The following is a 72,089-nucleotide window of genomic DNA, read 5'->3' as shown; positions in this document are numbered from 1 at the left end:
CATTCAGCCTGTGAACAGCAGTAGACGTTGACCCCCCCCCCCCCCTTGTATGGGAGAACAGTGGTTAAAAACTGCAGGATTCGACAACAAACGCACGGACAGTACATACATGGGAACCCATCAGAATTAGCATTTACAAAAACACGAGGAAAGTACATTTTCTAGCTGTTTTTGCTAGTTTACAGCACGTTTCAATACGTCTAGCGGGTTACGGCTATATGTTGAATAATGGGTGTTATAGAGCATTCTGAGCACTGTGTATCTTTTGGAGCTCATTTTTTGATTTGAAGGCAGCGGGAAGAGGAGAGAAGGCAGGGAACACGCGTCTAAACCAGAGAGCTGGGAAGCGAGTACTTGCAACGCGAAAAGGACAGAAAGGAAGAAGGCCTCTGAGAAGGAAAGGCGTCTAAACCAGAGAGCAGGGAAGCGAGTGTTTGCAACGCGAAACGGTGCAGGGGGCAGGGACAGAAAGGGAGAACTCTGAGGAGGAACAGCTGGCAGTTAGCCTTCTTTGGAGATGAGAACTTGATCACCACGGGAGAGGATTGTTGAGAGGGTTACAGAGGGGGAGGTCTGAGATCAGAAAATCCTGAGTATTCCCTGCAGTGTGTAGGGCCAGAGACAGGAAGAGTTGCAGATCTCGTAAAAGTCCAGGTCAGGAAGCATACAGGTTCATGTTGAATTCTCCAAGTAAGCGGAGTTGAGTGGTAGGAGGCTAGGATGGAGAAGTCCATCCACTGAGAGAGGAAGGGGGTAGGCAAATAGCCACGGTGAGAGAATGGCCAGGAGAGAATGCATGCAGACAAGGCATTCGTGACAGGAGTCGGCCTGCAAAGGAAATCAATTTACTACAGGAATCAAGGATAAGCATTGAGATATCACATCTCATGCTATAGGAAGGGTCTCAGGATTGAATGGGAAGGACTTAGATATCACATATCATGCTATAGGGAGGGTCTCAGTTTTGATATTAGAAGCATTGAGATATCACATCTCATGCTATCGGAAGTGTCTCAGGATTGGAATGGGAAGGAGCTGGATATCACATCTCATGCTAAAGGAAGGGTCTCAGGTTTGGAACGGGAAGGAGTTGGATATCACATCTCGTTATAGGAAGGGTCTCAGGTTTGGTATAAACATTGAGATATCACATCTCTGCTATCGGAAGTGTCTCAGGATTGGAATGGGAAGGAGTTGGATATCCCATCTCATGTTATAGGACGGGTCTCAGGTTTTTTATTAAATCATTGAGATATCATATTGCATGCTGTAGGAAGGGTCTAAGGATTGGAATGGGAAGGACTTGGATATCACATCTCATGCTATAGATAGGCTCTCAGGTTTGGAAAGTGAAGGAGTTGTATATGACATCTCATGCCGTAGGGAGGGTCTCAGGTTTGGTATAAACATTGAGATATCACATCTCTGCTATCGGAAGGGTCTCAGGATTGGAATGGGAAGGAGTTGGATATTCCCATCTCATGTTATAGGAAGGGTCTCAGGTTTGGTATTAGAAGCATTGAGATATCACATCTCATGCTATAGGAAGGGTCTCAGGATTGGAATGGGAAGGACTTGGATATCACATCTCTTGCTATATGGAGGGTCTCAAGTTTGATATTAGAAGCATTGAGGTATCACATTTCATGATATCGGAAGGGTCTCAAGATTGGAATGGGAAGGAGTTGGATATCACATCTCATGCTATAGGAAGGGTCTCAGGATTGGAATGGGAAGGAGTTGTATATGACATCTCATGCCGTAGGGAGGGTCTCAGGTTTGGTATAAACATTGAGATATCACATCTCTGCTATCGAAAGGGAATCAGGATTGGAATGGGAAGGAGTTGGATATCCCATCTCATGTTATAGGAAGAGTCTCAGGTTGGGTATTAGAAGCATTGAGATATCACATCTCATGCTATAGGAAGTGTCTCAGGATTGGAATGGGAAGGAGTTGGATATCACATCTCATGTTATAGGAAGGATCTCAGGTTTGGTATAAGCATTGAGATATCACATCTCTGCTATCGGAAGGGTCTCAGGATTGGAATGGGAAGGAGTTGGATATTCCCATCTCATGTTATAGGAAGGGTCTCAGGTTTGGTATTAGAAGCATTGAGATATCACATCTCATGCTATAGGAAGGGTCTCAGGATTGGAATGGGAAGGACTTGGATATCACATCTCTTGCTATAGGGAGGGTCTCAAGTTTGATATTAGAAACATTGAGGTATCACATTTCATGATATCGGAAGGGTCTCAAGATTGGAATGGGAAGGAGTTGGATATCACATCTCATGATAAAGGAAGGGTCTAAGGTTTGGAAGGGGAAGGATTTGGATATCACATCTCATGTTATAGGACGGGTCTCAGGTTTGGTATTAGAAGCATTGAGATATCAAATATCATGGTATAGGAAGGGTCTCAGAATTGGAATGGGAAGGAGTTGGATATCACATCTCAAGCTATAGGAAGGGTCTCAGGATTAGAATGGGAAGGAGTTTGATATCACATCTCATGCCATAGTATGGGTCTCAGGTTTGGTAGAAGCATTGGAATATCACATCTCATGTTATCGGAAGGGTATCGGGATTGGATTTGGAAGGAGTTGTATATCCCATCTCATGCTATAGGAAGGGTCTCAGGTTGGAATGGGAAGGAGTTGAATATCACATCTCATGTTATAGGAAGGGTCTCAGGATTGGAATGGGAAGGACTTGGATATCACATCTCATGCTATAGGAAGGCTCTCAGGTTTGCAAGGGGAAAGAGTTGGATATCACATTTCATGCTATCAGAAGGATCTCAGGTTTGGTATAGAAGCATTGAGATATATCTTATGCTATCAGAAGAGTCTCAGGATTGGAATGGGAAGGAGTTGGATATCACATCTCATGCTAAAGGGAGGGTCTCAGGTTTGGAAGATAAGGATTTGGATATCACATCTCATGTTATAGGAAGGATCTCAGGTTTGGTATTAGAAGTATTGAGACATCACATCTCATGCTATAGGAAGGGTCTCAGGATTGGAATAGGAAGGAGTTGGATATCACATCTCATGCTATAGGAAGGGTCTCAGGATTGGAATGGGAAGGAGTTGTATATGACATCTCATGCCGTAGGGAGGGTCTCAGGTTTGGTATAAACATTGAGATATCACATCTCTGCTATCGAAAGGGAATCAGGATTGGAATGGGAAGGAGTTGGATATCCCATCTCATGTTATAGGAAGAGTCTCAGGTTTGGTATTAGAAGCATTGAGATATCACATCTCATGCTATAGGAAGTGTCTCAGGATTGGAATGGGAAGGACTTGGGTATCACATCTCATGCTATAGGGAGGGTCTCAAGTTTGATATTAGAAGCATTGAGATATCACATCTCATGCTATAGGAAGGGTCTCTGGTTTGGTATAAGCAGTGAGATATCACATCTCATGCTATAGGAAGTGTCTCAGGATTGGAATGGGAAGGAGTTGGATATCACATCTCATGTTATAGAAAGGATCTCAGGTTTGGTATAAGCATTGAGATGTCACATCTCTGCTATCGGAAGGGTCTCAGGATTGGAATGGGAAGGAGTTGGATATTCCCATCTCATGTTATAGGAAGGGTCTCAGGTTTGGTATTAGAAGCATTGAGATATCACATCTCATGCTATAGGAAGGGTCTCAGGATTGGAATGGGAATGACTTGGATATCACATCTCTTGCTATAGGGAGGGTCTCAAGTTTGATATTAGAAGCATTGAGGTATCACATTTCATGATATCGGAAGGGTCTCAAGATTGGAATGGGAAGGAGTTGGATATCACATCTCATGATAAAGGAAGGGTCTAAGGTTTGGAAGGGGAAGGATTTGGATATCACATCTCATGTTATAGGACGGGTCTCAGGTTTGGTATTAGAAGCATTGAGATATCAAGTCTCATGGTATAGGAAGGGTCTCAGAATTGGAATGGGAAGGAGTTGGATATCACATCTCAAGCTATAGGAAGGGTCTCAGGATTAGAATGGGAAGGAGTTTGATATCACATCTCATGCCATAGTATGGGTCTCAGGTTTGGTAGAAGCATTGGGATATCACATCTCATGTTATCGGAATGGTATCGGGATTGGATTTGGAAGGAGTTGGATATCCCATCTCATGCTATAGGAAGGGTCTCAGGTTGGAATGGGAAGGAGTTGGATATCACATCGCATGTTATAGGAAGGGTCTCAGGATTGGAATGGGAAGGACTTGGATATCACATCTCATGCTATAGGAAGGCTCTCAGGTTTGCAAGGGGAAAGAGTTGGATATCACATTTCATGCTATCAGAAGGATCTCAGGTTTGGTATAGAAGCATTGAGATATCATATCTTATGCTATCAGAAGAGTCTCAGGATTGGAATGGGAAGGAGTTGGATATCACATCTCATGCTAAAGGGAGGGTCTCAGGTTTGGAAGATAAGGATTTGGATATCACATCTCATGTTATAGGAAGGATCTCAGGTTTGGTATTAGAAGTTTTGAGATATCACATCTCATGCTATCGGAAGGATCTCAGGTTTGGTATAGAAGCATTGAGATATCATATCTTATGCTATCAGAAGGGTCTCAGGATTGGAATGGGAAGGAGTTGGATATCACATCTCATGCTAAAGGGAGGGTCTCAGGTTTGGAAGGGGAAGGATTTGGATATCACATCTCATGTTATAGGATGGATCTCAGGTTTGGTATTAGAAGTATTGAGATATCACATCTCATGTTATCGGAAGGATCTCAGGTTTGGTATTAGAAGTATTGAGATATCACATCTCATGCTGTGGGAAGGGTCTCAGGATTGGAATGGGAAGGAGTTGGATATCACATCTCATGCTAAAGGAAGGGTCTCAGGTTTGGTAGAAGCATTGAGATATCACATCTCATGCTATCGAAAGGGAATCAGGATTGGAATGGGAAGGAGTTGGATATCCCATCTCATGTTATAGGAAGAGTCTCAGGTTTGGTATTAGAAGCATTGAGATATCACATCTCATGCTATAGGAAGTGTCTCAGTTTTGGAATGGGAAGGACTTGGGTATCCCATCTCATGTTATAGGGAGGGTCTCAAGTTTGATATTAGAAGCATTGAGATATCACATCTCATGCTATAGGAAGGGTCTCAGGTTTGGTATAAGCAGTGAGATATCACATCTCATGCTATAGGAAGTGTCTCAGGATTGGAATGGGAAGGAGTTGGATATCACATCTCATGTTATAGGAAGGATCTCAGGTTTGGTATAAGCATTGAGATATCACATCTCTGCTATCGGAAGGGTCTCAGGATTGGAATGGGAAGGAGTTGGATATTCCCATCTCATGTTATAGGAAGGGTCTCAGGTTTGGTATTAGAAGCATTGAGATATCACATCTCATGATATCGGAAGGGTCTCAGGATTGGAATGGGAAGGAGTTGGATATCACATCTCATGATAAAGGAAGGGTCTAAGGTTTGGAAGGGGAAGGATTTGGATATCACATCTCATGCTATAGGGAGGGTCTCAAGTTTGATATTAGAAGCTTTGAGATATCACATCTCATGATATCGGAAGGGTCTCAGGATTGGAATGGGAAGGAGTTGGATATCACATCTCATGATAAAGGACGGGTCTAAGGTTTGGAAGGGGAAGGATTTGGATATCACATCTCATGTTATATTACGGGTCTCAGGTTTGGTATTAGAAGCATTGAGATATCAAGTCTCATAGTATAGGAAGGGTCTCAGAATTGGAATGGGAAGGAGTTGGATATCACCTCTCAAGCTATAGGAAGGGTCTCAGGATTGGAATGGGAAGGACTTGGCTATCACATCTCATGCTATCGGAAGGCTCTCAGGTTTGGAAGGGGAAAGAGTTGGATATCACATTTCATGTTAGAGGTAGGATCTCAGGTTTGGTATTAGAGGCATTGAGATATCACCTCATGCTATCAGAAGGGTCTCAGGAATGGAATGGGAAGGAGTTGGATATCACATCTCATGCTAAAGGGAGGGTCTCAGGTTTGGAAGGGGAAGGATTTGGATATCACATCTCATGTTATAGGAAGGATCTCAGGTTTGGTATTAGAAGCATTGAGATATCACATCTCATGCTATCGGAAGGATCTCAGGTTTGGTATTAGAAGCATTGAGATATCACATCTCATGCTATCAGAAGGGTCTCAGGTTGGAATGGGAAGGAGTTGGATATCACATCTCATGTTATAGGAAGGGTCTCAGGATTGGAATGGGAAGGACTTGGATATCACATCTCATGCTATAGGAAGGCTCTCAGGTTTGCAAGGGGAAAGAGTTGGATATCACATTTCATGCTATCAGAAGGATCTCAGGTTTGGTATAGAGCATTGAGATATCATATCTTATGCTATCAGAAGAGTCTCAGGATTGGAATGGGAAGGAGTTGGATATCACATCTCATGCTAAAGGCAGGGTCTCAGGTTTGGAAGATAAGGATTTGGATATCACATCTCATGTTATAGGAAGGATCTCAGGTTTGGTATTAGAAGTATTGAGACATCACATCTCATGCTATAGGAAGGGTCTCAGGATTGGAATAGGAAGGAGTTGGATATCACATCTCATGCTATAGGAAGGGTCTCAGGATTGGAATGGGAAGGAGTTGTATATGACATCTCATGCCGTAGGGAGGGTCTCAGGTTTGGTATAAACATTGAGATATCACATCTCTGCTATCGAAAGGGAATCAGGATTGGAATGGGAAGGAGTTGGATATCCCATCTTATGTTATAGGAAGAGTCTCAGGTTTGGTATTAGAAGCATTGAGATATCACATCTCATGCTATAGGAAGTGTCTCAGGATTGGAATGGGAAGGACTTGGGTATCACATCTCATGCTATAGGGAGGGTCTCAAGTTTGATATTAGAAGCATTGAGATATCACATCTCATGCTATAGGAAGGGTCTCAGGTTTGGTATAAGCAGTGAGATATCACATCTCATGCTATAGGAAGTGTCTCAGGATTGGAATGGGAAGGAGTTGGATATCACATCTCATGTTATAGGAAGGATCTCAGGTTTGGTATAAGCATTGAGATATCACATCTCTGCTATCGGAAGGGTCTCAGGATTGGAATGGGAAGGAGTTGGATATTCCCATCTCATGTTATAGGAAGGGTCTCAGGTTTGGTATTAGAAGCATTGAGATATCACATCTCATGCTATAGGAAGGGTCTCAGGATTGGAATGGGAAGGACTTGGATATCACATCTCTTGCTATAGGGAGGGTCTCAAGTTTGATATTAGAAGCATTGAGGTATCACATTTCATGATATCGGAAGGGTCTCAAGATTGGAATGGGAAGGAGTTGGATATCACATCTCATGATAAAGGAAGGGTCTAAGGTTTGGAAGGGGAAGGATTTGGATATCACATCTCATGTTATAGGACGGGTCTCAGGTTTGGTATTAGAAGCATTGAGATATCAAGTCTCATGGTATAGGAAGGGTCTCAGAATTGGAATGGGAAGGAGTTGGATATCACATCTCAAGCTATAGGAAGGGTCTCAGGATTAGAATGGGAAGGAGTTTGATATCACATCTCATGCCATAGTATGGGTCTCAGGTTTGGTAGGAGCATTGGGATATCACATCTCATGTTATCGGAAGGGTATCGGGATTGGATTTGGAAGGAGTTGGTTATCCCATCTCATGCTATAGGAAGGGTCTCAGGTTGGAATGGGAAGGAGTTGGATATCACATCGCATGTTATAGGAAGGGTCTCAGGATTGGAATGGGAAGGACTTGGATATCACATCTCATGCTATAGGAAGGCTCTCAGGTTTGCAAGGGGAAAGAGTTGGATATCACATTTCATGCTATCAGAAGGATCTCAGGTTTGGTATAGAAGCATTGAGATATCATATCTTATGCTATCAGAAGAGTCTCAGGATTGGAATGGGAAGGAGTTGGATATCACATCTCATGCTAAAGGGAGGGTCTCAGGTTTGGAAGATAAGGATTTGGATATCACATCTCATGTTATAGGAAGGATCTCAGGTTTGGTATTAGAAGTATTGAGATATCACATCTCATGCTATCGGAAGGATCTCAGGTTTGGTATAGAAGCATTGAGATATCATATCTTATGCTATCAGAAGGGTCTCAGGATTGGAATGGGAAGGAGTTGGATATCACATCTCATGCTAAAGGGAGGGTCTCAGGTTTGGAAGGGGAAGGATTTGGATATCACATCTCATGTTATAGGATGGATCTCAGGTTTGGTATTAGAAGTATTGAGATATCACATCTCATGTTATCGGAAGGATCTCAGGTTTGGTATTAGAAGTATTGAGATATCACATCTCATGCTGTGGGAAGGGTCTCAGGATTGGAATGGGAAGGAGTTGGATATCACATCTCATGCTAAAGGAAGGGTCTCAGGTTTGGTAGAAGCATTGAGATATCACATCTCATGCTATCGAAAGGGAATCAGGATTGGAATGGGAAGGAGTTGGATATCCCATCTCATGTTATAGGAAGAGTCTCAGGTTTGGTATTAGAAGCATTGAGATATCACATCTCATGCTATAGGAAGTGTCTCAGGATTGGAATGGGAAGGACTTGGGTATCCCATCTCATGTTATAGGGAGGGTCTCAAGTTTGATATTAGAAGCATTGAGATATCACATCTCATGCTATAGGAAGGGTCTCAGGTTTGGTATAAGCAGTGAGATATCACATCTCATGCTATAGGAAGTGTCTCAGGATTGGAATGGGAAGGAGTTGGATATCACATCTCATGTTATAGGAAGGATCTCAGGTTTGGTATAAGCATTGAGATATCACATCTCTGCTATAGGAAGTGTCTCAGGATTGGAATGGGAAGGACTTGGATATCACATCTCATGCTATAGGTAGGGTCTCAAGTTTGTTATTAGAAGCATTGAGATATCACATCTCATGCTATAGGAAGGGTCTGAGGATTGGAATGGGAAGGAGTTGGATATCACATCACATGCTATGGGAAGGGTCTCAGGTTTGGTATAAGCAGTGAGATATCACATCTCATGGTATAGGAAGTGTCTCAGGATTGGAATGGGAAGGAGTTGGATATCACATCTCATGTTATAGGAAGGATCTCAGGTTTGGTATAAGCATTGAGATATCACATCTCTGCTATCGGAAGGGTCTCAGGATTGGAAGGGGAAGGAGTTGGATATCACATCTCATGCTATAGGGAGGGTCTCAAGTTTGATATTAGAAGCTTTGAGATATCACATCTCATGATATCGGAAGGGTCTCAGGATTGGAATGGGAAGGAGTTGGATATCACATCTCATGATAAAGGAAGGGTCTCAGGATTGGAATGGGAAGGAGTTGGATATCACATCTCATGATAAAGGAAGGGTCTAAGGTTTGGAAGGGGAAGGATTTGGATATCACATCTCATGTTATATTACGGGTCTCAGGTTTGGTATTAGAAGCATTGAGATATCAAGTCTCATAGTATAGGAAGGGTCTCAGAATTGGAATGGGAAGGAGTTGGATATCACCTCTCAAGCTATAGGAAGGGTCTCAGGATTGGAATGGGAAGGACTTGGCTATCACATCTCATGCTATCGGAAGGCTCTCAGGTTTGGAAGGGGAAAGAGTTGGATATCACATTTCATGTTAGAGGTAGGATCTCAGGTTTGGTATTAGAGGCATTGAGATATCACCTCATGCTATCAGAAGGGTCTCAGGAATGGAATGGGAAGGAGTTGGATATCACATCTCATGCTAAAGGGAGGGTCTCAGGTTTGGAAGGGGAAGGATTTGGATATCACATCTCATGTTATAGGAAGGATCTCAGGTTTGGTATTAGAAGCATTGAGATATCACATCTCATGCTATCGGAAGGATCTCAGGTTTGGTATTAGAAGCATTGAGATATCACATCTCATGCTATCAGAAGGGTCTCAGGTTGGAATGGGAAGGAGTTGGATATCACATCTCATGTTATAGGAAGGGTCTCAGGATTGGAATGGGAAGGACTTGGATATCACATCTCATGCTATAGGAAGGCTCTCAGGTTTGCAAGGGGAAAGAGTTGGATATCACATTTCATGCTATCAGAAGGATCTCAGGTTTGGTATAGAAGCATTGAGATATCATATCTTATGCTATCAGAAGAGTCTCAGGATTGGAATGGGAAGGAGTTGGATATCACATCTCATGCTAAAGGGAGGGTCTCAGGTTTGGAAGATAAGGATTTGGATATCACATCTCATGTTATAGGAAGGATCTCAGGTTTGGTATTAGAAGTATTGAGACATCACATCTCATGCTATAGGAAGGGTCTCAGGATTGGAATAGGAAGGAGTTGGATATCACATCTCATGCTATAGGAAGGGTCTCAGGATTGGAATGGGAAGGAGTTGTATATGACATCTCATGCCGTAGGGAGGGTCTCAGGTTTGGTATAAACATTGAGATATCACATCTCTGCTATCGAAAGGGAATCAGGATTGGAATGGGAAGGAGTTGGATATCCCATCTCATGTTATAGGAAGAGTCTCAGGTTTGGTATTAGAAGCATTGAGATATCACATCTCATGCTATAGGAAGTGTCTCAGGATTGGAATGGGAAGGACTTGGGTATCACATCTCATGCTATAGGGAGGGTCTCAAGTTTGATATTAGAAGCATTGAGATATCACATCTCATGCTATAGGAAGGGTCTCAGGTTTGGTATAAGCAGTGAGATATCACATCTCATGCTATAGGAAGTGTCTCAGGATTGGAATGGGAAGGAGTTGGATATCACATCTCATGTTATAGGAAGGATCTCAGGTTTGGTATAAGCATTGAGATATCACATCTCTGCTATCGGAAGGGTCTCAGGATTGGAATGGGAAGGAGTTGGATATTCCCATCTCATGTTATAGGAAGGGTCTCAGGTTTGGTATTAGAAGCATTGAGATATCACATCTCATGCTATAGGAAGGGTCTCAGGATTGGAATGGGAAGGACTTGGATATCACATCTCTTGCTATAGGGAGGGTCTCAAGTTTGATATTAGAAGCATTGAGGTATCACATTTCATGATATCGGAAGGGTCTCAAGATTGGAATGGGAAGGAGTTGGATATCACATCTCATGATAAAGGAAGGGTCTAAGGTTTGGAAGGGGAAGGATTTGGATATCACATCTCATGTTATAGGACGGGTCTCAGGTTTGGTATTAGAAGCATTGAGATATCAAGTCTCATGGTATAGGAAGGGTCTCAGAATTGGAATGGGAAGGAGTTGGATATCACATCTCAAGCTATAGGAAGGGTCTCAGGATTAGAATGGGAAGGAGTTTGATATCACATCTCATGCCATAGTATGGGTCTCAGGTTTGGTAGGAGCATTGGGATAGCACATCTCATGTTATCGGAAGGGTATCGGGATTGGATTTGGAAGGAGTTGGTTATCCCATCTCATGCTATAGGAAGGGTCTCAGGTTGGAATGGGAAGGAGTTGGATATCACATCGCATGTTATAGGAAGGGTCTCAGGATTGGAATGGGAAGGACTTTGATATCACATCTCATGCTATAGGAAGGCTCTCAGGTTTGCAAGGGGAAAGAGTTGGATATCACATTTCATGCTATCAGAAGGATCTCAGGTTTGGTATAGAAGCATTGAGATATCATATCTTATGCTATCAGAAGAGTCTCAGGATTGGAATGGGAAGGAGTTGGATATCACATCTCATGCTAAAGGGAGGGTCTCAGGTTTGGAAGATAAGGATTTGGATATCACATCTCATGTTATAGGAAGGATCTCAGGTTTGGTATTAGAAGTATTGAGATATCACATCTCATGCTATCGGAAGGATCTCAGGTTTGGTATAGAAGCATTGAGATATCATATCTTATGCTATCAGAAGGGTCTCAGGATTGGAATGGGAAGGAGTTGGATATAACATCTCATGCTAAAGGGAGGGTCTCAGGTTTGGAAGGGGAAGGATTTGGATATCACATCTCATGTTATAGGATGGATCTCAGGTTTGGTATTAGAAGTATTGAGATATCACATCTCATGTTATCGGAAGGATCTCAGGTTTGGTATTAGAAGTATTGAGATATCACATCTCATGCTATAGGAAGGGTCTCAGGATTGGAATGGGAAGGAGTTGGATATCACATCTCATGCTAAAGGAAGGGTCTCAGGTTTGGTAGAAACATTGAGATATCACATCTCATGCTATAGGAAGGGTCTCAGGATTGGAATGGGAAGGACGTAGATATCACATATCATGCTATAGGGAGGGTCTCAGTTTTGATATTAGAAGCATTGAGATATCACATTTCATGCTATCGGAAGTGTCTCAGGATTGGAATGGGAAGGAGCTGGATATCACATCTCATGCTAAAGGAAGGGTCTCAGGTTTGGAACGGGAAGGAGTTGGATATCACATCTCATGTTATAGGAAGGGTCTCAGGTTTGGTATAAACATTGAGATATCACATCTCTGCTATAGGAAGTGTCTCAGGATTGGAATGGGAAAGACTTGGATATCACATCTCATGCTATAGGTAGGGTCTCAAGTTTGTTATTAGAAGCATTGAGATATCACATCTCATGCTATAGGAAGGGTCTGAGGATTGGAATGGGAAGGAGTTGGATATCACATCTCATGCTATGGGAAGGGTCTCAGGTTTGGTATAAGCAGTGAGATATCACATCTCATGCTATAGGAAGTGTCTCAGGATTGGAATGGGAAGGAGTTGGATATCACATCTCATGTTATAGGAAGGATCTCAGGTTTGGTATAAGCATTGAGATATCACATCTCTGCTATCGGAAGGGTCTCAGGATTGGAATGGGAAGGAGTTGGATATTCCCATCTCATGTTATAGGAAGGGTCTCAGGTTTGGTATTAGAAGCATTGAGATATCACATCTCATGCTATAGGAAGGGTCTCAGGATTGGAGTGGGAAGGACTTGGATATCACATCTCATGCTATAGGGAGGGTATCAAGTTTGATATTAGAAGCTTTGAGATATCACATCTCATGATATCGGAAGGGTCTCAGGATTGGAATGGGAAGGAGTTGGATATCCCATCTCATGATAAAGGAAGGGTCTAAGGTTTGGAAGGGGAAGGATTTGGATATCACATCTCATGCTATAGGGAGGGTCTCAAGTTTGATATTAGAAGCTTTGAGATATCACATCTCATGATATCGGAAGGGTCTCAGGATTGGAATGGGAAGGAATTGGATATCACATCTCATGATAAAGGAAGGGTCTAAGGTTTGGAAGGGGAAGGATTTGGATATCACATCTCATGTTATATTACGGGTCTCAGGTTTGGTATTAGAAGCATTGAGATATCAAGTCTCATAGTATAGGAAGGGTCTCAGAATTGGAATGGGAAGGAGTTGGATATCACATCTCAAGCTATAGGAAGGGTCTCAGGATTGGAATGGGAAGGACTTGGCTATCACATCTCATGCTATAGGAAGGCTCTCAGGTTTGGAAGGGGAAAGAGTTGGATATCACATTTCATGTTAGAGGTGGGATCTCAGGTTTGGTATTAGAGGCATTGAGATATCACATCTCATGCTATCAGAAGGGTCTCAGGAATGGAATGGGAAGGAGTTGGATATCACATCTCATGCTAAAGGGAGGGTCTCAGGTTTGAAAGGGGAAGGATTTGGATATCACATCTCATGTTATAGGAAGGATCTCAGGTTTGGTATTAGAAGCATTGAGATATCACATCTCATGCTATCGGAAGGATCTCAGGTTTGGTATTAGAAGCATTGAGATATCACATCTCATGCTATCAGAAGAGTCTCAGGATTGGAATAGGAAGGAGTTGGATATCACATCTCATGCTAAAGGGAGGGTCTCAGGTTTGGAAGGGGAAGGATTTGGATATCACATCTCATGTTATCGGAAGGATCTCACGTTTGGTATTAGAAGTATTGAGATATCATATCTCATGCTATAGGAAGGGTCTCAGGATTGGAATGGGAAGGAGTTGGATATCACATCTCATGCTATAGGGAGGGTCTCAGGATTGGAATGGGAAGGACTTAGATATCACATATCATGCTATAGGGAGGGTCTCAGTTTTGATATTAGAAGCATTGAGATATCACATCTCATGCTATCGGAAGTGTCTCAGGATTGGAATGGGAAGGAGCTGGATATCACATCTCATGCTAAAGGAAGGGTCTCAGGTTTGGAACGGGAAGGATTTGGATATCACATCTCATGTTATAGTAAGGGTCTCAGGTTTGGTATAAGCATTGAGATATCACATCTCTGCTATCGGAAGTGTCTCGGGATTGGAATGGGAAGGAGTTGGATATCCCATCTCATGTTATAGGACTGGTCTCAGGTTTGTTATTAGAATCATTGAGATATCATATTGCATGCTGTAGGAAGGGTCTAAGGGTTGGAATGTGAAGGACTTGGATATCACATCTCATGCTATAGATAGGCTCTTAGGTTTGGAAAGGGAAGGAGTTGGATATCACATTTCATGTTAGAGGAAGGATCTCAGGTTTGGTATTAGAAGCATTGAGATATCACATATCATGCTATAGGAAGGGTCTCAGGATTGGAATGGGAAGCAGTTGGATATCACATCTCATGCTATAGGAAGGGTCTCAGGTTTGGTATAAGCATTGAGATATCACATCTCATGCTATAGGACGGGTCTCAGGATTGGAATGGAAGGAGTTGGATATCACATCTCATGTTATAGGAAGGATCTCAGGTTTGGTGTTAGAAGCATTGAGACATCACATCTCATGCTATAGGAAGGGTCTCAGGGTTGGAATGGGAAGGAGTTGGATATCACATCTCATCCAATAGGAAGGGTCTCAGGTTTGGAATGGGAAGGAATTGGATATCGCATCTCATGTTATAGTAAGGATCTCAGGTTTGGTATTAGAAGCATTGTGATATCACATCTCATGCTATAGGAAGGGTCTCAGGATTGGAATGGGAAGGAGTTGGATATCACCTCTCAAGCTATAGGAAGGGTCTCAGGATTGGAATGGGAAGGACTTGGCTATCACATCTCATGCTATCGGAAGGCTCTCAGGTTTGGAAGGGGAAAGAGTTGGATATCACATTTCATGTTAGAGGTAGGATCTCAGGTTTGGTATTAGAGGCATTGAGATATCACCTCATGCTATCAGAAGGGTCTCAGGAATGGAATGGGAAGGAGTTGGATATCACATCTCATGCTAAAGGGAGGGTCTCAGGTTTGGAAGGGGAAGGATTTGGATATCACATCTCATGTTATAGGAAGGATCTCAGGTTTGGTATTAGAAGTATTGAGATATCACATCTCATGCTATCGGAAGGATCTCAGGTTTGGTATTAGAAGCATTGAGATATCACATCTCATGCTATCAGAAGGGTCTCAGGTTGGAATGGGAAGGAGTTGGATATCACATCTCATGTTATAGGAAGGGTCTCAGGATTGGAATGGGAAGGACTTGGATATCACATCTCATGCTATAGGAAGGCTCTCAGGTTTGCAAGGGGAAAGAGTTGGATATCACATTTCATGCTATCAGAAGGATCTCAGGTTTGGTATAGAAGCATTGAGATATCATATCTTATGCTATCAGAAGAGTCTCAGGATTGGAATGGGAAGGAGTTGGATATCACATCTCATGCTAAAGGCAGGGTCTCAGGTTTGGAAGATAAGGATTTGGATATCACATCTCATGTTATAGGAAGGATCTCAGGTTTGGTATTAGAAGTATTGAGACATCACATCTCATGCTATAGGAAGGGTCTCAGGATTGGAATAGGAAGGAGTTGGATATCACATCTCATGCTATAGGAAGGGTCTCAGGATTGGAATGGGAAGGAGTTGTATATGACATCTCATGCCGTAGGGAGGGTCTCAGGTTTGGTATAAACATTGAGATATCACATCTCTGCTATCGAAAGGGAATCAGGATTGGAATGGGAAGGAGTTGGATATCCCATCTCATGTTATAGGAAGAGTCTCAGGTTTGGTATTAGAAGCATTGAGATATCACATCTCATGCTATAGGAAGTGTCTCAGGATTGGAATGGGAAGGACTTGGGTATCACATCTCATGCTATAGGGAGGGTCTCAAGTTTGATATTAGAAGCATTGAGATATCACATCTCATGCTATAGGAAGGGTCTCAGGTTTGGTATAAGCAGTGAGATATCACATCTCATGCTATAGGAAGTGTCTCAGGATTGGAATGGGAAGGAGTTGGATATCACATCTCATGTTATAGGAAGGATCTCAGGTTTGGTATAAGCATTGAGATATCACATCTCTGCTATCGGAAGGGTCTCAGGATTGGAATGGGAAGGAGTTGGATATTCCCATCTCATGTTATAGGAAGGGTCTCAGGTTTGGTATTAGAAGCATTGAGATATCACATCTCATGCTATAGGAAGGGTCTCAGGATTGGAATGGGAAGGACTTGGATATCACATCTCTTGCTATAGGGAGGGTCTCAAGTTTGATATTAGAAGCATTGAGGTATCACATTTCATGATATCGGAAGGGTCTCAAGATTGGAATGGGAAGGAGTTGGATATCACATCTCATGATAAAGGAAGGGTCTAAGGTTTGGAAGGGGAAGGATTTGGATATCACATCTCATGTTATAGGACGGGTCTCAGGTTTGGTATTAGAAGCATTGAGATATCAAGTCTCATGGTATAGGAAGGGTCTCAGAATTGGAATGGGAAGGAGTTGGATATCACATCTCAAGCTATAGGAAGGGTCTCAGGATTAGAATGGGAAGGAGTTTGATATCACATCTCATGCCATAGTATGGGTCTCAGGTTTGGTAGGAGCATTGGGATATCACATCTCATGTTATCGGAAGGGTATCGGGATTGGATTTGGAAGGAGTTGGTTATCCCATCTCATGCTATAGGAAGGGTCTCAGGTTGGAATGGGAAGGAGTTGGATATCACATCGCATGTTATAGGAAGGGTCTCAGGATTGGAATGGGAAGGACTTGGATATCACATCTCATGCTATAGGAAGGCTCTCAGGTTTGCAAGGGGAAAGAGTTGGATATCACATTTCATGCTATCAGAAGGATCTCAGGTTTGGTATAGAAGCATTGAGATATCATATCTTATGCTATCAGAAGAGTCTCAGGATTGGAATGGGAAGGAGTTGGATATCACATCTCATGCTAAAGGGAGGGTCTCAGGTTTGGAAGATAAGGATTTGGATATCACATCTCATGTTATAGGAAGGATCTCAGGTTTGGTATTAGAAGTATTGAGATATCACATCTCATGCTATCGGAAGGATCTCAGGTTTGGTATAGAAGCATTGAGATATCATATCTTATGCTATCAGAAGGGTCTCAGGATTGGAATGGGAAGGAGTTGGATATCACATCTCATGCTAAAGGGAGGGTCTCAGGTTTGGAAGGGGAAGGATTTGGATATCACATCTCATGTTATAGGATGGATCTCAGGTTTGGTATTAGAAGTATTGAGATATCACATCTCATGTTATCGGAAGGATCTCAGGTTTGGTATTAGAAGTATTGAGATATCACATCTCATGCTGTGGGAAGGGTCTCAGGATTGGAATGGGAAGGAGTTGGATATCACATCTCATGCTAAAGGAAGGGTCTCAGGTTTGGTAGAAGCATTGAGATATCACATCTCATGCTATCGAAAGGGAATCAGGATTGGAATGGGAAGGAGTTGGATATCCCATCTCATGTTATAGGAAGAGTCTCAGGTTTGGTATTAGAAGCATTGAGATATCACATCTCATGCTATAGGAAGTGTCTCAGGATTGGAATGGGAAGGACTTGGGTATCCCATCTCATGTTATAGGGAGGGTCTCAAGTTTGATATTAGAAGCATTGAGATATCACATCTCATGCTATAGGAAGGGTCTCAGGTTTGGTATAAGCAGTGAGATATCACATCTCATGCTATAGGAAGTGTCTCAGGATTGGAATGGGAAGGAGTTGGATATCACATCTCATGTTATAGGAAGGATCTCAGGTTTGGTATAAGCATTGAGATATCACATCTCTGCTATAGGAAGTGTCTCAGGATTGGAATGGGAAGGACTTGGATATCACATCTCATGCTATAGGTAGGGTCTCAAGTTTGTTATTAGAAGCATTGAGATATCACATCTCATGCTATAGGAAGGGTCTGAGGATTGGAATGGGAAGGAGTTGGATATCACATCACATGCTATGGGAAGGGTCTCAGGTTTGGTATAAGCAGTGAGATATCACATCTCATGGTATAGGAAGTGTCTCAGGATTGGAATGGGAAGGAGTTGGATATCACATCTCATGTTATAGGAAGGATCTCAGGTTTGGTATAAGCATTGAGATATCACATCTCTGCTATCGGAAGGGTCTCAGGATTGGAAGGGGAAGGAGTTGGATATCACATCTCATGCTATAGGGAGGGTCTCAAGTTTGATATTAGAAGCTTTGAGATATCACATCTCATGATATCGGAAGGGTCTCAGGATTGGAATGGGAAGGAGTTGGATATCACATCTCATGATAAAGGAAGGGTCTAAGGTTTGGAAGGGGAAGGATTTGGATATCACATCTCATGTTATATTACGGGTCTCAGGTTTGGTATTAGAAGCATTGAGATATCAAGTCTCATAGTATAGGAAGGGTCTCAGAATTGGAATGGGAAGGAGTTGGATATCACCTCTCAAGCTATAGGAAGGGTCTCAGGATTGGAATGGGAAGGACTTGGCTATCACATCTCATGCTATCGGAAGGCTCTCAGGTTTGGAAGGGGAAAGAGTTGGATATCACATTTCATGTTAGAGGTAGGTTCTCAGGTTTGGTATTAGAGGCATTGAGATATCACCTCATGCTATCAGAAGGGTCTCAGGAATGGAATGGGAAGGAGTTGGATATCACATCTCATGCTAAAGGGAGGGTCTCAGGTTTGGAAGGGGAAGGATTTGGATATCACATCTCATGTTATAGGAAGGATCTCAGGTTTGGTATTAGAAGCATTGAGATATCACATCTCATGCTATCGGAAGGATCTCAGGTTTGGTATTAGAAGCATTGAGATATCACATCTCATGCTATCAGAAGGGTCTCAGGTTGGAATGGGAAGGAGTTGGATATCACATCTCATGTTATAGGAAGGGTCTCAGGATTGGAATGGGAAGGACTTGGATATCACATCTCATGCTATAGGAAGGCTCTCAGGTTTGCAAGGGGAAAGAGTTGGATATCACATTTCATGCTATCAGAAGGATCTCAGGTTTGGTATAGAAGCATTGAGATATCATATCTTATGCTATCAGAAGAGTCTCAGGATTGGAATGGGAAGGAGTTGGATATCACATCTCATGCTAAAGGGAGGGTCTCGGGTTTGGAAGATAAGGATTTGGATATCACATCTCATGTTATAGGAAGGATCTCAGGTTTGGTATTAGAAGTATTGAGACATCACATCTCATGCTATAGGAAGGGTCTCAGGATTGGAATAGGAAGGAGTTGGATATCACATCTCATGCTATAGGAAGGGTCTCAGGATTGGAATGGGAAGGAGTTGTATATGACATCTCATGCCGTAGGGAGGGTCTCAGGTTTGGTATAAACATTGAGATATCACATCTCTGCTATCGAAAGGGAATCAGGATTGGAATGGGAAGGAGTTGGATATCCCATCTCATGTTATAGGAAGAGTCTCAGGTTTGGTATTAGAAGCATTGAGATATCACATCTCATGCTATAGGAAGTGTCTCAGGATTGGAATGGGAAGGACTTGGGTATCACATCTCATGCTATAGGGAGGGTCTCAAGTTTGATATTAGAAGCATTGAGATATCACATCTCATGCTATAGGAAGGGTCTCAGGTTTGGTATAAGCAGTGAGATATCACATCTCATGCTATAGGAAGTGTCTCAGGATTGGAATGGGAAGGAGTTGGATATCACATCTCATGTTATAGGAAGGATCTCAGGTTTGGTATAAGCATTGAGATATCACATCTCTGCTATCGGAAGGGTCTCAGGATTGGAATGGGAAGGAGTTGGATATTCCCATCTCATGTTATAGGAAGGGTCTCAGGTTTGGTATTAGAAGCATTGAGATATCACATCTCATGCTATAGGAAGGGTCTCAGGATTGGAATGGGAAGGACTTGGATATCACATCTCTTGCTATAGGGAGGGTCTCAAGTTTGATATTAGAAGCATTGAGGTATCACATTTCATGATATCGGAAGGGTCTCAAGATTGGAATGGGAAGGAGTTGGATATCACATCTCATGATAAAGGAAGGGTCTAAGGTTTGGAAGGGGAAGGATTTGGATATCACATCTCATGTTATAGGACGGGTCTCAGGTTTGGTATTAGAAGCATTGAGATATCAAGTCTCATGGTATAGGAAGGGTCTCAGAATTGGAATGGGAAGGAGTTGGATATCACATCTCAAGCTATAGGAAGGGTCTCAGGATTAGAATGGGAAGGAGTTTGATATCACATCTCATGCCATAGTATGGGTCTCAGGTTTGGTAGGAGCATTGGGATATCACATCTCATGTTATCGGAAGGGTATCGGGATTGGATTTGGAAGGAGTTGGTTATCCCATCTCATGCTATAGGAAGGGTCTCAGGTTGGAATGGGAAGGAGTTGGATATCACATCGCATGTTATAGGAAGGGTCTCAGGATTGGAATGGGAAGGACTTTGATATCACATCTCATGCTATAGGAAGGCTCTCAGGTTTGCAAGGGGAAAGAGTTGGATATCACATTTCATGCTATCAGAAGGATCTCAGGTTTGGTATAGAAGCATTGAGATATCATATCTTATGCTATCAGAAGAGTCTCAGGATTGGAATGGGAAGGAGTTGGATATCACATCTCATGCTAAAGGGAGGGTCTCAGGTTTGGAAGATAAGGATTTGGATATCACATCTCATGTTATAGGAAGGATCTCAGGTTTGGTATTAGAAGTATTGAGATATCACATCTCATGCTATCGGAAGGATCTCAGGTTTGGTATAGAAGCATTGAGATATCATATCTTATGCTATCAGAAGGGTCTCAGGATTGGAATGGGAAGGAGTTGGATATCACATCTCATGCTAAAGGGAGGGTCTCAGGTTTGGAAGGGGAAGGATTTGGATATCACATCTCATGTTATAGGATGGATCTCAGGTTTGGTATTAGAAGTATTGAGATATCACATCTCATGTTATCGGAAGGATCTCAGGTTTGGTATTAGAAGTATTGAGATATCACATCTCATGCTATAGGAAGGGTCTCAGGATTGGAATGGGAAGGAGTTGGATATCACATCTCATGCTAAAGGAAGGGTCTCAGGTTTGGTAGAAACATTGAGATATCACATCTCATGCTATAGGAAGGGTCTCAGGATTGGAATGGGAAGGACGTAGATATCACATATCATGCTATAGGGAGGGTCTCAGTTTTGATATTAGAAGCATTGAGATATCACATCTCATGCTATCGGAAGTGTCTCAGGATTGGAATGGGAAGGAGCTGGATATCACATCTCATGCTAAAGGAAGGGTCTCAGGTTTGGAACGGGAAGGAGTTGGATATCACATCTCATGTTATAGGAAGGGTCTCAGGTTTGGTATAAACATTGAGATATCACATCTCTGCTATAGGAAGTGTCTCAGGATTGGAATGGGAAAGACTTGGATATCACATCTCATGCTATAGGTAGGGTCTCAAGTTTGTTATTAGAAGCATTGAGATATCACATCTCATGCTATAGGAAGGGTCTGAGGATTGGAATGGGAAGGAGTTGGATATCACATCTCATGCTATGGGAAGGGTCTCAGGTTTGGTATAAGCAGTGAGATATCACATCTCATGCTATAGGAAGTGTCTCAGGATTGGAATGGGAAGGAGTTGGATATCACATCTCATGTTATAGGAAGGATCTCAGGTTTGGTATAAGCATTGAGATATCACATCTCTGCTATCGGAAGGGTCTCAGGATTGGAATGGGAAGGAGTTGGATATTCCCATCTCATGTTATAGGAAGGGTCTCAGGTTTGGTATTAGAAGCATTGAGATATCACATCTCATGCTATAGGAAGGGTCTCAGGATTGGAGTGGGAAGGACTTGGATATCACATCTCATGCTATAGGGAGGGTATCAAGTTTGATATTAGAAGCTTTGAGATATCACATCTCATGATATCGGAAGGGTCTCAGGATTGGAATGGGAAGGAGTTGGATATCCCATCTCATGATAAAGGAAGGGTCTAAGGTTTGGAAGGGGAAGGATTTGGATATCACATCTCATGCTATAGGGAGGGTCTCAAGTTTGATATTAGAAGCTTTGAGATATCACATCTCATGATATCGGAAGGGTCTCAGGATTGGAATGGGAAGGAATTGGATATCACATCTCATGATAAAGGAAGGGTCTAAGGTTTGGAAGGGGAAGGATTTGGATATCACATCTCATGTTATATTACGGGTCTCAGGTTTGGTATTAGAAGCATTGAGATATCAAGTCTCATAGTATAGGAAGGGTCTCAGAATTGGAATGGGAAGGAGTTGGATATCACATCTCAAGCTATAGGAAGGGTCTCAGGATTGGAATGGGAAGGACTTGGCTATCACATCTCATGCTATAGGAAGGCTCTCAGGTTTGGAAGGGGAAAGAGTTGGATATCACATTTCATGTTAGAGGTGGGATCTCAGGTTTGGTATTAGAGGCATTGAGATATCACATCTCATGCTATCAGAAGGGTCTCAGGAATGGAATGGGAAGGAGTTGGATATCACATCTCATGCTAAAGGGAGGGTCTCAGGTTTGAAAGGGGAAGGATTTGGATATCACATCTCATGTTATAGGAAGGATCTCAGGTTTGGTATTAGAAGCATTGAGATATCACATCTCATGCTATCGGAAGGATCTCAGGTTTGGTTTTAGAAGCATTGAGATATCACATCTCATGCTATCAGAAGAGTCTCAGGATTGGAATAGGAAGGAGTTGGATATCACATCTCATGCTAAAGGGAGGGTCTCAGGTTTGGAAGGGGAAGGATTTGGATATCACATCTCATGTTATCGGAAGGATCTCACGTTTGGTATTAGAAGTATTGAGATATCATATCTCATGCTATAGGAAGGGTCTCAGGATTGGAATGGGAAGGAGTTGGATATCACATCTCATGCTATAGGGAGGGTCTCAGGATTGGAATGGGAAGGACTTAGATATCACATATCATGCTATAGGGAGGGTCTCAGTTTTGATATTAGAAGCATTGAGATATCACATCTCATGCTATCGGAAGTGTCTCAGGATTGGAATGGGAAGGAGCTGGATATCACATCTCATGCTAAAGGAAGGGTCTCAGGTTTGGAACGGGAAGGATTTGGATATCACATCTCATGTTATAGTAAGGGTCTCAGGTTTGGTATAAGCATTGAGATATCACATCTCTGCTATCGGAAGTGTCTCGGGATTGGAATGGGAAGGAGTTGGATATCCCATCTCATGTTATAGGACTGGTCTCAGGTTTGTTATTAGAATCATTGAGATATCATATTGCATGCTGTAGGAAGGGTCTAAGGGTTGGAATGTGAAGGACTTGGATATCACATCTCATGCTATAGATAGGCTCTTAGGTTTGGAAAGGGAAGGAGTTGGATATCACATTTCATGTTAGAGGAAGGATCTCAGGTTTGGTATTAGAAGCATTGAGATATCACATATCATGCTATAGGAAGGGTCTCAGGATTGGAATGGGAAGCAGTTGGATATCACATCTCATGCTATAGGAAGGGTCTCAGGTTTGGTATAAGCATTGAGATATCACATCTCATGCTATAGGACGGGTCTCAGGATTGGAATGGAAGGAGTTGGATATCACATCTCATGTTATAGGAAGGATCTCAGGTTTGGTGTTAGAAGCATTGAGACATCACATCTCATGCTATAGGAAGGGTCTCAGGGTTGGAATGGGAAGGAGTTGGATATCACATCTCATCCAATAGGAAGGGTCTCAGGTTTGGAATGGGAAGGAATTGGATATCGCATCTCATGTTATAGTAAGGATCTCAGGTTTGGTATTAGAAGCATTGTGATATCACATCTCATGCTATAGGAAGGGTCTCAGGATTGGAATGGGAAGGAGTTGGATATCACATCTCATGCTAAAGGGAGGGTCTCAGGTTTGGAAGGGGAAGGATTTGGATATCACATCTCATGTTATAGGATGGATCTCAGGTTTGGTATTAGAAGTATTGAGATATCACATCTCATGTTATCGGAAGGATCTCAGGTTTGGTATTAGAAGTATTGAGATATCACATCTCATGCTATAGGAAGGGTCTCAGGATTGGAATGGGAAGGAGTTGGATATCACATCTCATGCTAAAGGAAGGGTCTCAGGTTTGATAGAAGCATTGAGATATCACATCTCATGCTATAGGAAGGGTCTCAGGATTGGAATGGGAAGGACGTAGATATCACATATCATGCTATAGGGAGGGTCTCAGTTTTGATATTAGAAGCATTGAGATATCACATCTCATGCTATCGGAAGTGTCTCAGGATTGGAATGGGAAGGAGCTGGATATCACATCTCATGCTAAAGGAAGGGTCTCAGGTTTGGAACGGGAAGGAGTTGGATATCACATCTCATGTTATAGGAAGGGTCTCAGGTTTGGTATAAACATTGAGATATCACATCTCTGCTATAGGAAGTGTCTCAGGATTGGAATGGGAAAGACTTGGATATCACATCTCATGCTATAGGTAGGGTCTCAAGTTTGTTATTAGAAGCATTGAGATATCACATCTCATGCTATAGGAAGGGTCTGAGGATTGGAATGGGAAGGAGTTGGATATCACATCTCATGCTATGGGAAGGGTCTCAGGTTTGGTATAAGCAGTGAGATATCACATCTCATGCTATAGGAAGTGTCTCAGGATTGGAATGGGAAGGAGTTGGATATCACATCTCATGTTATAGGAAGGATCTCAGGTTTGGTATAAGCATTGAGATATCACATCTCTGCTATCGGAAGGGTCTCAGGATTGGAATGGGAAGGAGTTGGATATTCCCATCTCATGTTATAGGAAGGGTCTCAGGTTTGGTATTAGAAGCATTGAGATATCACATCTCATGCTATAGGAAGGGTCTCAGGAGTGGAATGGGAAGGACTTGGATATCACATATGCTATAGGGAGGGTCTCAAGTTTGATATTAGAAGCTTTGAGATATCACATCTCATGATATCGGAAGGGTCTCAGGATTGTAATGGGAAGGAGTTGGATATCACATCTCATGATAAAGGAAGGGTCTAAGGTTTGGAAGGGGAAGGATTTGGATATCACATCTCATGTTATATTACGGGTCTCAGGTTTGGTATTAGAAGCATTGAGATATCAAGTCTCATAGTATAGGAAGGGTCTCAGAATTGGAATGGGAAGGAGTTGGATATCACATCTCAAGCTATAGGAAGGGTCTCAGGATTGGAATGGGAAGGACTTGGCTATCACATCTCATGCTATAGGAAGGCTCTCAGGTTTGGAAGTGGAAAGAGTTGGATATCACATTTCATGTTAGAGGTAGGATCTCAGGTTTGGTATTAGAGGCATTGAGATATCACATCTCATGCTATCAGAAGGGTCTCAGGAATGGAATGGGAAGGAGTTGGATATCACATCTCATGCTAAAGGGAGGGTCTCAGGTTTGGAAGGGGAAGGATTTGGATATCACATCTCATGTTATAGGAAGGATCTCAGGTTTGGTATTAGAAGCATTGAGATATCACATCTCATGCTATCGGAAGGATCTCAGGTTTGGTATTAGAAGCATTGAGATATCACATCTCATGCTATCAGAAGAGCCTCAGGATTGGAATAGGAAGGAGTTGGATATCACATCTCATGCTAAAGGGAGGGTCTCAGGTTTGGAAGGGGAAGGATTTGGATATCACATCTCATGTTATCGGAAGGATCTCACGTTTGGTATTAGAAGTATTGAGATATCATATCTCATGCTATAGGAAGGGTCTCAGGATTGGAATGGGAAGGAGTTGGATATCACATCTCATGCTATAGGGAGGGTCTCAGGATTGGAATGGGAAGGACTTAGATATCACATATCATGCTATAGGGAGGGTCTCAGTTTTGATATTAGAAGCATTGAGATATCACATCTCATGCTATCGGAAGTGTCTCAGGATTGGAATGGGAAGGAGCTGGATATCACATCTCATGCTAAAGGAAGGGTCTCAGGTTTGGAACGGGAAGGATTTGGATATCACATCTCATGTTATAGGAAGTGTCTCAGGTTTGGTATAAGCATTGAGATATCACATCTCTGCTATCGGAAGTGTCTCAGGATTGGAATGGGAAGGAGTTGGATATCCCATCTCATGTTATAGGACGGGTCTCAGGTTTGTTATTAGAATCATTGAGATATCATATTGCATGCTGTAGGAAGGGTCTAAGGGTTGGAATGTGAAGGACTTGGATATCACATCTCATGCTATAGATAGGCTCTTAGGTTTGGAAAGGGAAGGAGTTGGATATCACATTTCATGTTAGAGGAAGGATCTCAGGTTTGGTATTAGAAGCATTGAGATATCACATCTCATGCTATAGGAAGGGTCTCAGGATTGGAATGGGAAGCAGTTGGATATCACATCTCATGCTATAGGAAGGGTCTCAGGTTTGTTATAAGCATTGAGATATCACATCTCATGCTATAGGACGGGTCTCAGGATTGGAATGGAAGGAGTTGGATATCACATCTCATGTTATAGGAAGGATCTCAGATTTGGTATTAGAAGCATTGAGACATCACATCTCATGCTATAGGAAGGGTCTCAGGGTTGGAATGGGAAGGAGTTGGATATCACATCTCATCCAATAGGAAGGGTCTCAGGTTTGGAATGGGAAGGAATTGGATATCACATCTCATGTTATAGGAAGGATCTCAGGTTTGGTATTAGAAGCATTGAGATATCACATCTCATGCTATAGGAAGTGTCTCAGGATTGGAATGGGAAGGAGTTGGATATCACATCTCATGTTATAGGAAGGATCTCAGGTTTGGTATAAGCATTGAGATATCACATCTCTGCTATCGGAAGGGTCTCAGGATTGGAATGGGAAGGAGTTGGATATTCCCATCTCATGTTATAGGAAGGGTCTCAGGTTTGGTATTAGAAGCATTGAGATATCACATCTCATGATATCAGAAGGGTCTCAGGATTGGAATGGGAAGGAGTTGGATATCACATCTCATGATAAAGGAAGGGTCTAAGGTTTGGAAGGGGAAGGATTTGGATATCACATCTCATGCTATAGGGAGGGTCTCAAGTTTGATATTAGAAGCTTTGAGATATCACATCTCATGATATCGGAAGGGTCTCAGGATTGTAATGGGAAGGAGTTGGATATCACATCTCATGATAAAGGAAGGGTCTAAGGTTTGGAAGGGGAAGGATTTGGATATCACATCTCATGTTATATTACGGGTCTCAGGTTTGGTATTAGAAGCATTGAGATATCAAGTCTCATAGTATAGGAAGGGTCTCAGAATTGGAATGGGAAGGAGTTGGATATCACCTCTCAAGCTATAGGAAGGGTCTCAGGATTGGAATGGGAAGGACTTGGCTATCACATCTCATGCTATCGGAAGGCTCTCAGGTTTGGAAGGGGAAAGAGTTGGATATCACATTTCATGTTAGAGGTAGGATCTCAGGTTTGGTATTAGAGGCATTGAGATATCACCTCATGCTATCAGAAGGGTCTCAGGAATGGAATGGGAAGGAGTTGGATATCACATCTCATGCTAAAGGGAGGGTCTCAGGTTTGGAAGGGGAAGGATTTGGATATCACATCTCATGTTATAGGAAGGATCTCAGGTTTGGTATTAGAAGCATTGAGATATCACATCTCATGCTATCGGAAGGATCTCAGGTTTGGTATTAGAAGCATTGAGATATCACATCTCATGCTATCAGAAGGGTCTCAGGTTGGAATGGGAAGGAGTTGGATATCACATCTCATGTTATAGGAAGGGTCTCAGGATTGGAATGGGAAGGACTTGGATATCACATCTCATGCTATAGGAAGGCTCTCAGGTTTGCAAGGGGAAAGAGTTGGATATCACATTTCATGCTATCAGAAGGATCTCAGGTTTGGTATAGAAGCATTGAGATATCATATCTTATGCTATCAGAAGAGTCTCAGGATTGGAATGGGAAGGAGTTGGATAGCACATCTCATGCTAAAGGGAGGGTCTCAGGTTTGGAAGATAAGGATTTGGATATCACATCTCATGTTATAGGAAGGATCTCAGGTTTGGTATTAGAAGTATTGAGACATCACATCTCATGCTATAGGAAGGGTCTCAGGATTGGAATAGGAAGGAGTTGGATATCACATCTCATGCTATAGGAAGGGTCTCAGGATTGGAATGGGAAGGAGTTGTATATGACATCTCATGCCGTAGGGAGGGTCTCAGGTTTGGTATAAACATTGAGATATCACATCTCTGCTATCGAAAGGGAATCAGGATTGGAATGGGAAGGAGTTGGATATCCCATCTCATGTTATAGGAAGAGTCTCAGGTTTGGTATTAGAAGCATTGAGATATCACATCTCATGCTATAGGAAGTGTCTCAGGATTGGAATGGGAAGGACTTGGGTATCACATCTCATGCTATAGGGAGGGTCTCAAGTTTGATATTAGAAGCATTGAGATATCACATCTCATGCTATAGGAAGGGTCTCAGGTTTGGTATAAGCAGTGAGATATCACATCTCATGCTATAGGAAGTGTCTCAGGATTGGAATGGGAAGGAGTTGGATATCACATCTCATGTTATAGGAAGGATCTCAGGTTTGGTATAAGCATTGAGATATCACATCTCTGCTATCGGAAGGGTCTCAGGATTGGAATGGGAAGGAGTTGGATATTCCCATCTCATGTTATAGGAAGGGTCTCAGGTTTGGTATTAGAAGCATTGAGATATCACATCTCATGCTATAGGAAGGGTCTCAGGATTGGAATGGGAAGGACTTGGATATCACATCTCTTGCTATAGGGAGGGTCTCAAGTTTGATATTAGAAGCATTGAGGTATCACATTTCATGATATCGGAAAGGTCTCAAGATTGGAATGGGAAGGAGTTGGATATCACATCTCATGATAAAGGAAGGGTCTAAGGTTTGGAAGGGGAAGGATTTGGATATCACATCTCATGTTATAGGACGGGTCTCAGGTTTGGTATTAGAAGCATTGAGATATCAAGTCTCATGGTATAGGAAGGGTCTCAGAATTGGAATGGGAAGGAGTTGGATATCACATCTCAAGCTATAGGAAGGGTCTCAGGATTAGAATGGGAAGGAGTTTGATATCACATCTCATGCCATAGTATGGGTCTCAGGTTTGGTAGGAGCATTGGGATATCACATCTCATGTTATCGGAAGGGTATCGGGATTGGATTTGGAAGGAGTTGGTTATCCCATCTCATGCTATAGGAAGGGTCTCAGGTTGGAATGGGAAGGAGTTGGATATCACATCGCATGTTATAGGAAGGGTCTCAGGATTGGAATGGGAAGGACTTGGATATCACATCTCATGCTATAGGAAGGCTCTCAGGTTTGCAAGGGGAAAGAGTTGGATATCACATTTCATGCTATCAGAAGGATCTCAGGTTTGGTATAGAAGCATTGAGATATCATATCTTATGCTATCAGAAGAGTCTCAGGATTGGAATGGGAAGGAGTTGGATATCACATCTCATGCTAAAGGGAGGGTCTCAGGTTTGGAAGATAAGGATTTGGATATCACATCTCATGTTATAGGAAGGATCTCAGGTTTGGTATTAGAAGTATTGAGATATCACATCTCATGCTATCGGAAGGATCTCAGGTTTGGTATAGAAGCATTGAGATATCATATCTTATGCTATCAGAAGGGTCTCAGGATTGGAATGGGAAGGAGTTGGATATCACATCTCATGCTAAAGGGAGGGTCTCAGGTTTGGAAGGGGAAGGATTTGGATATCACATCTCATGTTATAGGATGGATCTCAGGTTTGGTATTAGAAGTATTGAGATATCACATCTCATGTTATCGGAAGGATCTCAGGTTTGGTATTAGAAGTATTGAGATATCACATCTCATGCTATAGGAAGGGTCTCAGGATTGGAATGGGAAGGAGTTGGATATCACATCTCATGCTAAAGGAAGGGTCTCAGGTTTGGTAGAAACATTGAGATATCACATCTCATGCTATAGGAAGGGTCTCAGGATTGGAATGGGAAGGACGTAGATATCACATATCATGCAATAGGGAGGGTCTCAGTTTTGATATTAGAAGCATTGAGATATCACATCTCATGCTATCGGAAGTGTCTCAGGATTGGAATGGGAAGGAGCTGGATATCACATCTCATGCTAAAGGAAGGGTCTCAGGTTTGGAACGGGAAGGAGTTGGATATCACATCTCATGTTATAGGAAGGGTCTCAGGTTTGGTATAAACATTGAGATATCACATCTCTGCTATAGGAAGTGTCTCAGGATTGGAATGGGAAAGACTTGGATATCACATCTCATGCTATAGGTAGGGTCTCAAGTTTGTTATTAGAAGCATTGAGATATCACATCTCATGCTATAGGAAGGGTCTCAGGATTGGAATGGGAAGGACTTGGATATCACATCTCATGCTATAGGGAGGGTCTCAAGTTTGATATTAGAAGCTTTGAGATATCACATCTCATGATATCGGAAGGGTCTCAGGATTGGAATGGGAAGGAGTTGGATATCACATCTCATGATAAAGGAAGGGTCTAAGGTTTGGAAGGGGAAGGATTTGGATATCACATCTCATGCTATAGGGAGGGTCTCAAGTTTGATATTAGAAGCTTTGAGATATCACATCTCATGATATCGGAAGGGTCTCAGGATTGGAATGGGAAGGAATTGGATATCACATCTCAAGCTATAGGAAGGGTCTCAGGATTGGAATGGGAAGGACTTGGCTATCACATCTCATGCTATAGGAAGGCTCTCAGGTTTGGAAGGGGAAAGAGTTGGATATCACATTTCATGTTAGAGGTGGGATCTCAGGTTTGGTATTAGAGGCATTGAGATATCACATCTCATGCTATCAGAAGGGTCTCAGGAATGGAATGGGAAGGAGTTGGATATCACATCTCATGCTAAAGGGAGGGTCTCAGGTTTGAAAGGGGAAGGATTTGGATATCACATCTCATGTTATAGGAAGGATCTCAGGTTTGGTATTAGAAGCATTGAGATATCACATCTCATGCTATCGGAAGGATCTCAGGTTTGGTATTAGAAGCATTGAGATATCACATCTCATGCTATCAGAAGAGTCTCAGGATTGGAATAGGAAGGAGTTGGATATCACATCTCATGCTAAACGGAGGGTCTCAGGTTTGGAAGGGGAAGGATTTGGATATCACATCTCATGTTATCGGAAGGATCTCACGTTTGGTATTAGAAGTATTGAGATATCATATCTCATGCTATAGGAAGGGTCTCAGGATTGGAATGGGAAGGAGTTGGATATCACATCTCATGCTATAGGGAGGGTCTCAGGATTGGAATGGGAAGGACTTAGATATCACATATCATGCTATAGGGAGGGTCTCAGTTTTGATATTAGAAGCATTGAGATATCACATCTCATGCTATCGGAAGTGTCTCAGGATTGGAATGGGAAGGAGCTGGATATCACATCTCATGCTAAAGGAAGGGTCTCAGGTTTGGAACGGGAAGGATTTGGATATCACATCTCATGTTATAGTAAGGGTCTCAGGTTTGGTATAAGCATTGAGATATCACATCTCTGCTATCGGAAGTGTCTCAGGATTGGAATGGGAAGGAGTTGGATATCCCATCTCATGTTATAGGACTGGTCTCAGGTTTGTTATTAGAATCATTGAGATATCATATTGCATGCTGTAGGAAGGGTCTAAGGGTTGGAATGTGAAGGACTTGGATATCACATCTCATGCTATAGATAGGCTCTTAGGTTTGGAAAGGGAAGGAGTTGGATATCACATTTCATGTTAGAGGAAGGATCTCAGGTTTGGTATTAGAAGCATTGAGATATCACATATCATGCTATAGGAAGGGTCTCAGGATTGGAATGGGAAGCAGTTGGATATCACATCTCATGCTATAGGAAGGGTCTCAGGTTTGGTATAAGCATTGAGATATCACATCTCATGCTATAGGACGGGTCTCAGGATTGGAATGGAAGGAGTTGGATATCACATCTCATGTTATAGGAAGGATCTCAGGTTTGGTGTTAGAAGCATTGAGACATCACATCTCATGCTATAGGAAGGGTCTCAGGGTTGGAATGGGAAGGAGTTGGATATCACATCTCATCCAATAGGAAGGGTCTCAGGTTTGGAATGGGAAGGAATTGGATATCGCATCTCATGTTATAGTAAGGATCTCAGGTTTGGTATTAGAAGCATTGTGATATCACATCTCATGCTATAGGAAGGGTCTCAGGATTGGAATGGGAAGGAGTTGGATATCACATCTCATGCTAAAGGGAGGGTCTCAGGTTTGGAAGGGGAAGGATTTGGATATCACATCTCATGTTATAGGATGGATCTCAGGTTTGGTATTAGAAGTATTGAGATATCACATCTCATGTTATCGGAAGGATCTCAGGTTTGGTATTAGAAGTATTGAGATATCACATCTCATGCTATAGGAAGGGTCTCAGGATTGGAATGGGAAGGAGTTGGATATCACATCTCATGCTAAAGGAAGGGTCTCAGGTTTGATAGAAGCATTGAGATATCACATCTCATGCTATAGGAAGGGTCTCAGGATTGGAATGGGAAGGACGTAGATATCACATATCATGCTATAGGGAGGGTCTCAGTTTTGATATTAGAAGCATTGAGATATCACATCTCATGCTATCGGAAGTGTCTCAGGATTGGAATGGGAAGGAGCTGGATATCACATCTCATGCTAAAGGAAGGGTCTCAGGTTTGGAACGGGAAGGAGTTGGATATCACATCTCATGTTATAGGAAGGGTCTCAGGTTTGGTATAAACATTGAGATATCACATCTCTGCTATAGGAAGTGTCTCAGGATTGGAATGGGAAAGACTTGGATATCACATCTCATGCTATAGGTAGGGTCTCAAGTTTGTTATTAGAAGCATTGAGATATCACATCTCATGCTATAGGAAGGGTCTGAGGATTGGAATGGGAAGGAGTTGGATATCACATCTCATGCTATGGGAAGGGTCTCAGGTTTGGTATAAGCAGTGAGATATCACATCTCATGCTATAGGAAGTGTCTCAGGATTGGAATGGGAAGGAGTTGGATATCACATCTCATGTTATAGGAAGGATCTCAGGTTTGGTATAAGCATTGAGATATCACATCTCTGCTATCGGAAGGGTCTCAGGATTGGAATGGGAAGGAGTTGGATATTCCCATCTCATGTTATAGGAAGGGTCTCAGGTTTGGTATTAGAAGCATTGAGATATCACATCTCATGCTATAGGAAGGGTCTCAGGAGTGGAATGGGAAGGACTTGGATATCACATCTCATGCTATAGGGAGGGTCTCAAGTTTGATATTAGAAGCTTTGAGATATCACATCTCATGATATCGGAAGGGTCTCAGGATTGTAATGGGAAGGAGTTGGATATCACATCTCATGATAAAGGAAGGGTCTAAGGTTTGGAAGGGGAAGGATTTGGATATCACATCTCATGTTATATTACGGGTCTCAGGTTTGGTATTAGAAGCATTGAGATATCAAGTCTCATAGTATAGGAAGGGTCTCAGAATTGGAATGGGAAGGAGTTGGATATCACATCTCAAGCTATAGGAAGGGTCTCAGGATTGGAATGGGAAGGACTTGGCTATCACATCTCATGCTATAGGAAGGCTCTCAGGTTTGGAAGGGGAAAGAGTTGGATATCACATTTCATGTTAGAGGTAGGATCTCAGGTTTGGTATTAGAGGCATTGAGATATCACATCTCATGCTATCAGAAGGGTCTCAGGAATGGAATGGGAAGGAGTTGGATATCACATCTCATGCTAAAGGGAGGGTCTCAGGTTTGGAAGGGGAAGGATTTGGATATCACATCTCATGTTATAGGAAGGATCTCAGGTTTGGTATTAGAAGCATTGAGATATCACATCTCATGCTATCGGAAGGATCTCAGGTTTGGTATTAGAAGCATTGAGATATCACATCTCATGCTATCAGAAGAGCCTCAGGATTGGAATAGGAAGGAGTTGGATATCACATCTCATGCTAAAGGGAGGGTCTCAGGTTTGGAAGGGGAAGGATTTGGATATCACATCTCATGTTATCGGAAGGATCTCACGTTTGGTATTAGAAGTATTGAGATATCATATCTCATGCTATAGGAAGGGTCTCAGGATTGGAATGGGAAGGAGTTGGATATCACATCTCATGCTATAGGGAGGGTCTCAGGATTGGAATGGGAAGGACTTAGATATCACATATCATGCTATAGGGAGGGTCTCAGTTTTGATATTAGAAGCATTGAGATATCACATCTCATGCTATCGGAAGTGTCTCAGGATTGGAATGGGAAGGAGCTGGATATCACATCTCATGCTAAAGGAAGGGTCTCAGGTTTGGAACGGGAAGGATTTGGATATCACATCTCATGTTATAGGAAGTGTCTCAGGTTTGGTATAAGCATTGAGATATCACATCTCTGCTATCGGAAGTGTCTCAGGATTGGAATGGGAAGGAGTTGGATATCCCATCTCATGTTATAGGACGGGTCTCAGGTTTGTTATTAGAATCATTGAGATATCATATTGCATGCTGTAGGAAGGGTCTAAGGGTTGGAATGTGAAGGACTTGGATATCACATCTCATGCTATAGATAGGCTCTTAGGTTTGGAAAGGGAAGGAGTTGGATATCACATTTCATGTTAGAGGAAGGATCTCAGGTTTGGTATTAGAAGCATTGAGATATCACATCTCATGCTATAGGAAGGGTCTCAGGATTGGAATGGGAAGCAGTTGGATATCACATCTCATGCTATAGGAAGGGTCTCAGGTTTGGTATAAGCATTGAGACATCACATCTCATGCTATAGGACGGGTCTCAGGATTGGAATGGAAGGAGTTGGATATCACATCTCATGTTATAGGAAGGATCTCAGATTTGGTATTAGAAGCATTGAGACATCACATCTCATGCTATAGGAAGGGTCTCAGGGTTGGAATGGGAAGGAGTTGGATATCACATCTCATCCAATAGGAAGGGTCTCAGGTTTGGAATGGGAAGGAATTGGATATCACATCTCATGTTATAGGAAGGATCTCAGGTTTGGTATTAGAAGCATTGAGATATCACATCTCATGCTATAGGAAGGGTCTCAGGATTGGAATGTGAAGGATTTGGATATCACATCTCATGCTAAAGGAAGGGTCTCAGGTTTGGTAGAAGCATTGAGATATCACGTCTCTGCTATCGGAAGGGTCTCAGGATTGGATTGGGAAGGAGTTGGATATCCCTTCTCATGCTATAGGAAGGGTCTCAGGATTTGAATGGCAAGGAGTTGGATATCACATCTCATGCCATAGGAAGGGTCTCAGGTTTGGTATAAGCATTGAGATATCACAATATCTGCTATCGGAAGGGTCTCAGGATTGGATTGGGAAGGAGTTGGATATCCCTTCTCATGCTATAGGAAGTGTCTCAGGTTGGAATGGGAAGGAGTTTGATATCACATCTCATGTTATAGGAAGGGTCTCAGGTTTGGAATGGGAAGGATTTGGATATCACATCTCTTGCTATAGGAAGGGTCTCAGGATTGGAATGGGTAGGAGTTGGATATTACTTTCTTGCTATAGGAAGGGTCTCATGTTTGGAATGGGAAGGAGTTGGATATCACATATGCTATAGTTAGTGTCTCAGGTTTGGAACGGGAAGGAGTTGGATATCACATCTCATGTTATAGGAAGGGTCTCAGGTTTGGTATAAGCATTGAGATATCACATCTCTGCTATCGGAAGCGGCTCAGGATTGGAATGGGAAGGAGTTGGATATCCCATCTCATGTTATAGGAAGAGTCTCTGGTTTGGTATTAGAATCATTGAGATATCACATCGCATGCTGTAGGAAGGGTCTAAGGATTGGAATGGGATGGACTTGGATATCACATCTCATGCTATAGGTAGGCTCTCAGGTTTGGTATAAGCATTGAGATATCACATCTCATGCTATAGGAAGGGTCTCAGGATTGGAATGCGAAGGAATTGGATATCACATCTCATGCTATAGGAAGGGTCTCAGATTTGGTATAAGCATTGAGATATCACATCTCATGCTAAAGGAAGGGTCTCAGGATTGGAATGGGAAGGAGTTGTATATGACATCTCAGGCCATAGGAAGGGTCTCAAGTTTGGTATAAGCATTGAGATATCACATCTCTGCTATCGGAAGGGTCTCAGGATTGGAATGGGAAGGAGTTGGATATCCCATCTCATGTTATAGGAATGCTCTCAGGTTTGGTATTAGAAGCATAGAGATATCACATCTCATGCTATAGGAAGGGTCTCAGGATTGGAATGGGAAGGACTTGGATGTCACATCTCATGCTATAGGGAGGGTCTCAAGTTTGATATTAGAAGCATTGAGATAACAAATCTCATGATATCGGAAGGGTCTCAGGATTGGAATGGGAAGGAGTTGGATATCACATCTCATGATAAAGGAAGGGTCTAAGGTTTGGAAGGGGAAGGATTTGGATATCACATCTCATGTTATAGGACGGGTCTCAGGTTTGGTATTAGAAGCATTGAGATATCAAGTCTCATGGTATAAGAAGGGTCTCAGAATTGGAATGGGAAGGAGTTGGATATCACACCTCAAGCTATAGGAAGGGTCTCAGGATTGGAATGGGAAGGAGTTTGATATCACATCTCATGCCATAGTATGGGTCTCAGGTTTGGTAGAAGCATTGGGATATCACATCTCATGCTATCGGAAGGGTATCAGTATTGGATTTGGAAGAAGTTGGATATCCCATCTCATGCTATAGGAAGGGTCTCAGGTTGGAATGGGAAGGAGTTGGATATCACATTTCATGTTATAGGAAGGGTCTCAGGATTGGAATGGGAAGGACTTGGATATCATATCTCATGCTATAGGACGGGTCTCAGGTTTGTTATTAGAATCATTGAGATATCATATTGCATGCTGTAGGAAGGGTCTAAGGATTGGAATGGGAAGGACCTGGATATCACATCTCATGCTATAGATAGGCTCTTAGGTTTGGAAAGGGAAGGAGTTGGATATCACATTTCATGTTAGAGGAAGGATCTCAGGTTTGGTATTAGAAGCATTGAGATATCACATCTCATGCTATAGGAAGGGTCTCAGGATTGGAATGGGAAGTAGTTGGATATCACATCTCATGCTATAGGAAGGGTCTCAGGTTTGGTATAAGCATTGAGATATCACATCTCATGCTATAGGACGGGTCTCAGGATTGGAATGGAAGGAGTTGGATATCACATCTCATGTTATAGGAAGGATCTCAGGTTTGGTATTAGAAGCATTGAGATATCACATCTCATGCTATAGGAAGGGTCTCAGGATTGGAATGGGAAGTAGTTGGATATCACATCTCATGCTATAGGAAGGGTCTCAGGTTTGGTATAAGCATTGAGATATCACATCTCATGCTATAGGACGGGTCTCAGGGTTGGAATGGGAAGGAGTTGGATATCACAACTCATCCAATAGGAAGGGTCTCAGGTTTGGAATGGGAAGGAATTGGATATCACATCTCATGTTATAGGAAGGATCTCAGGTTTGGTATTAGAAGCATTGAGATATCACATCTCATGCTATAGGAAGGGTCTCAGGATTGGAATGTGAAGGATTTGGATTTCACATCTCATGCTAAAGGAAGGGTCTCAGGTTTGGTAGAAGCATTGAGATATCACGTCTCTGCTATCGGAAGGTTCTCAGGATTGGATTGGGAAGGAGTTGGATATCCCTTCTCATGCTATAGGAAGGGTCTCAGGATTTGAATGGCAAGGAGTTGGATATCACATCTCATGCCATAGGAAGGGTCTCAGGTTTGGTATAAGCATTGAGATATCACATCTCTGCTATCGGAAGGGTCTCAGGATTGGAATGGGAAGGAGTTGGTGTTAAGACGGATTTCTGAACTCTGTCCTGGTGGCGCAGAAGTTCAGAAGGCCAACCTAATTACTTGGAACAGGGTAACCTCTGGACGAGCCAGACCAATCAAGGTAGCGATCGCGGCGGTCAAGACTAGGTCTCAAGAGGGGTGAGGGTGACTGAAAGCCCGCAATGAGCACACAAAGCAAGAGCGCTTACAAACTACTCCAAACAGTTGTTATATCAAAAATATATACACATTTATTTTAAGGCCTTTAAAATAATGACCGTAGCGAAAAAATCACAATATCACAGTATTAAACCAACACATACCATATCAACACAATATATATACAAATACGACAGTCTTAAGCATTAGAGGCACGAAATGTGTAGTCCACCTGCCAGGGAAGGAAAACAGGCAGTGCGATAACGCTTTAGACTCAGTTCGCCTTCAGAGGCACCTAACTAGATGGAAGTCCGAGCCCTGCGAAGAGTGGAGCCTTGTGCTCAAAGTACCTGCCACGCCGGTGCCAACGGGCAAAAGGAGAAGCTCTTCGGAGGAAGTCAGGCAGTTCGGGTTAGTGCACAGCAGAAGGAGAACAGGTTCCGCAACTCAAGCGCAGCCTCCACAGCGAGCAGAAGCAGAGCGTGAGTACGGCAAAAGGGTGCTGTTTTTACACAGCAGGGAAAAGCAATGGGATACTGCAGGAGGGCGACCAGATCCTAGCTATACTACTCACCGGTCCCCGAAGCAAGCAGACCCAGGCTTCTCCACGTTAGTTTCAGCAGCTGGCAGGTTCAGAAGAGCAGGGAACGCCTCGTAGTCGTGTAGAGCAAAAAGACGTCCCAATCGACGAAACCGGCACAGTTTGTTGCCGCAGCAGGACAACGGAGCGGCCGTGTGTATTCGAGCCAAATGTACACTCCTCCCTTCAGACTTGGGAACGCCAAGTGTACGAAGCGTGGGAGAGTGACAAGGACTCGAAATACAACACAACCTGGCGGCGGTTACAGAGCAGGACTCCCTTGTAAGCTGGTCAGTCAACTGGATGGCCCAGAGACACTTCCGAAGGCTTACTTGGCAGGAGATGATGAAGTCGCCGGGAATAGCTGTTCCTGCTATTCCAAAGGTCGAAGCACCAGTACAGGCCTTCTGGTTCGATCAAAGGAGGAAAGGGTTTCACAGGACGACAGCAGTGCAAAGGAGGATTCCTTCAGCGGGTCACCAGCGATTCCTCGGTCCAGCCTCGTGGTTGCAGGATACTTGGCTCCTGTATTCCTTCGTTCGTGAGAACTCAGGAGATCGACATGGTAGTGGTGTTTCCAGCCCCCTCTTATCCACGGTTCCCTTTGCGCCAAAACGGAGGGGAGCCAATGGGAGATCCGCTCATCAACACACATACCATACGTGGACCAATCACGGACCACGGTGGTCCCAGGCATTCACACCACCCTAGACTCTCTGGCACCCAGGATGTGTATTGGGACCAGACATCCCAGCCCACACCCTGGAGGCACACAAACGACATGTAGAAGCCCGCGAAAGCAACCACGTTTCGCGGGAAAGTACATGCCCAAATAAGGAAGGCCCCGGGTCGCTCGACCTGGGGAAGGTGAAGGGAGCAAGACGGTCAGTGGACAAGACAAAGGAGCCTCGTGGTCTGGCCATTTTGGGAGCCAGGCCACCATTTTGGGTTCAGTGCGAAAAACGTGCTCAGAACGCCAAAAGGAGCTCAAAATAAACAAAACGATCGCTGCCACCATTCCAGTCCCTGAATGACTTGCACCGATCAAATACCATCCTAAAAGAGTATCTAGGGCCTGTAGAAGGCTAGAGACCCAAGAGAGCTGTAACTTAGCTTACAGTGCCCTCTTGTGTCATGTTGCACTAAAGCCGCAACATGATAAAAGAAACTACGGGAAACAGCGTTCCCCGGTACTGACTGTCTTAAGGGCATGTCAGTTTCCCCGTAAGAAAGGAGCGAAAGCCCAGAGGAGTGCGGCAGAAGGCTGCACTTCTCTGGCAAAGTCAAGAACAAGGTGAAAACAACAGCACAAAGTTTAGGGGTTGCCACATGGAAGGAAAATTACCTACAATTACGAAATCTTTCCTAACACTCGCCCCTCCCAGACTATGGACAGGGGGAACTAATCCACCCCTGGATGAGTCTCTTGTTCAGGTCGGTTAAACATTCTGGACAACCCATCAGCATTGCTATGTTGGACACCTGGCCTATGCTCAATAGTGAAGTCGAAGCCTTGTAGACTTATGGACCACCTAAGCAACTTTGGATTCTCCCCCTTCATGTTCATTAGCCACTTTAACGGCTTATGGTCAGTTTGCACAGTGAAGTGGGTCCCATAGAGGTAGGGCCTCAGCTTCCTTAGGGCCCACACAACAGAGAAACATTCTTTCTCTACCGTGGACCATCTGAGCTCTCTGTCCTTAAGCTGGCGACTAATAAAACCGATAGGGTGTTCCTTACCCTTCTCATCTACTTGTGATAGTACAGCTCCTATCCCAGTGTCAGAGGCGTCCGTCTGCACGATAAAAGGTCTTTGATAATCAGGGGCCCTAAGGACAGGGGCCTGGCACAATGAGTCTTTTAAGCCATTGAAGGCCTTCTCACACTCGTCGGTCCAAGTTACCTTCTTGGGTTTCTTCGGAGTTGTGAGGGCAGTCAGAGGAGCAGCTATGGTGCCATAGTCTGCCACAAAATTGCGGTAATACCCCGTGAGTCCTAAAAAGGCTCTCACTTGGGTTTGCGTAGTGGGGGTAGGCCAGTCTTGTACTGCTTGTACCTGACTGAGTAGAGGCTGTCTCCTCCCTCCACCTACTTCATGTCCAAGGTAAACCACTGAGCCTTGTCCATTTTGGTGAGGGGCCACTCGGACCCCCTCAAAAGAGCTATCTGAAGGACTGCTTGGGAACAGGTCGGGGAGAGGTTCAGACTCCTCTCCCGCAACGTCTGAAGCCAGTAGCAGTGCTGCGATTTCGACGCTTGGGCCGAAAGCCTTCAGCCTATTCGCGTGAAACACTTTTGGAGCCTGTCCAGGCCTTCCAAGGTCCACTGAATAGTTAACCTCACCCAGGGGCTCCACCACTGGGTAAGGGCCTGACCATTTGTCCTGTAAAGCTCGAGGCCTTATGGGATTCATGATCAGGACTTGCTGACCAAGTGTAAAGTTGATGAGGGAAGCTTTCTGGTCGTACCAATGTTTCACCAGCGCTTGCCCTGCCTTCAATTTATCACTAGCCAAGCCCATCAGAAGTACCATCCCTTTTCTGAGCCCTAGCACATAATCAACTACGTTGGTAGTAACAGGGGGAGTGGGCATCTCCCATCCCTCTTTGACGATGGCTAAGGGTCCCCGTACGGGATGACCGAACAGAAGTTCGAAGGGGCTGAAGCCAACACCCTCCTGTGGTACCTCTCGGTAGGCAAACAGTAAGCATGAAACAAGAAGATCCCATTTTCTTCTCTGAGGCTCCTCCAGAGCCCCAATCATGCTCTTTAACGTCCTGTTGAAACGCCCCCCCAGACCATTGGTCTGGGGGTGGTATGCAGAAGAGAACCTGTAGGTGACCCCACATTCTTTCCACATAGCCTGCCTATACTTCGACATAAAGTTGCTGCCATCATCCGGCACAACTTCTTTAGGGAAGCCAACCCTAGTAAATATGCCGAGTAAAGCTTCTGCAACTGACTTGGCAGTTACAGTTTTCCATGGGATGGCCTCAGGATACCTGGTTGCATGGTCGACCAGCACCAGGATAAACCTATTGCCTGAGGATGTTTGCGGGTCAAGGGGACCAACCATGTCGATCCCTACCCTTTCAAATGGTACCCCCACAACTGGGAGCGGTACCAACGGAGCTTGGATTGTCGCGCCAACCTTACCAGACAACTGGCAGGAGGCACAACTCCTGCAGTGACTTTCTACTTGCACCCCCATCTTGGGCCAGTAGAAGTGCATGGATAACCTTTGCTTGGTCCTCTTCATACCAAGGTGACCAGCAAGGGGAACTTCATGCGCCAACTGCAGGAGGAAGGGCCTAACAGCAAGGGGAACCACCAACCTCCTATGGTCTCCTTCTGTAGACTCTGTGGGCTCACTATACAGGAGTCCACCTTCCCAATAAATCCTATGCTTCCCAGGAGGTTCACCCTCAAGCTGGGAGCAGGCCTGTCTCCTTAGGCCTTCCAGAGATGGGCACTCACGTTGGCCTTTACTGAATTCATCCCTATCAGGACCTCCTTCAACTAACAAGTCTTTTAGTTCAGGATGATCGTTGGGGTCGAATACTTCAGGCATCGCCACCTCCTCGTCAGGCCCGGGCGATTGACCAACTTCCTCCACCGCAGTGGTCGGCGAGCTCGGGGGAATATTCTCTTTCCCTCGTTTTGACTTGTAGACTCCTTTCGCCTTGGGTTTCCCCTTCGGCTGGGGCGGCGTATTGGACTTGGCCAATGCTGCCCGTGCTTGAGACCGTGTGTAGGGTCTTTCGGCAGTGTCTCCTACGAGCCCTAAAGCTCTGAGATCATTACCTAACAAGACCTTTCCCGGGACGTTTCTCTGAATGCTCACTGGAATCCTGACTGCTGTACCATTTAAAGTAAGATTTACAGGTATTACTGGAAACATACGGAGGGGGCCGTCAGCCAACTTAGTGGGCATCAGAGTAGCTCTGGCAACTTCCTCTGAGTCTACCAAGGTAGAATCCACTACAGTGCGACTGCACCCACTATCCCTAAGAGCTGGAGTATCCACTCCAGTGATCAGCACACTGTCTTTAAAGTAGTGCTTGGTATTATCCGGAATCCTAGCATAAGCCTCTGCGACTTTCGGCTCCCAGGAACCTAGGGACACTAAAACTACCTCAGCCTCTATTCCGCTGGGAAACGAGTCTGAGGAGAAGGATGCTCCTGTAATCTCTTCTTCCTCGTAGGAGGAGAAGGCCAGATTAGCGGAGTGGACCCCCAAAGGTCTAATCATGTTATAGGACGGGTCTCAGGTTTGGTATTAGAAGCATTGAGATATCAAGTCTCATGGTATAGGAAGGGTCTCAGAATTGGAATGGGAAGGAGTTGGATAACACATCTCAAGCTATAGCAAGGGTCTCAGGATTGGAATGGGAAGAAGTTTGATATCACATCTCATGCCATAGTATGGGTCTCATGTTTGGTAGAAGCATTGGGATATCACATCTCATGCTATCGGAAGGGTATCAGTATTGGATTTGGAAGGAGTTGGATATCCCATCATGCTATAGGAAGGGTCTCAGGTTGGAATGGGAAGGAGTTGGATATCACATCTCATGTTATAGGAAGGGTCTCAGGATTGGAATGGGAAGGACTTGGATATCATATCTCATGCTATGGGAAGGCTCTCAGGTTTGGAAGGGGAAGGAGTTGGATATCACATCTCAAGCTATAGGAAGGGTCTCAGGTTTGGTATTAGAAGCATTGAGATATCACATCTCATGCTATAGGAAGGGTCTCAGGATTGGAATGGGAAGGAGTTGGATATCACATCTCAAGCTATAGGAAGGGTCTCAGGTTTGGTATAAGCATTGAGATATCACATCTCATGCTATAGGAAGGGTGTCAGAATTGGAATGGGAAGGAGTTGGATATCACATCTCATGTTATAGGAAAGATCTCAGGTTTGGTATTAGAAGCATTGAGACATCAAATCTCATGTTATAGGAAGGGTCTCAGGATTGGAATGGGAAGGAGTTGTATATGACGTCTCATGCCATAGGAAGGGTCTCAGGTTTGGTATAAGCATTGAGATATCACATCACATGCTATAGGAAGGGTCTCAGGATTGGAATGGGAAGGACTTGGATATCACATCTCATGCTATAGGCAGGGTCTCAGGTTTGGAAAGGGAAGGAGTTTGATATCACATTTCATGTTAGAGGTAGGATCTCAGTTTTGGTATTAGAGGCATTGAGATATCACATCTCATGCTATCAGAAGGGTCTCAGGATTGGAATGGGAAGGAGTTGGATATCACATCTCATGCTAAAGGGAGGGTCTCAGGTTTGGAAGGGGAAGGAGTTTGATATCACATCTCATGCCATAGTATGGGTCTCAGGTTTGGTAGAAGCATTGGGATATCACATCTCATGCTATCGGAAGGGTATCAGTATTGGATTTGGAAGGAGTTGGATATCCCATCTCATGCTATAGGAAGGGTCTCAGGTTGGAATGGGAAGGAGTTGGATATCACATCTCATGTTATAGGAAGGGTTTCAGGATTGGAATGGGAAGGACTTGGATATCATATCTCACGCTAGAGGAAGGGTCTCAGAATTGGAATGGGAAGGAGTTGGATATCACATCTCATGTTATAGGAAAGATCTCAGGTTTGGTATTAGAAGCATTGAGGCTTCAAATCTCATGTTATAGGAAGGGTCTCAGGATTGGAATGGGAAGAAGTTGGATATCACATCTCATGCTATAGGAAGGGTCTCAGGTTTGGTATAAGCATTGAGATATCACATCTCATACTATAGGAAGGGTCTCAGGATTGGAATGGGAAGGAGTTGTATATGACATCTCATGCCATAGGAAGGGTCTCAGGTTTGGTATAAGCATTGAGATATCACATCACATGCTATAGGAAGGGTCTCAGGATTGGAATGGGAAGGACTTGGATATCACATCTCATGCTATAGGCAGGGTCTCAGGTTTGTAAAGGGAAGGAGTTGGATATCACATTTCATGTTAGAGGTAGGATCTCAGGTTTGGTATTAGAGGCATTGAGATATCACATCTCATGCTATCAGAAGGGTCTCAGGATTGGAATGGGAAGGAGTTGGATATCACATCTCATGCTAAAGGGAGGGTCTCAGGTTTGGAAGGGGAAGGAGTTTGATATCACATCTCATGCCATAGTATGGGTCTCAGGTTTGGTAGAAGCTTTGGGATATCACATCTCATGCTATCGGAAGGGTATCAGTATTGGATTTGGAAGGAGTTGGATATCCCATCTCATGCTATAGGAAGGGTCTCAGGTTGGAATGGGAAGGAGTTGGATATCACATCTCATGTTATAGGAAGGGTCTCAGGATTGGAATGGGAAGGACTTGGATATCATATCTCATGCTATAGGAAGGGTCTCAGAATTGGAATGGGAAGGAGTTGGATATCACATCTCATGTTATAGGAAAGATCTCAGGTTTGGTATTAGAAGCATTGAGACATCACATCTCATGTTATAGGAAGGGTCTCAGGATTGGAATGGGAAGAAGTTGGATATCACATCTCATGCTATAGGAAGGGTCTCAGGTTTGGTATAAGCATTGAGATATCACATCTCATGCTATAGGAAGGGTCTCAGGATTGGAATGGGAAGAAGTTGGATATCACATCTCATGCTATAGGAAGGATCTCAGATTTGGTATTAGAAGCATTGAGATATCACATCTCATGCTATCGGAAGGGTCTCAGGATTGGAATGGGAAGGATTTGGATATCACATCTCATGTCATACGAAGGATCTCAGGTTTGGTATTAGAAGCATTGATATATCACATCTCATGCTATAGGAATGGTCTCAGGATTGGAATGGGTAGGAGTTGGATATTACATTCTTGCTATGGGAAGGGTCTCATGTTTGGAATGGGAAGGAGTTGGATATCACATATGCTATAGGAAGGATCTCAGGTTTGGTATTAGAAGCATTGAGATATCACATCTCATGCTATCGGAAGGGTCTCAGGATTGGAATGGGAATGATTTGGATATCACATCTCATGTTATAGGAAGGGTCTCAGGTTTGGTATAAGCATTGAGATATCACATCTCTGCTATCGGAAGTGGCTCAGGATTGGAATGGGAAGGAGTTGGATATCCCATCTCATGTTATAGGACGGGTCTCTGGTTTGGTATTAGAATCATTGAGAGATCACATCGCATGCTGTAGGAAGGGTCTAAGGATTGGAATGGGATGGACTTGGACATCACATCTCATGCTATAGGTAGGCTTTCAGGTTTGGTATAAGCATTGAGATATCACATCTCATGCTATAGGAAGGGTCTCAGGATTGGAATGGGACCGATTTGGATATCACATCTCATGCTATAGGAAGGGTCTCAGGTTTGGTATACGCATGGAGAAATCACTTCTCAGGCTATAGGAAGGGTCTCAGGATTGGAATGGGAAGGAGTTGGATATCACATCTCATGCTATAGGAAGGGTCTCAGATTTGGTATAAGCATTGAGATATCACATCTCATGCTATAGGAAGGGTCTCAGGATTGGAATGGGAAGGAGTTGTATATGACATCTCAGGCCATAGGAAGGGTCTCAGGTTTGGTATAAGCATTGAGATATCACATCTCTGCTATCGGAAGGGTCTCAGGATTGGAATGGGAAGGACTTGGATGTCACATCTCATGCTATAAGGGAGGGTCTCAAGTTTGATATTAGAAGCATTGAGATAACAAATCTCATGATATCGGAATAGTCTCACATTGGAATGGGAAGGAGTTGGATATCACATCTCATGATATAGGAAGGGTCTAAGGTTTGGAAGGGGAAGGATTTGGATATCACATCTCATGTTATAGGACGGGTCTCGGGTTTGGTATTAGAAGCATTGAGATATCAAGTCTCATGGTATAGGAAGGGTCTCAGAATTGGAATGGGAAGGAGTTGGATAACACATCTCAAGCTATAGGAAGGGTCTCAGGATTGGAATGGGAAGAAGTTTGATATCACATCTCATGCCATAGTATGGGTCTCAGGTTTGGTAGAAGCATTGGGATATCACATCTCATGCTATCGGAAGGGTATCAGTATTGGATTTGGAAGGAGTTGGATATCCCATCATGCTATAGGAAGGGTCTCAGGTTGGAATGGGAAGGAGTTGGATATCACATCTCATGTTATAGGAAGGGTCTCAGGATTGGAATGGGAAGGACTTGGATATCATATCTCATGCTATGGGAAGGCTCTCAGGTTTGGAAGGGGAAGGAGTTGGATATCACATCTCAAGCTATAGGAAGGGTCTCAGGTTTGGTATTAGAAGCATTGAGATATCACATCTCATGCTATAGGAAGGGTCTCAGGATTGGAATGGGAAGGAGTTGGATATCACATCTCAAGCTATAGGAAGGGTCTCAGGTTTGGTATAAGCATTGAGATATCAGATCTCATGCTATAGGAAGGGTCTCAGAATTGGAATGGGAAGGAGTTGGATATCACATCTCATGTTATAGGAAAGATCTCAGGTTTGGTATTAGAAGCATTGAGACATCAAATCTCATGTTATAGGAAGGGTCTCAGGATTGGAATTTGAAGAAGTTGGATATCACATCTCATGCTATAGGAAGGGTCTCAGGTTTGGTATAAGCATTGAGATATCACATCTCATGCTATAGGAAGGGTCTCAGGATTGGAATGGGAAGGAGTTGTATATGAAATCTCATGCCATAGGAAGGGTCTCAGGTTTGGTATAAGCATTGAGATATCACATCACATGCTATAGGAAGGGTCTCAGGATTGGAATGGGAAGGACTTGGATATCACATCTCATGCTATAGGCAGGGTCTCAGGTTTGGAAAGGGAAGGAGTTGGATATCACATTTCATGTTAGAGGTAGGATCTCAGGTTTGGTATTAGAGGCATTGAGATATCACATCTCATGCTATCAGAAGGGTCTCAGGATTGGAATGGGAAGGAGTTGGATATCACATCTCATGCTAAAGGGAGGGTCTCAAGTTTGGAAGGGGAAGGATTTGGATATCACATCTCATGTTATAGGAAGGATCTCAGGTTTGGTATTAGAAGCATTGAGATATCACATCTCATGCTATCGGAAGTATCTCAGGTTTGGTATTAGAGGCATTGAGATATCACATCTCATGCTATCATAAGAGTCTCAGGATTGGAATGGGAAGGAGTTGGATTTCACATCTCATGCTAAAGGGAGGGTCTCAGGTTTGGAAGGGGAAGGATTTGGATATCACATCACATGTTATAGGAAGGATCTCAGGCTTGGTATTAGAAGCATTGAGATATCACATCTCATGCTATAAGAAGGGTCTCAGGATTGGAATGGGATGGAGTTGGATATCACATCTCATGCTAAAGGAAGGGTCTCAGGTTTGGTAGAAGCATTGGGATATCACATCTCATGCTATCGGAAGGGTATCAGAATTGGATTTGGAAGGAGTTGGATATCCCATCTCATGCTATAGGAAGGGTCTCAGGTTGAAATGGGAAGGAGTTGGATATCACATCTCATGTTATAGGAAGGGTCTCAGGATTGGTTTTAGAGGCATTGAGATATCACATCTCATGCTATCAGAAGGGTCTCAGGATTGGAATGGGAAGGAGTTGGATTTCACATCTCATGCTAAAGGGAGGGTCTCAGGTTTGGAAGGGGAAGGATTTGGATATCACATCTCATGTTATAGGAAGGATCTCAGGTTTGGTATTAGAAGCATTGAGATATCACATCTCATGCTATCGGAAGGATCTCAGGTTTGGTATTAGAAGCATTGAGATATCACATCTCATGCTATCAGAAGGGTCTCAGGATTGGAATGGGAAGGAGTTGGATATCACATCTCATGCTAAAGGGAGGGTCTCAGGTTTGGAAGGGGAAGGATTTGGATATCACATCTCATGTTATCGGAAGGATCTCAGGTTTGGTATTAGAAGTATTGAGATATCACATCTCATGCTATAAGAAGGGTCCCAGGATTGGAATGGGATGGAGTTGGATATCACATCTCATGCTAAAGGAAGGGTCTCAGGTTTGGTAGAATCATTGAGATATCACATCTCATGCTATCGGAAATGTCTCAGGATTGGAATGGGAAGGAGCTGGATATCACATCTCATGCTAAAGGAAGGGTCTCAGGTTTGGAACGGGAAGGAGTTGGATATCACATCTCATGTTATAGGAAGGGTCTCAGGTTTGGTATAAGCATTGAGATATCATATCTCTGCTATCGGAAGTGTCTCAGGATTGGAATGGGAAGGAGTTGGATATCCCATCTCATGTTATAGGATGGGTCTCAGGTTTGTTATTAGAATCATTGAGATATCATATTGCATGCTGTAGGAAGGGTCTAAGTATTGGAATGGGAAGGACTTGGATATCACATCTCATGCTATAGATAGGCTCTCAGGTTTGGAGGAAAGGGAAGGAGTTGGATATCACATTTCATGTTAGAGGAAGGATCTCAGGTTTGGTATTAGAGGCATTGAGACATCACATCTCATGCTATAGGAAGGGTCTCAGGATTGGAATGGGAAGGAGTTGGATATCACATCTCATGCTATAGGAAGGGTCTCAGGTTAGGTATAAGCATTGAGATATCACATCCCATGCTATAGGAAGGGTCTCAGGATTGGAATGGGAAGGAGTTGTATATGACATCTCATGCCGTAGGAAGGGTCTCAGGTTTGATATAAGCATTGAGATATCACATCTCTGCAATCGAAAGGGTCTCAGGATTGGAATCAGAAGGAGTTGGATATCCCATCTCATGTTATAGGAAGAGTCTCAGGTTTGGTATTAGAAGCATTGAGATATTACATCTCATGCTATAGGAAGTGTCTCAGGATTGGAATGGGAAGGACTTGGATATCACATCTCATGCTATAGGGAGGGTCTCAAGTTTGATATTAGAAGCATTGAGATATCACATCTCATGCTATAGGAAGGGTCTCAGGATTAGAATGGGAAGGAGTTGGATATCACATCTCATGCTATAGGAAGGGTCTCAGGTTTGGTATAAGCAGTGAGATATCACATCTCATGCTATAGGAAGTGTCTCAGGATTGGAATGGGAAGGAGTTGGATATCACATCTCATGTTATAGGAAGGATCTCAGGTTTGGTAAAAGCATTGAGATATCACATCTCTGCTATCGGAATGGTCTCAGGATTGGAATGGGAAGGAGTTGGATATTCCCATCTCATGATAAAGGAAGGGTCTAAGGTTTGGAAGGGGAAGGATTTGGATATCACATCTCATGTCATAGGACGGGTCTCAGGTTTGGTATTAGAAGCATTGAGATATCACTTCTCATGCTATAGGAAGGGTCTCAGGATTGGAATGGGAAGGACTTGGATATCACATCTCATGCTATAGGGAGGGTCTGAAGTTTGATATTAGAAGCATTGAGATATGACATCTCATGATATCGGAAGGGTCTCAGGATTGGAATGGGAAGGAGTTGGATATCACATCTCATGATAAAGGAAGGGTCTAAGGTTTGGAAGGGGAAGGATTTGGATATCACATCTCATGTTATAGGACGGGTCTCAGGTTTGGTATTAGAAGCATTGAGATATCAAGTCTCATGGTATAGGAAGGGTCTCAGAATTGGAATGGGAAGGAGTTGGATATCACATCTCAAGCTATAGTAAGGGTCTCAGGATTGGAATGGGAAGGAGTTTGATATCACATCTCATGCCATAGTATGGGTCTCAGGTTTGGTAGAAGCATTGGGATATCACATCTCATGCTATCGGAAGGGTATCAGTATTGGATTTGGAAGGAGTTGGATATCTCATCTCATGCTATAGGAAGGGTCTCAGGTTGGAATGGGAAGGAGTTGGATATCACATCTCATGTTATAGGAAGGGTCTCAGGATTGGAATGGGAAGGACTTGGATATCATATCTCATGCTATAGGAAGGCTCTCAGGTTTGGAAGGGGAAGGAGTTGGATATCACATCTCAAGCTATAGGAAGGGTCTCAGGTTTGGTATTAGAAGCATTGAGATATCACATCTCATGCTATAGGAAGGGTCTCAGGATTGGAATGGGAAGGAGTTGGATATCACATCTCAAGCTATAGGAAGGGTCTCAGGTTTGGTATAAGCATTGAGATATCAGATCTCATGCTATAGGAAGGGTCTCAGAATTGGAATGGGAAGGAGTTGGATATCACATCTCATGTTATAGGAAAGATCTCAGGTTTGGTATTAGAAGCATTGAGACATCAAATCTCATGTTATAGGAAGGGTCTCAGGATTGGAATTTGAAGAAGTTGGATATCACATCTCATGCTATAGGAAGGGTCTCAGGTTTGGTATAAGCATTGAGATATCACATCTCATGCTATAGGAAGGGTCTCAGGATTGGAATGGGAAGGAGTTGTATATGAAATCTCATGCCATAGGAAGGGTCTCAGGTTTGGTATAAGCATTGAGATATCACATCACATGCTATAGGAAGGGTCTCAGGATTGGAATGGGAAGGACTTGGATATCACATCTCATGCTATAGGCAGGGTCTCAGGTTTGGAAAGGGAAGGAGTTGGATATCACATTTCATGTTAGAGGTAGGATCTCAGGTTTGGTATTAGAGGCATTGAGATATCACATCTCATGCTATCAGAAGGGTCTCAGGATTGGAATGGGAAGGAGTTGGATATCACATCTCATGCTAAAGGGAGGGTCTCAAGTTTGGAAGGGGAAGGATTTGGATATCACATCTCATGTTATAGGAAGGATCTCAGGTTTGGTATTAGAAGCATTGAGATATCACATCTCATGCTATCGGAAGTATCTCAGGTTTGGTATTAGAGGCATTGAGATATCACATCTCATGCTATCATAAGAGTCTCAGGATTGGAATGGGAAGGAGTTGGATTTCACATCTCATGCTAAAGGGAGGGTCTCAGGTTTGGAAGGGGAAGGATTTGGATATCACATCACATGTTATAGGAAGGATCTCAGGCTTGGTATTAGAAGCATTGAGATATCACATCTCATGCTATAAGAAGGGTCTCAGGATTGGAATGGGATGGAGTTGGATATCACATCTCATGCTAAAGGAAGGGTCTCAGGTTTGGTAGAAGCATTGGGATATCACATCTCATGCTATCGGAAGGGTATCAGAATTGGATTTGGAAGGAGTTGGATATCCCATCTCATGCTATAGGAAGGGTCTCAGGTTGAAATGGGAAGGAGTTGGATATCACATCTCATGTTATAGGAAGGGTCTCAGGATTGGTTTTAGAGGCATTGAGATATCACATCTCATGCTATCAGAAGGGTCTCAGGATTGGAATGGGAAGGAGTTGGATTTCACATCTCATGCTAAAGGGAGGGTCTCAGGTTTGGAAGGGGAAGGATTTGGATATCACATCTCATGTTATAGGAAGGATCTCAGGTTTGGTATTAGAAGCATTGAGATATCACATCTCATGCTATCGGAAGGATCTCAGGTTTGGTATTAGAAGCATTGAGATATCACATCTCATGCTATCAGAAGGGTCTCAGGATTGGAATGGGAAGGAGTTGGATATCACATCTCATGCTAAAGGGAGGGTCTCAGGTTTGGAAGGGGAAGGATTTGGATATCACATCTCATGTTATCGGAAGGATCTCAGGTTTGGTATTAGAAGTATTGAGATATCACATCTCATGCTATAAGAAGGGTCCCAGGATTGGAATGGGATGGAGTTGGATATCACATCTCATGCTAAAGGAAGGGTCTCAGGTTTGGTAGAATCATTGAGATATCACATCTCATGCTATCGGAAATGTCTCAGGATTGGAATGGGAAGGAGCTGGATATCACATCTCATGCTAAAGGAAGGGTCTCAGGTTTGGAACGGGAAGGAGTTGGATATCACATCTCATGTTATAGGAAGGGTCTCAGGTTTGGTATAAGCATTGAGATATCATATCTCTGCTATCGGAAGTGTCTCAGGATTGGAATGGGAAGGAGTTGGATATCCCATCTCATGTTATAGGATGGGTCTCAGGTTTGTTATTAGAATCATTGAGATATCATATTGCATGCTGTAGGAAGGGTCTAAGTATTGGAATGGGAAGGACTTGGATATCACATCTCATGCTATAGATAGGCTCTCAGGTTTGGAGGAAAGGGAAGGAGTTGGATATCACATTTCATGTTAGAGGAAGGATCTCAGGTTTGGTATTAGAGGCATTGAGACATCACATCTCATGCTATAGGAAGGGTCTCAGGATTGGAATGGGAAGGAGTTGGATATCACATCTCATGCTATAGGAAGGGTCTCAGGTTAGGTATAAGCATTGAGATATCACATCCCATGCTATAGGAAGGGTCTCAGGATTGGAATGGGAAGGAGTTGTATATGACATCTCATGCCGTAGGAAGGGTCTCAGGTTTGATATAAGCATTGAGATATCACATCTCTGCAATCGAAAGGGTCTCAGGATTGGAATCAGAAGGAGTTGGATATCCCATCTCATGTTATAGGAAGAGTCTCAGGTTTGGTATTAGAAGCATTGAGATATTACATCTCATGCTATAGGAAGTGTCTCAGGATTGGAATGGGAAGGACTTGGATATCACATCTCATGCTATAGGGAGGGTCTCAAGTTTGATATTAGAAGCATTGAGATATCACATCTCATGCTATAGGAAGGGTCTCAGGATTAGAATGGGAAGGAGTTGGATATCACATCTCATGCTATAGGAAGGGTCTCAGGTTTGGTATAAGCAGTGAGATATCACATCTCATGCTATAGGAAGTGTCTCAGGATTGGAATGGGAAGGAGTTGGATATCACATCTCATGTTATAGGAAGGATCTCAGGTTTGGTAAAAGCATTGAGATATCACATCTCTGCTATCGGAATGGTCTCAGGATTGGAATGGGAAGGAGTTGGATATTCCCATCTCATGATAAAGGAAGGGTCTAAGGTTTGGAAGGGGAAGGATTTGGATATCACATCTCATGTCATAGGACGGGTCTCAGGTTTGGTATTAGAAGCATTGAGATATCACTTCTCATGCTATAGGAAGGGTCTCAGGATTGGAATGGGAAGGACTTGGATATCACATCTCATGCTATAGGGAGGGTCTGAAGTTTGATATTAGAAGCATTGAGATATGACATCTCATGATATCGGAAGGGTCTCAGGATTGGAATGGGAAGGAGTTGGATATCACATCTCATGATAAAGGAAGGGTCTAAGGTTTGGAAGGGGAAGGATTTGGATATCACATCTCATGTTATAGGACGGGTCTCAGGTTTGGTATTAGAAGCATTGAGATATCAAGTCTCATGGTATAGGAAGGGTCTCAGAATTGGAATGGGAAGGAGTTGGATATCACATCTCAAGCTATAGTAAGGGTCTCAGGATTGGAATGGGAAGGAGTTTGATATCACATCTCATGCCATAGTATGGGTCTCAGGTTTGGTAGAAGCATTGGGATATCACATCTCATGCTATCGGAAGGGTATCAGTATTGGATTTGGAAGGAGTTGGATATCTCATCTCATGCTATAGGAAGGGTCTCAGGTTGGAATGGGAAGGAGTTGGATATCACATCTCATGTTATAGGAAGGGTCTCAGGATTGGAATGGGAAGGACTTGGATATCATATCTCATGCTATAGGAAGGCTCTCAGGTTTGGAAGGGGAAGGAGTTGGATATCACATTTCATGGTAGAGGAAGGATCTCAGGTTTGGTATAAGAGGCATTGAGATATCACATCTCATGCTATAGGAAGGGTCTCAGGATTGGAATGGGAAGGCCTTGGATATCATATCTCATGCTATAGGAAGGCTCTCAGGTTTGGAAGGGAAAGGAGTTGGATATCACATCTCATGTTATAGGAAGGGTCTCAGGATTGGAATGGGAAGGACTTGGATATCATATCTCATGCTATAGGAAGGCTCTCAGGTTTGGAAGGGGAAGGAGTTGGATATCACATCTCATGCTATAGGAAGAGTCTCAGGTTTGGTATAAGCATTGAGATATCACATCTCATGCTATAGGAATGGTCTCAGGATTGGAATGGGTAGGAGTTGGATATTACATTCTTGCTATAGGAAGGGTCTCATGTTTGGAAAGGGAAGGAGTTGGATATCTCATATGCTATAGGAAGGATCTCAGGTTTGGTATTAGAAGCATTGAGATGTCACATCTCATGCTATCGGAAGGGTCTCAGGATTGGAATGGGAATGATTTGGATATCACATCTCATGTTATAGGAAGGGTCTCAGGTTTGGTATAAGCATTGAGATATCACATCTCTGCTATCGGAAGTGGCTCAGGATTGGAATGGGAAGGATTTGGATATCCCATCTCATGTTATAGGACGGGTCTCTGGTTTGGTATTAGAATCATTGAGATATCACATCGCATGCTGTAGGAAGGGTCTAAGGATTGGAATGGGATGGACTTGGACATCACATCTCATGCTATAGGTAGGCTCTCAGGTTTGGTATAAGCATTGAGATATCACATCTCATGCTATAGGAAGGGTCTCAAGATTGGAATGGGACGGATTTGGATATCACATCTCATGCTTTAGGAAGGGTCTCAGGTTTGGTATACGCATGGAGATATCACTTCTCATGCTATAGGAAGGGTCTCAGGATTGGAATGAGAAGGAGTTGGATATCACATCTCATGCTATAGGAAGGGTCTCAGATTTGGTATAAGCATTGAGATATCACATCTCATGCTATAGGAAGGGTCTCAGGATTGGAATGGGAAGGAGTTGTATATGACATCTCAGGCCATAGGAAGGGTCTCAGGTTTGGTATAAGCATTGAGATATCACATCTCTGCTATCGGAAGGGTCTCAGGATTGGAATGGGAAGGACTTGGATGTCAAATCTCATGCTATAGGGAGGGTCTCAAGTTTGATATTAGAAGCATTGAGATAACAAATCTCATGATATCGGAAGGGTCTCAGGATTGGAATGGGAAGGAGTTGGATATCACATCTCATGCTATAGGAAGGCTCTCAGGTTTGGAAGGGGAAGGAGTTGGATATCACATTTCATGTTAGAGGAAGGATCTCAGGTTTGGTATAAGAGGCATTGAGATATCACATCTCATGCTATAGGAAGGGTCTCAGGTTTGGTATAAGCAGTGAGATATCACATCTCATGCTATAGGAAGTGTCTCAGGATTGGAATGGGAAGGAGTTGGATATCACATCTCATGCAATAGTATGGGTCTCAGGTTTGGTAGAAGCATTGGGATATCACATCTCATGCTATCGGAAGGGTATCAGTATTGGATTTGGAAGGAGTTGGATATCCCATCTCATGTTATAGGAAGGGTCTCAGGATTGGAATGGGAAGGCCTTGGATATCATATCTCATGCTATAGGAAGGCTCTCAGGTTTGGAAGGGAAAGGAGTTGGATATCACATCTCATGTTATAGGAAGGGTCTCAGGATTGGAATGGGAAGGAGTTGGATATCACATCTCATGATATATGAAGGGTCTCAGGTTTGGAAGGGGAAGGATTTGGATATCACATCTCATGTTATAGGACGGGTATCAGGTTTGGTATTAGAAGCATTGAGATATCAAGTCTCATGGTATAGGAAGGGTCTCAGAATTGGAATGGGAAGGAGTTGGATAACACATCTCAAGCTATAGCAAGGGTCTCAGGATTGGAATGGGAAGAAGTTTGATATCACATCTCATGCCATAGTATGGGTCTCATGTTTGGTAGAAGCATTGGGATATCACATCTCATGCTATCGGAAGGGTATCAGTATTGGATTTGGAAGGAGTTGGATATCCCATCATGCTATAGGAAGGGTCTCAGGTTGGAATGGGAAGGAGTTGGATATCACATCTCATGTTATAGGAAGGGTCTCAGGATTGGAATGGGAAGGACTTGGATATCATATCTCATGCTATGGGAAGGCTCTCAGGTTTGGAAGGGGAAGGAGTTGGATATCACATCTCAAGCTATAGGAAGGGTCTCAGGTTTGGTATTAGAAGCATTGAGATATCACATCTCATGCTATAGGAAGGGTCTCAGGATTGGAAGGGGAAGGAGTTGGATATCACATCTCATGCTAAAGGAAGGGTCTCAGGTTTGGAACGGGAAGGAGTTGGATATCACATCTCATGTTATAGGAAGGGTCTCAGGTTTGGTATAAGCATTGAGATATCATATCTCTGCTATCGGAAGTGTCTCAGGATTGGAATGGGAAGGAGTTGGATATCCCATCTCATGTTATAGGATGGGTCTCAGGTTTGTTATTAGAATCATTGAGATATCATATTGCATGCTGTAGGAAGGGTCTAAGTATTGGAATGGGAAGGACTTGGATATCACATCTCATGCTACAGATAGGCTCTCAGGTTTGGAGGAAAGGGAAGGAGTTGGATATCACATTTCATGTTAGAGAAAGGATCTCAGGTTTGGTATTAGAGGCATTGAGACATCACATCTCATGCTATAGGAAGGGTCTCAGGATTGGAAAGGGAAGGAGTTGGATATCACATCTCATGCTATAGGAAGGGTCTCAGGTTAGGTATAAGCATTGAGATATCACATCTCATGCTATAGGAAGGGTCTCAGGATTGGAATGGGAAGGAGTTGTATATGACATCTCATGCCGTAGGAAGGGTCTCAGGTTTGGTATAAGCATTGAGATATCACATCTCTGCAATCGAAAGGGTCTCAGGATTGGAATCGGAAGGAGTTGGATATCCCATCTCATGTTATAGGAAGAGTCTCAGGTTTGGTATTAGAAGCATTGAGATATTACATCGCATGCTATAGGAAGTGTCTCAGGATTGGAATGGGAAGGACTTGGATATCACATCTCATGCTATAGGGAGGGTCTCAAGTTTGATATTAGAAGCATTGAGATATCACATCTCATGCTATAGGAAGGGTCTCAGGATTAGAATGGGAAGGAGTTGGATATCACATCTCATGCTATAGGAAGGGTCTCAGGTTTGGTATAAGCAGTGAGATATCACATCTCATGCTATAGGAAGTGTCTCAGGATTGGAATGGGAAGGAGTTGGATATCACATCTCATGTTATAGGAAGGATCTCAGGTTTGGTATAAGCATTGAGATATCACATCTCTGCTATCGGAATGGTCTCAGGATTGGAATGGGAAGGAGTTGGATATTCCCATCTCATGATAAAGGAAGGGTCTAAGGTTTGGAAGGGGAAGGATTTGGATATCACATCTCATGTTATAGGACGGGTCTCAGGTTTGGTATTAGAAGCATTGAGATATCACTTCTCATGCTATAGGAAGGGTCTCAGGATTGGAATGGGAAGGACTTGGATATCACATCTCATGCTATAGGGAGGGTCTGAAGTTTGATATTAGAAGCATTGAGATATGACATCTCATGATATCGGAAGGGTCTCAGGATTGGAATGGGAAGGAGTTGGATATCACATCTCATGATAAAGGAAGGGTCTAAGGTTTGGAAGGGGAAGGATTTGGATATCACATCTCATGTTATAGGACGGGTCTCAGGTTTGGTATTAGAAGCATTGAGATATCAAGTCTCATGGTATAGGAAGGGTCTCAGAATTGGAATGGGAAGGAGTTGGATAACACATCTCAAGCTATAGGAAGGGTCTCAGGATTGGAATGGGAAGAAGTTTGATATCACATCTCATGCCATAGTATGGGTCTCAGGTTTGGTAGAAGCATTGGGATATCACATCTCATGCTATCGGAAGGGTATCAGTATTGGATTTGGAAGGAGTTGGATATCCCATCATGCTATAGGAAGGGTCTCAGGTTGGAATGGGAAGGAGTTGGATATCACATCTCATGTTATAGGAAGGGTCTCAGGATTGGAATGGGAAGGACTTGGATATCATATCTCATGCTATGGGAAGGCTCTCAGGGTTGGAAGGGGAAGGAGTTGGATATCACATCTCAAGCTATAGGAAGGGTCTCAGGTTTGGTATTAGAAGCATTGAGATATCACATCTCATGCTATAGGAAGGGTCTCAGGATTGGAATGGGAAGGAGTTGGATATCACATCTCAAGCTATAGGAAGGGTCTCAGGTTTGGTATAAGCATTGAGATATCACATCTCATGCTATAGGAAGGGTCTCAGAATTGGAATGGGAAGGAGTTGGATATCACATCTCATGTTATAGGAAAGATCTCAGGTTTGGTATTAGAAGCATTGAGACATCAAATCTCATGTTATAGGAAGGGTCTCAGGATTGGAATTTGAAGAAGTTGGATATCACATCTCATGCTATAGGAAGGGTCTCAGGTTTGGTATAAGCATTGAGATATCACATCTCATGCTATAGGAAGGGTCTCAGGATTGGAATGGGAAGGAGTTGTATATGAAATCTCATGCCATAGGAAGGGTCTCAGGTTTGGTATAAGCATTGAGATATCACATCACATGCTATAGGAAGGGTCTCAGGATTGGAATGGGAAGGACTTGGATATCACATCTCATGCTATAGGCAGGGTCTCAGGTTTGGAAAGGGAAGGAGTTGGATATCACATTTCATGTTAGAGGTAGGATCTCAGGTTTGGTATTAGAGGCATTGAGATATCACATCTCATGCTATCAGAAGGGTCTCAGGATTGGAATGGGAAGGAGTTGGATATCACATCTCATGCTAAAGGGAGGGTCTCAGGTTTGGAAGGGGAAGGATTTGGATATCACATCTCATGTTATAGGAAGGATCTCAGGTTTGGTATTAGAAGCATTGAGATATCACATCTCATGCTATCGGAAGTATCTCAGGTTTGGTATTAGAGGCATTGAGATATCACATCTCATGCTATCATAAGAGTCTCAGGATTGGAATGGGAAGGAGTTGGATTTCACATCTCATGCTAAAGGGAGGGTCTCAGGTTTGGAAGGAGAAGGATTTGGATATCACATCACATGTTATAGGAAGGATCTCAGGCTTGGTATTAGAAGCATTGAGATATCACATCTCATGCTATAAGAAGGGTCTCAGGATTGGAATGGGATGGAGTTGGATATCACATCTCATGCTAAAGGAAGGGTCTCAGGTTTGGTAGAAGCATTGGGATATCACATCTCATGCTATCGGAAGGGTATCAGAATTGGATTTGGAAGGAGTTGGATATCCCATCTCATGCTATAGGAAGGGTCTCAGGTTGAAATGGGAAGGAGTTGGATATCACATCTCATGTTATAGGAAGGGTCTCAGGATTGGTTTTAGAGGCATTGAGATATCACATCTCATGCTATCAGAAGGGTCTCAGGATTGGAATGGGAAGGAGTTGGATTTCACATCTCATGCTAAAGGGAGGGTCTCAGGTTTGGAAGGGGAAGGATTTGGATATCACATCTCATGTTATAGGAAGGATCTCAGGTTTGGTATTAGAAGCATTGAGATATCACATCTCATGCTATCGGAAGGATCTCAGGTTTGGTATTAGAAGCATTGAGATATCACATCTCATGCTATCAGAAGGGTCTCAGGATTGGAATGGGAAGGAGTTGGATATCACATCTCATGCTAAAGGGAGGGTCTCAGGTTTGGAAGGGGAAGGATTTGGATATCACATCTCATGTTATCGGAAGGATCTCAGGTTTGGTATTAGAAGCATTGAGATATCACATCTCATGCTATCGGAAGGATCTCAGGTTTGGTATTAGAAGTATTGAGATATCACATCTCATGCTATAAGAAGGGTCTCAGGATTGGAATGGGATGGAGTTGGATATCACATCTCATGCTAAAGGAAGGGTCTCAGGTTTGGTAGAATCATTGAGATATCACATCTCATGCTATCGGAAATGTCTCAGGATTGGAATGGGAAGGAGCTGGATATCACATCTCATGCTAAAGGAAGGGTCTCAGGTTTGGAACGGGAAGGAGTTGGATATCACATCTCATGTTATAGGAAGGGTCTCAGGTTTGGTATAAGCATTGAGATATCATATCTCTGCTATCGGAAGTGTCTCAGGATTGGAATGGGAAGGAGTTGAATATCCCATCTCATGTTACAGGATGGGTCTCAGGTTTGTTATTAGAATCATTGAGATATCATATTGCATGCTGTAGGAAGGGTCTAAGTATTGGAATGGGAAGGACTTGGATATCACATCTCATGCTATAGATAGGCTCTCAGGTTTGGAGGAAAGGGAAGGAGTTGGATATCACATTTCATGTTAGAGGAAGGATCTCAGGTTTGGTATTAGAGGCATTGAGACATCACATCTCATGCTATAGGAAGGGTCTCAGGATTGGAATGGGAAGGAGTTGGATATCACATCTCATGCTATAGGAAGGGTCTCAGGTTAGGTATAAGCATTGAGATATCACATCTCATGCTATAGGAAGGGTCTCAGGATTGGAATGGGAAGGAGTTGTATATGACATCTCATGCCGTAGGAAGGGTCTCAGGTTTGATATAAGCATTGAGATATCACATCTCTGCAATCGAAAGGGTCTCAGGATTGGAATCGGAAGGAGTTGGATATCCCATCTCATGTTATAGGAAGAGTCTCAGGTTTGGTATTAGAAGCATTGAGATATTACATCTCATGCTATAGGAAGTGTCTCAGGATTGGAATGGGAAGGACTTGGATATCACATCTCATGCTATAGGGAGGGTCTCAAGTTTGATATTAGAAGCATTGAGATATCACATCTCATGCTATAGGAAGGGTCTCAGGATTAGAATGGGAAGGAGTTGGATATCACATCTCATGCTATAGGAAGGGTCTCAGGTTTGGTATAAGCAGTGAGATATCACATCTCATGCTATAGGAAGTGTCTCAGGATTGGAATGGGAAGGAGTTGGATATCACATCTCATGTTATAGGAAGGATCTCAGGTTTGGTATAAGCATTGAGATATCACATCTCTGCTATCGGAATGGTCTCAGGATTGGAATGGGAAGGAGTTGGATATTCCCATCTCATGATAAAGGAAGGGTCTAAGGTTTGGAAGGGGAAGGATTTGGATATCACATCTCATGTTATAGGACGGGTCTCAGGTTTGGTATTAGAAGCATTGAGATATCACTTCTCATGCTATAGGAAGGGTCTCAGGATTGGAATGGGAAGGACTTGGATATCACATCTCATGCTATAGGGAGGGTCTGAAGTTTGATATTAGAAGCATTGAGATATGACATCTCATGATATCGGAAGGGTCTCAGGATTGGAATGGGAAGGAGTTGGATATCACATCTCATGATAAAGGAAGGGTCTAAGGTTTGGAAGGGGAAGGATTTGGATATCACATCTCATGTTATAGGACGGGTCTCAGGTTTGGTATTAGAAGCATTGAGATATCAAGTCTCATGGTATAGGAAGGGTCTCAGAATTGCAATGGGAAGGAGTTGGATATCACATCTCAAGCTATAGTAAGGGTCTCAGGATTGGAATGGGAAGGAGTTTGATATCACATCTCATGCCATAGTATGGGTCTCAGGTTTGGTAGAAGCATTGGGATATCACATCTCATGCTATCGGAAGGGTATCAGTATTGGATTTGGAAGGAGTTGGATATCTCATCTCATGCTATAGGAAGGGTCTCAGGTTGGAATGGGAAGGAGTTGGATATCACATCTCATGTTATAGGAAGGGTCTCAGGATTGGAATGGGAAGGACTTGGATATCATATCTCATGCTATAGGAAGGCTCTCAGGTTTGGAAGGGGAAGGAGTTGGATATCACATTTCATGGTAGAGGAAGGATCTCAGGTTTGGTATAAGAGGCATTGAGATATCACATCTCATGCTATAGGAAGGGTCTCAGGTTTGGTATAAGCAGTGAGATATCACATCCCATGCTATAGGAAGTGTCTCAGGATTGGAATGGGAAGGAGTTGGATATCATATCTCATGCCATAGTATGGGTCTCAGGTTTGGTAGAAGCATTGGGATATCACATCTCATGCTATCGGAAGGGTATCAGTATTGGATTTGGAAGGAGTTGGATATCCCATCTCATGTTATAGGAAGGGTCTCAGGATTGGAATGGGAAGGCCTTGGATATCATATCTCATGCTATAGGAAGGCTCTCAGGTTTGGAAGGGAAAGGAGTTGGATATCACATCTCATGTTATAGGAAGGGTCTCAGGATTGGAATGGGAAGGACTTGGATATCATATCTCATGCTATAGGAAGGCTCTCAGGTTTGGAAGGGGAAGGAGTTGGATATCACATCTCATGCTATAGGAAGAGTCTCAGGTTTGGTATAAGCATTGAGATATCACATCTCATGCTATAGGAATGGTCTCAGGATTGGAATGGGTAGGAGTTGGATATTACATTCTTGCTATAGGAAGGGTCTCATGTTTGGAATGGGAAGGAGTTGGATATCTCATATGCTATAGGAAGGATCTCAGGTTTGGTATTAGAAGCATTGAGATGTCACATCTCATGCTATCGGAAGGGTCTCAGGATTGGAATGGGAATGATTTGGATATCACATCTCATGTTATAGGAAGGGTCTCAGGTTTGGTATAAGCATTGAGATATCACATCTCTGCTATCGGAAGTGGCTCAGGATTGGAATGGGAAGGAGTTGGATATCCCATCTCATGTTATAGGACGGGTCTCTGGTTTGGTATTAGAATCATTGAGATATCACATCGCATGCTGTAGGAAGGGTCTAAGGATTGGAATGGGATGGACTTGGACATCACATCTCATGCTATAGGTAGGCTCTCAGGTTTGGTATAAGCATTGAGATATCACATCTCATGCTATAGGAAGGGTCTCAAGATTGGAATGGGACGGATTTGGATATCACATCTCATGCTATAGGAAGGGTCTCAGGTTTGGTATACGCATGGAGATATCACTTCTCATGCTATAGTAAGGGTCTCAGGATTGGAATGAGAAGGAGTTGGATATCACATCTCATGCTATAGGAAGGGTCTCAGATTTGGTATAAGCATTGAGATATCACATCTCATGCTATAGGAAGGGTCTCAGGATTGGAATGGGAAGGAGTTGTATATGACATCTCAGGCCATAGGAAGGGTCTCAGGTTTGGTATAAGCATTGAGATATCACATCTCTGCTATCGGAAGGGTCTCAGGATTGGAATGGGAAGGACTTGGATGTCAAATCTCATGCTATAGGGAGGGTCTCAAGTTTGATATTAGAAGCATTGAGATAACAAATCTCATGATATCGGAAGGGTCTCAGGATTGGAATGGGAAGGAGTTGGATATCACATCTCATGATATATGAAGGGTCTCAGGTTTGGAAGGGGAAGGATTTGGATATCACATCTCATGTTATAGGACGGGTATCAGGTTTGGTATTAGAAGCATTGAGATATCAAGTCTCATGGTATAGGAAGGGTCTCAGAATTGGAATGGGAAGGAGTTGGATAACACATCTCAAGCTATAGCAAGGGTCTCAGGATTGGAATGGGAAGAAGTTTGATATCACATCTCATGCCATAGTATGGGTCTCATGTTTGGTAGAAGCATTGGGATATCACATCTCATGCTATCGGAAGGGTATCAGTATTGGATTTGGAAGGAGTTGGATATCCCATCATGCTATAGGAAGGGTCTCAGGTTGGAATGGGAAGGAGTTGGATATCACATCTCATGTTATAGGAAGGGTCTCAGGATTGGAATGGGAAGGACTTGGATATCATATCTCATGCTATGGGAAGGCTCTCAGGTTTGGAAGGGGAAGGAGTTGGATATCACATCTCATGCTAAAGGAAGGGTCTCAGGTTTGGAACGGGAAGGAGTTGGATATCACATCTCATGTTATAGGAAGGGTCTCAGGTTTGGTATAAGCATTGAGATATCATATCTCTGCTATCGGAAATGTCTCAGGATTGGAATGGGAAGGAGTTGGATATCCCATCTCATGTTATAGGATGGGTCTCAGGTTTGTTATTAGAATCATTGAGATATCATATTGCATGCTGTAGGAAGGGTCTAAGTATTGGAATGGGAAGGACTTGGATATCACATCTCATGCTATAGATAGGCTCTCAGGTTTGGAGGAAAGGGAAGGAGTTGGATATCACATTTCATGTTAGAGGAAGGATCTCAGGTTTGGTATTAGAGGCATTGAGACATCACATCTCATGCTATAGGAAGGGTCTCAGGATTGGAATGGGAAGGAGTTGGATATCACATCTCATGCTATAGGAAGGGTCTCAGGTTAGGTATAAGCATTGAGATATCACATCTCATGCTATAGGAAGGGTCTCAGGATTGGAATGGGAAGGAGTTGTATATGACATCTCATGCCGTAGGAAGGGTCTCAGGTTTGGTATAAGCATTGAGATATCACATCTCTGCAATCGAAAGGGTCTCAGGATTGGAATCGGAAGGAGTTGGATATCCCATCTCATGTTATAGGAAGAGTCTCAGGTTTGGTATTAGAAGCATTGAGATATTACATCTCATGCTATAGGAAGTGTCTCAGGATTGGAATGGGAAGGACTTGGATATCACATCTCATGCTATAGGGAGGGTCTCAAGTTTGATATTAGAAGCATTGAGATATCACATCTCATGCTATAGGAAGGGTCTCAGGATTAGAATGGGAAGGAGTTGGATATCACATCTCATGCTATAGGAAGGGTCTCAGGTTTGGTATAAGCAGTGAGATATCACATCTCATGCTATAGGAAGTGTCTCAGGATTGGAATGGGAAGGAGTTGGATATCACATCTCATGTAATAGGAAGGATCTCAGGTTTGGTATAAGCATTGAGATATCACATCTCTGCTATCGGAATGGTCTCAGGATTGGAATGGGAAGGAGTTGGATATTCCCATCTCATGATAAAGGAAGGGTCTAAGGTTTGGAAGGGGAAGGATTTGGATATCACATCTCATGTTATAGGACGGGTCTCAGGTTTGGTATTAGAAGCATTGAGATATCACTTCTCATGCTATAGGAAGGGTCTCAGGATTGGAATGGGAAGGACTTGGATATCACATCTCATGCTATAGGGAGGGTCTGAAGTTTGATATTAGAAGCATTGAGATATGACATCTCATGATATCGGAAGGGTCTCAGGATTGGAATGGGAAGGAGTTGGATATCACATCTCATGATAAAGGAAGGGTCTAAGGTTTGGAAGGGGAAGGATTTGGATATCACATCTCATGTTATAGGACGGGTCTCAGGTTTGGTATTAGAAGCATTGAGATATCAAGTCTCATGGTATAGGAAGGGTCTCAGAATTGGAATGGGAAGGAGTTGGATATCACAACTCAAGCTATAGTAAGGGTCTCAGGATTGGAATGGGAAGGAGTTTTATATCACATCTCCTGCCATAGTATGGGTCTCAGGTTTGGTAGAAGCATTGGGATATCACATCTCATGCTATCGGAAGGGTATCAGTATTGTATTTGGAAGGAGTTGGATATCCCATCTCATGCTATAGGAAGGGTCTCAGGTTGGAATGGGAAGGAGTTGGATATCACATCTCATGTTATAGGAAGGGTCTCAGGATTGGAATGGGAAGGACTTGGATATCATATCTCATGCTATAGGAAGGCTCTCAGGTTTGGAAGGGGAAGGAGTTGGATATCACATTTCATGTTAGAGGAAGGATCTCAGGTTTGGTATAAGAGGCATTGAGATATCACATCTCATGCTATAGGAAGGGTCTCAGGTTTGGTATAAGCAGTGAGATATCACATCTCATGCTATAGGAAGTGTCTCAGGATTGGAATGGGAAGGAGTTGGATATCACATCTCATGCCATAGTATGGGTCTCAGGTTTGGTAGAAGCATTGGGATATCACATCTCATGCTATCGGAAGGGTATCAGTATTGGATTTGGAAGGAGTTGGATATCCCATCTCATGTTATAGGAAGGGTCTCAGGATTGGAATGGGAAAGCCTTGGATATCATATCTCATGCTATAGGAAGGCTCTCAGGTTTGGAAGGGAAAGGAGTTGGATATCACATCTCATGTTATAGGAAGGGTCTCAGGATTGGAATGGGAAGGACTTGGATATCATATCTCATGCTATAGGAAGGCTCTCAGGTTTGGAAGGGGAAGGAGTTGGATATCACATCTCATGCTATAGGAAGAGTCTCAGGTTTGGTATAAGCATTGAGATATCACATCTCATGCTATAGGAATGGTCTCAGGATTGGAATGGGTAGGAGTTGGATATTACATTCTTGCTATAGGAAGGGTCTCATGTTTGGAATGGGAAGGAGTTGGATATCACATATGCTATAGGAAGGATCTCAGGTTTGGTATTAGAAGCATTGAGATGTCACATCTCATGCTATCGGAAGGGTCTCAGGATTGGAATGGGAATGATTTGGATATCACATCTCATGTTATAGGAAGGGTCTCAGGTTTGGTATAAGCATTGAGATATCACATCTCTGCTATCGGAAGTGGCTCAGGATTGGAATGGGAAGGAGTTGGATATCCCATCTCATGTTATAGGACGGGTCTCTGGTTTGGTATTAGAATCATTGAGATATCACATCGCATGCTGTAGGAAGGGTCTAAGGATTGGAATGGGATGGACTTGGACATCACATCTCATGCTATAGGTAGGCTCTCAGGTTTGGTATAAGCATTGAGATATCACATCTCATGCTATAGGAAGGGTCTCAAGATTGAAATGGGACGGATTTGGATATCACATCTCATGCTATAGGAAGGGTCTCAGGTTTGGTATACGCATGGAGATATCACTTCTCATGCTATAGGAAGGGTCTCAGGATTGGAATGAGAAGGAGTTGGATATCACATCTCATGCTATAGGAAGGGTCTCAGATTTGGTATAAGCATTGAGATATCACATCTCATGCTATAGGAAGGGTCTCAGGATTGGAATGGGAAGGAGTTGTATATGACATCTCAGGCCATAGGAAGGGTCTCAGGTTTGGTATAAGCATTGAGATATCACATCTCTGCTATCGGAAGGGTCTCAGGATTGGAATGGGAAGGACTTGGATGTCAAATCTCATGCTATAGGGAGGGTCTCAAGTTTGATATTAGAAGCATTGAGATAACAAATCTCATGATATCGGAAGGGTCTCAGGATTGGAATGGGAAGGAGTTGGATATCACATCTCATGATATATGAAGGGTCTCAGGTTTGGAAGGGGAAGGATTTGGATATCACATCTCATGTTATAGGACGGGTCTCAGGTTTGGTATTAGAAGCATTGAGATATCAAGTCTCATGGTATAGGAAGGGTCTCAGAATTGGAATGGGAAGGGGTTGGATAACACATCTCAAGCTATAGCAAGGGTCTCAGGATTGGAATGGGAAGAAGTTTGATATCACATCTCATGCCATAGTATGGGTCTCATGTTTGGTAGAAGCATTGGGATATCACATCTCATGCTATCGGAAGGGTATCAGTATTGGATTTGGAAGGAGTTGGATATCCCATCATGCTATAGGAAGGGTCTCAGGTTGGAATGGGAAGGAGTTGGATATCACATCTCATGTTATAGGAAGGGTCTCAGGATTGGAATGGGAAGGACTTGGATATCATATCTCATGCTATGGGAAGGCTCTCAGGTTTGGAAGGGGAAGGAGTTGGATATCACATCTCAAGCTATAGGAAGGGTCTCAGGTTTGGTATTAGAAGCATTGAGATATCACATCTCATGCTATAGGAAGGATCTCAGGATTGGAATGGGAAGGAGTTGGATATCACATCTCAAGCTATAGGAAGGGTCTCAGGTTTGGTATAAGCATTGAGATATCACATCTCATGCTATAGGAAGGGTGTCAGAATTGGAATGGGGAGGAGTTGGATATCACATCTCATGTTATAGGAAAGATCTCAGGTTTGGTATTAGAAGCATTGAGACATCAAATCTCATGTTATAGGAAGGGTCTCAGGATTGGAATGGGAAGAAGTTGGATATCACATCTCATGCTATAGGAAGGGTCTCAGGATTGGAATGGGAAGGAGTTGTATATGACGTCTCATGCCATAGGAAGGGTCTCAGGTTTGGTATAAGCATTGAGATATCACATCACATGCTATAGGAAGGGTCTCAGGATTGGAATGGGAAGGACTTGGATATCACATCTCATGCTATAGGCAGGGTCTCAGGTTTGGAAAGGGAAGGAGTTGGATATCACATTTCATGTTAGAGGTAGGATCTCTGTTTTGGTATTAGAGGCATTGAGATATCACATCTCATGCTATCAGAAGGGTCTCAGGATTGGAATGGGAAGGAGTTGGATATCACATCTCATGCTAAAGGGAGGGTCTCAGGTTTGGAAGGGGAAGGAGTTTGATATCACATCTCATGCCATAGTATGGGTCTCAGGTTTGGTAGAAGCATTGGGATATCACATCTCATGCTATCGGAAGGGTATCAGTATTGGATTTGGAAGGAGTTGCATATCCCATCTCATGCTATAGGAAGGGTCTCAGGTTGGAATGGGAAGGAGTTGGATATCACATCTCATGTTATAGGAAGGGTTTCAGGATTGGAATGGGAAGGACTTGGATATCATATCTCATGCTATAGGAAGGGTCTCAGAATTGGAATAGGAAGGAGTTGGATATCACATCTCATGTTATAGGAAAGATCTCAGGTTTGGTATTAGAAGCATTGAGACATCAAATCTCATGTTATAGGAAGGGTCTCAGGATTGGAATGGGAATAAGTTGGATATCACATCTCATGCTATAGGAAGGGTCTCAGGTTTGGTATAAGCATTGAGATATCACATCTCATACTATAGGAAGGGTCTCAGGATTGGAATGGGAAGGAGTTGTATATGACATCTCATGCCATAGGAAGGGTCTCAGGTTTGGTATAAGCATTGAGATATCACATCACATGCTATAGGAAGGGTCTCAGGATTGGAATGGGAAGGACTTGGATATCACATCTCATGCTATAGGCAGGGTCTCAGGTTTGTAAAGGGAAGGAGTTGGATATCACATTTCATGTTAGAGGTAGGATCTCAGGTTTGGTATTAGAGGCATTGAGATATCACATCTCATGCTATCAGAAGGGTCTCAGGATTGGAATGGGAAGGAGTTGGATATCACATCTCATGCTAAAGGGAGGGTCTCAGGTTTGGAAGGGGAAGGAGTTTGATATCACATCTCATGCCATAGTATGGGTCTCAGGTTTGGTAGAAGCATTGGGATATCACATCTCATGCTATCGGAAGGGTATCAGTATTGGATTTGGAAGGAGTTGGATATCCCATCATGCTATAGGAAGGGTCTCAGGTTGGAATGGGAAGGAGTTGGATATCACATCTCATGTTATAGGAAGGGTCTCAGGATTGGAATGGGAAGGACTTGGATATCATATCTCATGCTATGGGAAGGCTCTCAGGTTTGGAAGGGGAAGGAGTTGGATATCACATCTCAAGCTATAGGAAGGGTCTCAGGTTTGGTATTAGAAGCATTGAGATATCACATCTCATGCTATAGGAAGGGTCTCAGGATTGGAAGGGGAAGGAGTTGGATATCACATCTCATGCTAAAGGAAGGGTCTCAGGTTTGGAACGGGAAGGAGTTGGATATCACATCTCATGTTATAGGAAGGGTCTCAGGTTTGGTATAAGCATTGAGATATCATATCTCTGCTATCGGAAGTGTCTCAGGATTGGAATGGGAAGGAGTTGGATATCCCATCTCATGTTATAGGATGGGTCTCAGGTTTGTTATTAGAATCATTGAGATATCATATTGCATGCTGTAGGAAGGGTCTAAGTATTGGAATGGGAAGGACTTGGATATCACATCTCATGCTATAGATAGGCTCTCAGGTTTGGAGGAAAGGGAAGGAGTTGGATATCACATTTCATGTTAGAGGAAGGATCTCAGGTTTGGTATTAGAGGCATTGAGACATCACATCTCATGCTATAGGAAGGGTCTCAGGATTGGAATGGGAAGGAGTTGGATATCACATCTCATGCTATAGGAAGGGTCTCAGGTTTGGTATAAGCATTGAGATATCATATCTCTGCTATCGGAAGTGTCTCAGGATTGGAATGGGAAGGAGTTGGATATCCCATCTCATGTTATAGGATGGGTCTCAGGTTTGTTATTAGAATCATTGAGATATCATATTGCATGCTGTAGGAAGGGTCTAAGTATTGGAATGGGAAGGACTTGGATATCACATCTCATGCTATAGATAGGCTCTCAGGTTTGGAGGAAAGGGAAGGAGTTGGATATCACATTTCATGTTAGAGGAAGGATCTCAGGTTTGGTATTAGAGGCATTGAGACATCACATCTCATGCTATAGGAAGGGTCTCAGGATTGGAATGGGAAGGAGTTGGATATCACATCTCATGCCGTAGGAAGGGTCTCAGGTTTGGTATAAGCATTGAGATATCACATCTCTGCAATCGAAAGGGTCTCAGGATTGGAATCGGAAGGAGTTGGATATCCCATCTCATGTTATAGGAAGAGTCTCAGGTTTGGTATTAGAAGCATTGAGATATTACATCTCATGCTATAGGAAGTGTCTCAGGATTGGAATGGGAAGGACTTGGATATCACATCTCATGCTATAGGGAGGGTCTCAAGTTTGATATTAGAAGCATTGAGATATCACATCTCATGCTATAGGAAGGGTCTCAGGATTAGAATGGGAAGGAGTTGGATATCACATCTCATGCTATAGGAAGGGTCTCAGGTTTGATATAAGCAGTGAGATATCACATCTCATGCTATAGGAAGTGTCTCAGGATTGGAATGGGAAGGAGTTGGATATCACATCTCATGTTATAGGAAGGATCTCAGGTTTGGTATAAGCATTGAGATATCACATCTCTGCTATCGGAATGGTCTCAGGATTGGAATGGGAAGGAGTTGGATATTCCCATCTCATGATAAAGGAAGGGTCTAAGGTTTGGAAGGGGAAGGATTTGGATATCACATCTCATGTTATAGGACGGGTCTCAGGTTCGGTATTAGAAGCATTGAGATATCACTTCTCATGCTATAGGAAGGGTCTCAGGATTGGAATGGGAAGGACTTGGATATCACATCTCATGCTATAGGGAGGGTCTGAAGTTTGATATTAGAAGCATTGAGATATGACATCTCATGATACCGGAAGGGTCTCAGGATTGGAATGGGAAGGAGTTGGATATCACATCTCATGATAAAGGAAGGGTCTAAGGTTTGGAAGGGGAAGGATTTGGATATCACATCTCATGTTATAGGACGGGTCTCAGGTTTGGTATTAGAAGCATTGAGATATC

Source organism: Ambystoma mexicanum, chromosome 13 (genome assembly GCF_040938575.1).
Source record: "Ambystoma mexicanum isolate Mex_15411 chromosome 13, UKY_AmexF1_1, whole genome shotgun sequence".
Classification (NCBI taxonomy): domain Eukaryota; kingdom Metazoa; phylum Chordata; class Amphibia; order Caudata; family Ambystomatidae; genus Ambystoma; species Ambystoma mexicanum.
Note: the sequence above shows the minus strand (reverse complement) of the source record.